General features: G+C 37.1%; 1 pseudogene; it reads right to left on the minus strand.

Moving 5' to 3' along the window:
• Nucleotides 1–18,290: 18,290 nt before the first annotated feature.
• LOC112907660 (chromobox protein homolog 3 pseudogene) lies at nucleotides 18,291–60,223 on the minus strand (annotated as a pseudogene).
• Nucleotides 60,224–62,235: the final 2,012 nt, after the last annotated feature.

Raw genomic sequence — 62,235 nt, forward strand, 5'->3', positions numbered from 1 at the left:
ATTAATGACTAATGTGGAAAAGCCTTAATGGAAATATAGTTGATCTTTTCAGACACTTAAAAAATCAGTCTTGAAGACAAGATAGTCAATACTTTTTCAGCAAGTTCACAGGGCAGAGTTAATACCAGTGGTGAAAAATAATTGCAAAAATCAGGGTTTTTTGTTTTTGTTTTTAAATTTTTATAGACTCCAATATGGTTAACATATAGTATTATATTAGTTTCATGTATACAGAATAGTGATTCAACAATTCTGCCCATTACTCAGTGCTCATCATAAGTGTACTTAAAATATATGTTTAAAAATGAGAACGTAGATTAGGGCAATGTTTGCTAAAATACAGTACATACAAAAAGGTGCTAAGAAATGGTTTTTGCTTAGAATGTGGTTGAACACTTTGAATACTTTTAGTTGTATGAATTTATTTTAATGTATATTAGAGAAAATACATAACTAGTAGACAAATTTTGTGATTTCAGATATTTTAAGAAGTGGTTAAAATAAGTTTTTTAAAAAACCAAGGTCACTCAAGGAGGAGTTTTTAAAAGATTTTATTTATTTATTTATTTTAGAGATAAGGGGGAGAGAGAGAATATGAGAGGAGGAGCAGAGGGAGAAGGACAAGCAGACTAAGTACAGAACCCAAGGTGGGCCTCAGTCCCACAAACCCAAGATCAGGACCTGAACTGAAACCAAGAGTTGGATTCCCAATTGACTTAGCCACTCAGGCGCCCCAAAGAGGAATATAAAGTACATAATAGTTATGATGATTCTCAGACATAATACAAATAAATTGATAGATGAGTGAATAAAATCTGTGAAAAATCATATTCCTTGAAACTAGCTCTATCACTTTGCATGACCTTGAGCACGTTCCTAACATTTCCTCACCCATTTAATAATTCTGTTTCAAGGATTCAATGGTTGAAGGCACAGAAAGCATTCAGTGCAGCTTGACACATAGAACTCAACAAATGCTAGCTATTGTTTTCACATTTTATCAGTAACAGTGAAAACTGTTGAACCATGGAAAGCTGTGAAGCAGAAAGCTCCTCATCTTTGGAGGTGTGTAAACAAGACTAGGTGGGATGTTGTCAGGGATGCTTCAAAGGACATTCCTTCATGGGTGGGAGCTCAGCTAGAACTTTGAAGTGATTCCAACTGGTAGATTTCTATAATTCTGCTTTTGGGTGAATTCTTAGAACTAGAGGTTTCCCCCCTACATCTTGGGAGGCCCCTTAAGTTGCTACTCATCAAGACTCAAAGAGCCATTGCTCTGTGAGCACCATTGTTGGCTGTGACACCCGACTTGGCCTTTCAATCACCCACATCACTATCAAGGAGAGCTGTTTGAGAACCACACAGCTATTGTCCCATAGTTCTTGCCCAACCAGGAAAAAATGCCTGTTCTGTCCTCACATCCTTCCTCACCACCGTGGGAAAGACTAGAAGAGCTTCTCATGGGTACAAAGAGGATCCATCCTGTCTAACTCTCAACTGGAACCTGGCCTATTCCCAGTAGTGGCTGCTGACAGGCATCAGGTCCACCTTGAGAGCTCTAGCTATGGGAAACCTTTTTTAAAACAAGCTGAAATATGTTTCTCTGTAGCTTTCACCCACATGCCCTAGTTTCATCTCCTTGAACCACAAAGAACAAGTCTCATTGCCTCCCATGGGAATCTTGCAGAAGATTGCAGACTAATAGAGTGTTTGTCCTGTGGTTGTTCATTTCCTTGTCATTCTGCATTGTTCCCACAGATGGATTGTTTCTATGGAGCAGCCTCCAGTACCCTTCTCTTCCTCATCATCAGTATCATGTTCTAATACAGTGCATCTCTGCCTCTTTTGAAGGCCAGACATTTTAGACTCTGGGCGCCCTTTTCTTCATAAAGAGAGTTGCTCTCAGTAACAGTTTAGTTATAAGGAATTCAGTAAATGTACTCATGTGAAGTCATTAGTAATAGATCATGGCATGTTTGGTGCTTTTTAGAGCTGTGGTCTCCCAGGGATAACCACTATCCCAGTTTCTTTTTCCTGTTTTTGAACTTTTATTAAGTAGATTCACACAGTATATGCTTTTTTTGTGTTTGGCTTCCTTTACTGTACATGTCTGTACATTGTTCTGATAATCATATATTACTGTATGTAATAAGACTTTGTCCTCGTTGCTATCTGGTATTTCATTATATCTGAGTTCTATTTTGTGACTATTTACATTTCCATTGTAGGTACATACTAGAATTTATTTTTCTAGTCCCTTATTAATGGATACTTAGACTGTTTCCAATCTTTTGATATACAAACAATGTTGCAATGGACAATTTATGTTATTTTGTACATATGCAACTATAGCTACCGGATAAATTCCTGGAAGTATACCTATTGGGTTAACAGGTATACATATTTGTAATGTTGAAGAATGTTGACAAATTACCCTCTATATAAGATGTGTCCTTTACATTCCCACCAGCAGATTATTTGAGAGTTTATTTTCTTAAAATTTTAAAGCTTAGAGCTTGAAGAGTTAAAAATTACACATTGTGTAATCCACTCATCTTACATGAAAGAAATTGAAGACCTTAAAGGTGAAAAGACTTGCACAAAGCCATAGAACAAGTTAGTTACAATCTTCACATTCTGAAGGAGGCTGAGTTGCTGATCTCACATATTAGAGAGACCAAACAGAACCTCAGACACCCTGTTTTGCCTATAGCTATTGTCATCCTGCTTCTCTCTCCCCTTCTCTCCTCAACTGCCTTCATTTTTTAAAATTTTTTTTAAATCTATTTATTTATGATAGTCAGAGAGAGAGAGAGAGAGAGAGAGAGGCAGAGACACAGGCAGAGGGAGAAGCAGGCTCCATGCACCGGGAGCCCAATATGGGATTCGATCCCAGGTCTCCAGGATCGCGCCCTAGGCCAAAGGCAGGCGCCAAACCACTGCGCCACCCAGGGATCCCACTGCCTTAATTTTTAAAAAATATTTTATTTATTCATTTATTTAAGAGGGAGGCAGGAAGAGAGTAAGAGAGAGAGAGTGTGAGAGCGCATGTTTGCTTGCACACATATGGGGGGGCAGAAGGGGAGGGAGAGGGACTTCCCAAAATGGGGTTCAATATGAGGCTCTATGTCATGACCAAGAGATCATGACCCTAAGATGATGACCTAAGCCAAAATCAAGAATCAGATGCTTAACCAGCTGAGCCACCTGGGCACCCTATCCTCAACTGCCTTCAAAGAGAAACATAAAAAGCCCAGCCACATACACCAGTACCACCAACCTAAGAGATCTCCAATTCTGCTGCGCTAGTTTCCATCTACAGACTGAGGATTCTAATATCTTATTCTAATGTCATTTCTCTGCTGATTTCCAGAATTATACACAGTGGCCTCTTGGATATTTATGCATGAATATTATTTATTTATTTATTTATTTATTTATTTATTTATTTATTCATGAGAGACACAAAGAGAGAGGCAGAGACATAGGCAGAGGAAGAAGCAGGCTGCCTCTGGGACCCTCATGTGGGACTCGATTCCAGGACCCTGGGATCACACCCTGAGCCAAAGACAGATGCTCAACCACTGAGCCACCCAGGCCTTCCTACACATGAATATCTTAAGGGTGTTTCAATCTCACCATGCTCAGGACTAAACCTATCCACTTTCTGTCAATTCGCCCATCTCTGCAATGAGGATAGTAACAGGACATACTTTACAGGATTGTTATGAAGATTACATGAATGAAAATGTGCATAAAACACTTAGTGATAAATTTAGTTTGTAGCTATTATTAGTGAGTATTGGACAGCAAATAAACAAAATATGCTGAATGCTGATGTGGGGGAAAAATGAAGTTGGAGAGGTTGGGAAGTGCTGCAAGGGACAGAAAAATGCCACGGGGCAATTTTGGAAAAATGGTATGTTCCTCAAAGTTTTCTTCTAGCAGGCAACAAATGTGTGAGGAAATTCTTGGCAAACCATAAAGCATATATATAAACCATTACAGTTGGTTGGTCAAGATGAGTGTTTTTCAAGTTGTTCAAGATGGTCATTATGAGGAGCCTTCTGCCCAGTGGCTAAAGTCACTTCTGGGTCTTGGATCCATTTCTCTGGACTCCTCAGAGGGAGTGAGTTCATGGTAGGGTTATTTTCCAAGGAATAAGAGATTGCATTTGCAGATGGCAATAGCTTGCCTCATCAAAGTCTATGCCAAGTCAAGTATCAGCTTGCTGCAGAGAAGGGTCTTGTGAACCTTGGAAGGGTGATTGGTTAGACTTGACTCACAGAGCTGTGCCACTCAGGGTGCTGTCTGCAAGATGCTGCAGGTTCACAAACTGTCACATCAAACCACAAGTAGTCATATTTTGGAATTATTGCTGATTGTCCCATTCAGATGAGTGTATGGAATCAGAAAAGATGCAGGCAACAAATTAACTGTAGATTTCAGATGGAAAAAGTCTTTCATCCTTCCATCTCTTTCACTTAGGAAACAAAGGTGACAAATAAGAGTGCTACAGTGCTGAAGCCTAAAACCATTCCAGGGCAAAGTACTGGCTTGATGGGTTTCAGCCCTGGGGCTACTGAGAAGATGAAGAGCTCTGCCTTTTTGCATTAACTGTCTTCAGTCACGCAGACCCTGCATTTCCTGACTCAGCATAGAGGGCAAGAAGCGATTCGACTCATTTTACTCTGGACTGTGTCCAGGCATTTCCCTGGGAAGGAAAGAATCTCAGAGACAATTTAAGGGCTCCACCCAGATTAAAGCTTTCTGGCGTAATACAACGAGTGGAAGATTTCCAGCTGGGGGAATGTTCAACCCCACAGATGACCAGTATCACCAACTACACAGTGAAGAGAAGAGCTGGGGAAAGAATTCATGAGACATCTGAAGGGAGACAATAGGGAGTGATGCAGGGAGCCCCAGGCTTTGGAGCTTGAGCTAAGATTCAACTCCCCACTCTTTCCTCTACAAGCTTTTGATTTGGGGTCCTTGTGTACTTATGGGAGGCCGCACCTCTTCTGCAAATTTGCACATTTCATGGTTGATGTGAACCTTAAGTGAAAACTAGATAAGCGTCTGTAAACTATAAAAAACCACAGTTCGGTTAGATTAATAAGGCTTCCACTGAATTGCATCAGACTATCAATACTATTTGTGGAGTTGACATGGCTGTCTTGGTCACAACACTGTAAGTGAAACTTGAAAGACACTGTGAGAAAATACTTGTAGGCGTGGAATTGCATCATGTATAAATATGGTGATAGTATGTGTATGCATGTGTATACATGTTTGCACTATTTCAGTGCTATATTTGTGCTCCAGTGTTAATTAAGTTTTGATGGAATGGGATCAGGTGCAACGTGGGACAAAGGTTCAGAGCAAGGGCTTTGAAGTCAGAAGGACTCATGTCTCAACTCCAGCTTACAGCGCCTTGGTGACAAAATTACTTAATTTGTCTGAGCTTTACTTTCATCATTTGCCAAATGGTGATAGTAACACATATATTTCATAGTGTGGACAGGAAAATTAAATATTATAAAAATATGAAACATTAGCAAGTACTGAGAACAATGAACGACTCCAATAAATGCCAGTTATTGTCATTGATGTTATTATTTTTAACCATAAAACCCACTTGATGCCTATGTGTGGATGGATGGAGACTCTTGCCTGAGTGACAGTGCCTGCATAGGGAAAGGCGAGCAGAGATAATCACTGTGTGTGTAAGAAATATCATTTCTAGAGTCTGCACTTTACTGGTTTGCAGTGGAAGTCTCCACAATCAGAGCCATGGTTTGATTCTCTATTCCTTTTCTCTGTAACTTCTAGAAATGGAAGAAGCCTGTGTGTTCTGGGAATTGTTAACGAGTAAAATGAACGAATAAAAAAATATTTATAGTCTCTTCTGAAATCATTCAGGGAATTAAGCAAGTTGAATAGAGAGACCAGCAAGGAAGGTGAGAGTACTGATCCCGCTGAGGAGAAAGAGGACAAATGACACACGGGCACAGTTAGGACAACTGGTAGGTTATCCTTAGGACCAAGGAGTTGGAAGACTCAGAAAAACATAGTAAGTAACAGAATGGCTGGAAGGATTAGATTAGATAATCAGTGTCACATTATTAGCACAAGGCCTGGCACATTGTAAGTCCTCGCTTAGTGTAAATAATTATTATTATTGGAATCATTCTGAATTATTTTTAAGGAGACAACAGAGAAAGTTTAAAATTTGTATTAAGATTTGTTTTGAGGTAAACACCAATTTCTTGAAACTTGGACTACAAAAGCTTGGTCAGAAGATATAACAGTGAAGAAATCCTTTAGAATATAATTCCTTGGGATCCCTGGGTGGCGCAGCGGTTTGGCGCCTGCCTTTGGCCCGGGGCGCGATCCTGGAGACCCGGGATCGAATCCCACGTCGGGCTCCCTGCATGGAGCCTGCTTCTCCCTCTGCCTGTGTCTCTGCCTCTCTGTCTCTCTCTGTGTGACTATCATGAATAAATAAATAAAATCTTAAAAAAAAAAACACAAAAGAAAAAAACAAAGAGCAGATATTTGATGAGCATTAGCTGCATGGCTAATGTGAAGCAGAAAGGACAGGGTATTGTGAAAGCACTTGTGGATTGTGAATTAGAGGAGGGGGTTACTCTAGATACAAAGGAAGAAAAAGACGGAAAAATGGCATACATAAAATTAAAAAAAAAAAAAAAGAATATAATTCCTTATAAGAGTCTGACTTGAGTCTCTGTTTTTTCTTTGTATAAAGTACGTATACCGATACTTATATATCTATGGTACTCTGAACTAACACAACATAATTATATCATAATACATGATGTTAACAAGGAAAGCAGTGGTACTCTCATGCTAACTTAAACTCAGCCAGTGGTCTATTCTCTTCAGTCCTATTTGTGTCAAACTGCTAATTCTTCTAAGCCTGATTAAATGGTCTTTCTTTTGAATTAGTGTTGCTGGCAAATTTAATAGCCATTCCTCTCTTTTAAATACATTTAATTTAACATACTTTCTCCTAAGCAAAACATTCAAAATAAAACTATTTTAATATTTACAGTTGTTTATGAAGATGTTAGCTAGTATTTTTGTATCGTGCTGTATTTTATACCTAAGTTATAGAGCATGATGTTTAAAGGCTTGATTTTAGTCCTTGCACAATTCCACAGGTAACCATACATATAGATGACATCAGTGATGCCAACTAGAGTTTTACACTATGGTAGTTCATACTGGCAAGTTGTTTAATCTCTTGTACCTTGGTTCCTTACTTTTAATTTTTTTTTTCAGAAATCCATTCATATTACAAGGTTTTTGCAAAGTTCATTTAGGTTATGTAGATAAAATATTTAACACATTATTTGGCACATAGTGAAGCATAAGTGGGGGCTGTAATTATGGTATTCATGATCACTATCTCCCTTAAATCTTACAGCAACTCTCCAAACTTGATAGCCATTCTTCTATCCACTTTACAAAGCAAGGGATATGGCACTGTAAAAAAAATAATTACTTTTCAAAGCCCTAACACAGTGAACCTCTAAGGTAGCAGATTGTACCATAACATTAAATAATATAATAATACTATTTTATGCAATTAAGTTATACATTTAATTTTTTAATTGTGGCTTTTCTTTATTTAAATAAATGGCGTACTTTGTCATTATGTGGATGTATGCAGAAACAAGGGTTTAAACCCTAAGGATCAAAACAACTGAGTGTCTGTTTTACCACTTTGGCCACCGAAATTTAGGTGAGATACGCTACCATCTTCACATTCCTGAGAACTGAGAACCTTTAGGCAGGTTGACTCCCAAGACACGTCACTTTGAGTGTGGCTTTCTTTGAATGACACCAATTACAACAATGCAAAAGACTGCCTGTGAGTTTTCCCCCTCCCAGAAAAATGTGAAAGTACACATGGGGAAACTATTTCCTTAGTCACTAGATTTGTTGAGGGAAGGCATTAGTATGTTGTGGGTTAAAGGATGCATTTATTTGCTGAGTGTTATTCAGAAAGGTACTTATAATTGCAGTGAAAGAATTTGTAATATTTAGTAATGGTGGGAACAGAGTGACTCATGAGTGAGAGATGCAGAGTCAAGAAAAAAAATAATTTGTGAAACGTTGGCAGGTCGACTGTACATTAGAATGTTTTCTTCACATAATTTCAATTTTGTATTTTTCATTAAATAAGAAGGCTAACTTTTGATTATATTTCATCCACTTGAATACTTATTTAATAATTATTTTACTGGAAAAGGTTTATTAAGCATTCTTCTTAGGGCATGGGACACAGTGTAAGATGAAATAGGATATAATTCCTGCTCTGCCAATCAAGCAGGGAAGACAGAAAAATGAATTACTTTAGATAAAGAGTGCAGAGGGAGAGCTTACCTTGTCTAGTAGGTCATGGAGGACCTTGCAAAAATTCGCTACACCCTAAAGCAGGTCTGGTTCTGTGCATTCATTCATTTACTCTCCCATCCTTTTCTGCAACAATACGTATTGTTTTCCTCCAGTTAGGTGTGTTGTATTCTAAACTTTAAGGACTTAGAAATGCACAAGAATGTTCTAAGACATGGGAATAAAGAAACAGGTAAACCAATGTGTAAGATTATCTCAGGTACTGGTGAAGGATAAGAAGGAGGAAAGGAAAATTGCAACAGGAAGATCTGTTAGGGTTTGATCTGGGAAGGTCTGTCTGAGGAGATGACATTTCCAATGACCCTTAAATTGAGAGGAATCGGCCATGCAAAGAGCCTTTTAAGGTATCCTCAGTGTTTACCCTTCCTTTCATTATCCACAAAGCTTCAATGAATTCTAGTCAAAAAGTAGGGCTTTTATTCAGGGATGTTTTGAATAGCAACGCAAAAGTGTTAAACAAACCCCATTCTTCAGCTGAGGCCGGAAGAGAATAACAATCGTGATCTCCTCCGGACAATAGCTGTATCAAACAAAATAATAATTTGCAAGGGTTACTAATAACAGAGACTTCAGGATGCTGGCATGGTAAAGCAGAGAGGGCAGATGAATTAGAAGTTTTATTTATTCTAACTACATAAACCTCAGAAATACTTGAGAAACCTGTAAGATGGATGGGATTTTTTTTCTTTTCTTTTCTTTTTCTTTAAAGATTTTATTTATTTATTTGAGAGAGAGAGAGATAGTGAAGGAGAGCACGAGTTGGGGATGATGGGGAGGAAAGGGGCAGAAGGAGGAGAAGTAGACTCCCTACTGAGCAGGAGGCCTGACTTTGGGCTCCATCCCAGGACCCTGGGAATCATGACCTGAGCTGAAGACAGACACAACTGACAAGCCACCCAGGTGCCAATGGATACATGGCTTTGACCAGAGGTTCATTAATCCTGTCACAATTTGGTTATAGAAAGGAAGTATGACCTCATTTTACTGTCACATCCTGGGAAGCCTGGAATATGTGGTTTATACTTAGCTGTGGGCATTTTTATTCAACAAACAAAAGACTACTTATGCTGTAATAATTGCTAACACTTAGCGAATATTAACTATGCGTCACCCTCCCCTCTATGTGCTTACATATGTTAACTCATGTAATACTCATGACATCTCCATGAGGGAGCTACTATTATGTTTTTGTATTTCATATCTGAGGTGGAGAGGAGTTAGAGAATTTGCCCAAGTTCACAGTAGATGTTAAAGAATCAAGCCCAGGCAGTCCAGAGCTGGGGTTCTTCTTCATTTTGCAAGCCTGTTCCTTATGCCACATCTGTGGTTCTTCTCATCAGCCACTAGGTAACCCCAGTGTGTTGTTTGCCATGTGATGTGTTCATAGTGAGAGAAAGAGAGAGAGGGACAGAGAGGGACAGAGAGACAGAGTGAGAGAGAGCTAGCAAATGTGTGGATAGGTTACACCACCAGAATTAATCCGCTGAAAAAATTCTGAAGAAGTAAAAGAACAATTTTTCAAGTATTGTTCCACATGCAGTCCCTATTTCTCTCAAGTCTCAAAGCAAACAAGGTATTTTTAGCCCTATTTTACAGATGAAGAAATTAAGCTCAGATAAGTTCAGCAGCTTGGGTATGCCTTATGCCTAGATTTACACTTTTTATGGTACTGTTCCCTAGGGGTGTTTGTAAAAAGAAGAAGAAGGAGAAAGGCAAAAATAAAGGCATTATCTGACCTGTAGTTCTAGTTTGATAATGCTGTGAGAGGATTTTACCCAAAGAGAAATTGAAGGAAGCTTTTTATTAAAGATTGCAAAAACATACTGTAAAATTAATTTAATCTTATAAAAATCTACATGATCTACTAACAAAATATACACTCATGGAAGAAGGGAAGACATGCCAGTGTCCTCAGCATGAGGCTAGGAGCCCTCGTAGTATCACACCGAGGATGTTGGAATGTCTTTTTCTCCATTGGTCTCAAGTGTGTACACACACACATAATGCATGAAAGAATAATGAAAATTCTTTTGTAGCACAAAAAAAGAAGGTATAGTTTTGAGGAAAAATATACACTATGTTAGAGGCTTCATGTACAGAGATCCTTTCTTTAGTTTAGGAGGGTCTCTAAATATGACTACTGCCTTTATCACAAAAGATAAAGAGAATCACCTTAATTAAGTTATCTTTATTATTATTATTATTATTATTATTATTATTATTATTATTTCCAGGCTTGTTTGGCTTTCTTCTCTTATTGTATTTTTCATATTTTAGATTGTTTCATATAAAGTCATCCAGACACTGTTTCAAAAACATACCCCTCTAAATGGCCATTTACTAATGTATCCTTTCTTTAATATTGTAAGGTTTATGCTAGTGCATTTTTTCTTGATTAGAGTCAATAATTTTGGTCTATAATGCTAGTCATATTTAAGGAATTGGTCTAAGCTAATTTAGGTGTACTTCTAATTTTGAAATTAGATATAACAACTTGATTTTCTTCTATTTATCTTCTTGTGTGATTTTATTTTACTTTGTGCTCTGAGTAATTCTTTGGCTAGATTCTATACGTTCTAGGTTACATTCATAAAAATGTAGGTTTTAAACTTTAATTATTTTAAGTATTTTTCAGGGGCTTGCTTTTGTCACAAATTTGTTTCATCTGCAATAATTCATTTTCTGCCTTAATAAAAAACTTAGATTTGTATCATAGTTCTTTAAATATCTGTATTTTGTTTTTCATATCCCTTTCATTCATAATGTTTTCTGTATATTTTCAAATTATTATAACTTTAATTATTATAAAATAAGCCTCCAAAACTTTCCTGCTATGCTTTGTCTTTTTCCTTTTAGTCTGAAGTCAGTATTGGCAACCCTATTCTTCTTTTACTTAAGCATGATTTGTTTTCATTTTTTCCCAGTCTTTTAAATCAATGTATTGATTAATTAATTAGTAATTTTGTTTTAGAAATATCTCTTAAAAGCAGTGTTGCTAACTTTCTTTTGAGATGCACTTGGAAACTTCTTGTTTTTGATTAGGGAAGTTTAGACCATTTACACTTACTGAATAATTTTTCATAATTTAACTTTCGTTATCTTCTTATTTACTTTTTTGATTTATTTATATTTATTGTTTATTTCCTTCCTTAAATAAACTTTAAAAAATCTTGTGATATATTCTTTTTCTTAAAAGCCTGTGAAAGTGCAGTATATATATATATATATATAGAAAAATGTAGAAGAAAAATAGATGATATGGGTAAATTTGTAGTGAAATGTGTATTCTACAACACTATCTAATTTTAATGCCTGTTGTTATTGTAAATTAGCATAGTATCATAAAAATATGGTTTGGGTTCAATAATCTTATTTATAATGATCTACCCTAAGAAAATAATTGAAGACAAAGAAAAACCTTTCTATACAAAACATTTATTTTAATACTTTTTTACAATAAATATGCAAATAAATTACATGTTGGGGAAATGTGAAGGCACTTAACATTTCCGACAGAGTGAACTCTGTCAATATATATTGTATAGTAAATATAAATAACATATGGGGGACACCTGGCTGGCTCAGTTGGTAAAATATATGGCTTTTGATCTTGGGGTTGTGAATTCAAGCCCTGCATTGGGTATAAAGATTACTTAAATAAACCTTAAAAAATATAAATACCATAAGAGTACAAAAGATGTGTACAGCATATATGAAGTACAGAACACAAAATTTTATGTATGCTTTGACCATGTGAAATAAGTAGGTGGTTGCAGTAGGATTAGAATAATTTATGGAAAAAGCAGTTGATGAAACAGGTTAATAACATATCAGGTATATATTTTTAAACAATTTCTTTAAGTCTACCAACAAGTTTATACAATGTATAAAGCAAAATTAGGTCAGATTCTCAAGTGTCTGGAAAAGAGTAGGTGTGGACCTCCTTGACTTCTGATTCTCTTTCGTCTGAAATCTGCTGAGCCTTTACTAAGTGAAGGGTGAAATCTTCCACTGCCATTGATGAGAACTAAGTGAATTATAGTGGGAGTAGACAGACAGGCCCTTCCTTCCTGAGGATGACTAATTGACAAACCCTCTTGTTGGGGTGTGACCTGGGGCTGACCCTTGATGACTGGGGATGGATTAAATACAGGATGCTCACTTTTCCCTGCTTTTCTATGAGGTTTCAAATGGGCCTGGGCTATTACTAGATCCTTTCAGTAAATATATCAGTACTGAATCTACCTGAGATGATTATTTAGTTATAAAATCAATTCTTTCATCCTATGTGGAAATCCCTCCCAGTACCTGCCTCTGCATATATAATATGTACTTATTACCACTGAGTGTAGCTTATTTTTTTTAATAAAAAAACAAGCTTCTTTGACAACAGACCACCTTTTCATGCAACAGATCCTAATAGACCGTCTTCTGAAACACAATTTGGGAAAGACTGAATCCTAAATAATTGTTTAATCCTCTTACAAAAAGAGTGTGTCAAGTAAAGAAACTTGGGATGTGTAAGAGATTTTTTAAAAATTTTTTGTATTTATTTATGATAGTCACACAGAGAGAGAGAGAGAGAGAGAGAGAGAGAGAGAGAGGCGGCGCAGAGATACAGGCAGAGGGAAAAGCAGGCTCCATGCACCGGGAGCCTGACGTGGGATTCGATCCCGGGTCTCCAGGACCGCACCCTGGGCCAAAGGCAGGCACTAAACTGCTGCGCCACCCAGGGATCCCCTGTGTAAGAGTTATTATATTTGTTTTTCAAGATCTCAAGGAGGACAAAAACTAGAATAAAAGAATAAAATTATAGTGAGTTAGGGAACCATGTAAAAAGATGTTTTTATTCTAGAAGCCGAGCTTTGCATTACTAACAGTTCTCCAACATGGATTTGATGATCATTTGCTGTGAATACCATGAAGAGAATTCACGAGTTAGATAGGAACTTAAAAGAATTTGGAAGATTTGTGACTTTCAGCCCTGACTGGGCATCAAAATCTTCTGAGAACTTTGTTTAAAAAGGGGAGGGATGAAAAGAAGGAAGGGGGAAAAAAATACCTGGGCCAAGCCCTACTGAATTGGAGTATCTGGGTTTGGAGCCTAGGAATTTGAATTACTAATAAGTTGCCTAGGTGATTCTTATCTATACAGTTGAAGAGAGTAGCAAATGAAAACCAATGGGCCAGATTGCTTTTTAAGGATACTCACAATCATAAAAGTCTGTTTCCATGGTACAAACAACAGTATGGCAAATTAGGCAATTAGAAATATTGAAGAAGTGACTTTGCTTGTCATCTGAGAATCACAGAGCAGAGACCTGGTTTCTGAGATTTTTTAGTCCAGGCACAATGGGACCAGTGTGTGCTACTGAATTTGTTATCCTGAGAGATAAATGGAAGTGATGAGAACTAGGGAAAGAGGAGGTGGCCCAGGAGGGCAGCTTTGGAAGCTGACTCCTCCACCCATGTACAATCCCTTCCTTGCTGTACAAAACTAAGATTTTGATTGCTTGAATGTGTGGCTATTGCTTCATGGAGTTTAATGAGGTTCATCCCATACAAAGAAGCTGCTAGACTTCTCGGATGGTTGTTACAGGGAGTGGCTTCTTGATCACGGCAATCCATTAATCTGCCAGCAAGGGTCTGGCAGGATGTGTCTGCACTGCCAGAGATCCAACTCTAACAGAGCCAGCTGGTTTTGCCCAAACCAAGGGAGTGACCTCAGACAGTATTTGCCCCAAGTTGCAGTTTGTTTTAACAGCAAATCTTAGTTCTGCCTCGTGTTATATAGAGATCCACTTCACTGTGGATTCTGAAGGTAAAGTAATAGGTAAAAACAGATAGCCAGTAGTTTACAGTCTTGCTAAATTTCTGTACTTGCTCTGCCTGGGAACTAGCCAGCCTCTCTTGGTGATAATCAATAATATAATAGTAGCTAACATTTATGGACTTGGCAGCTATGTGCTGAAAACATTTTAATGGCATAGTCCTAATAACATAAGTATTATTACACCCATTTTCTGGATGATAAAATGGAGTTGCATAGATAAGGACCAAAATACATGGCCTCCATTCATCATAAGGGTGGGCATGACAAGGCAAAGATTTAGGATTCCTTCATCACATCATACGATCTTGAGTGTTGCTTGCTCTTGATCTCTGGGTTAGGGTCTGAACTAGGCCATGCTCTGTTACTACTGCATTAATACAGTGTGGTCTCCAGCCCCAATGAGGATCATTCTAAAGAACAGGGATTATATTTATGCCCTGAGTAAAAAGAGAAATGGGATTGGCGGGAGCTAGCTTTGGAATCTTAGGAGACCTAATAGTCTCAAAAGAGGAAGGAAGATTCTCAAAGTTTGGAGAAGGGTACAGGTTTTCCTTTGGGTGGACCGGAGGGTGAGGCTCTTTTATGAAACTCGAACTGTAAGGAGTCAACAGGACACCTGACTTCCTGGGTTCAGAGGGTCAGCTGGACCTAACCCCAGTGGGTCAAGGAGACTAGACAAACCTGAAGAACAGGGTCCTGGCCAAGTAGCTCAGATTTGGTTAAGTTTTGTTCCACTGTAATACTGAAAAATCTATGTGAATGTGATTCATTTTAATGAGATTTAGGCATAATGCAACAGAGTTGAGGTTCCTCCAGTTTGTAAATTCTGAACTATCTTATGGAGCCATATCTCATAATGTAAATCATCATTTTGATTTTTAAAAAGATTCTCTTGAGGTGCCTGAGTGACTCAATTGGTTGAGCCCCTGACTCTCAATTTCAGCTCAGGTTGTGGGATAGAGCCCCGGGTCGGGCTCTGTGCTCAGTGCAAAGTCAGCTTGTCCCTCTCCTTCTGCTCCTTTCCACCTTAAACTCTCCTCTCTCTTTTGAATAAGTAAATAAATAAAATCTTAAAAAAAAAAAAAAAACAAGATTCCCTCTATGTTCTTAAATTACTTTTTATTATTCCTTCATAATAGGCTTACCAAAATCTGTAAATTCTTATGTATATATTTACAAAATTCTTATTTACAGATTTTATGTTTATCTTCATCAAGCCAAGGATGATATTGCCTATATTCACAACTGCACTCAAATATTTACTACTTTTATTTGTTTTAATTTGAGAGAGAGAGAGAGAGCACTAGCAAGAGAGGAAGAAGCAGACTCCCCACTAAGCAGGAAGCCCAGGACCCCAAGATCATGACCTGAGCTGAAGGCAGACACTTAACCAACTGAACCACACAGGCAGGTGCCCTTTACTGAGTACTATTTAAAAACAAAGTTGGAATCATTATACTCTGTATGTATATATTTGTATTATTTTTCTCCCTAAACATGTCCAAGAATATTCCAGAACATTTAGATGAATGATAGCCTGTCATACAGATAAACTATGATATTTTAACAATTTCTTTCTTACAATATCTAAGCACTCTCTCATTTTACAGTTCACATTTATAACAGCGGTGGAAAAAATCAGGAACAATCTGAATGCTGTTTGGCATACGTTTGATCATAAATCTTTCCAATAAGTTATAGTGGGTCAAATATTGATACTTAACATTTTCTTATTATAGAACATCTAACTAATTTTTAGGATGGTTGTATGAATTTTAATTAGTGACTGGAAAGGTACTCAATCTGTGCCTCTCCTTCCTTATCTCTAATATAGGCAGAACATTAGTATCTACTTCATAGGTTTATGTTGCCATATAGAAGGTACTCAGAACGGTGGATGGCACATTCTCGACGTCTGTTTGCTAATTTTGATTATACTCTTACCAACATTAATGCCATTTTTCTGTGGCAAATTTGGCAGCTTTTCCTTTTATTATATATTTTTAAAATACTAATTTAATAGTTAAACGTTAACCACTTTTTATTTGCACTTCCTTGATTACTAGTAAATTTTGACATGTTATTCTGTATTTGTTTACCTCCTTGTATTTCTTTTGCCTGCATTTTATTCCTGCTTTACCTAGAGTCTCATTGTTTTTCCAATCAATTTTATGACCTCTTTTTATGGTGACCCTTTGCTGCCATTTATGTTATAGTTATGTTCCTGGTTTGTAAGAGATCCTATGCTTGGCACTAGTTGTTTTTGATTGTAGGTCAGAGAGGACTGGGAAGGCTTGAGGGAAGAAATCATGGTTGGGCAGCTGGTTGAGCAGAGGTGAGTGGACTTTGCAGATGCAGGGGCAATGACTATGGCTATGGAAAAAACATCCTGCATCAGGGATCAGGGACTGCAGTTTTTTTTTTTTTAATTTTTATTTATTTATGATAGTCACGGAGGGAGAGAGAGAGAGGCAGAGACACAGGCAGAGGGAGAAGCAGGCTCCATGCACCGGGAGCCCGACGTGGGACTCGATCCCGGGTCTCCAGGATCGCGCCCTGGGCCAAAGGCAGGCGCCAAACCGTGGCACCACCCAGGGATCCCCAGGGACTGCAGTTTTATTCCTGATTTTTCCCTTTGGATAAACCAGTTAATATCTCCGAACTCAAATGTATTTATTCTTACAATGGACTTATATTAATGATTGCAGAGTATCCATCAAATGAGTTCCCATATTTTAAGCTTTTGCATAAACTAAACTAGCCCCATGTAACTGTGAACTTATTGCTACTTTTTCTTTTTTTTTTTAAGGAATATAAAACTATTTATTGACCACTGTTTAGCAGTATTTACAATAAAGTAAACAATATACAGTTGGATAACATTCTGACTACAAAGTTATTGTTTTTCCTGGTTTCTGCTGAACCAGTAATTCAAATATTGAGAAGATTGAGCCTACATGTTAGAAATGAGTTGGGGTGAAGAAAAAGCATGCACGTCAAGAATTTGAATTATAGAAGTCTGTCCACCAATTTATTCCAGCAGGTGCTAAATTGCCAACATCTTTAACCATCTGGTTATGATTGGGTTTCCATGAATGAAGTCTTAGATGCTCCATGAATCATGACCTTTTAGTCAATACAGTACAAGGTTTTTCAACTTCTTGAAAAGGAATGGTTCACTAGAAGGAACCTTTAAATGTCCATTTAAGTAAGTTTTGCTTACCTAATTAAAGTATACCAAAACTTGTCTTGTTTTGCCCTTTGGGTTGGAGAGGTTGTTGGTAGTGATTAAAATTTTCCTTTCAGGGATCTTGCAAATAAATGCATTTATATGATTGTAACTAGGGATATGGATTCTGATATGCCTGCTTTTAAATTGTCCAATTTACACCCTTTACATTGTATTTAAGTTGCCCAATTAATTACAAAATTTAAAGGTTAAGGCTTCAGGAAAAATTTCAATGTAACTTTAAGTGATTTATTTCTTAAGTTGCTGAAAATGATAGCATCCCAGAAACATGGGCTTATCCATGGTTATAAAATGCTGTTTTTGTTTTGGTGACTGTTTCAAAAATAACAAAAAGAAAAGAAAACCATTTATGTATGTACTTTTAAGTATACACACAAAAAAGCCCTAATTAAACAAAAAACCCAGAATGGTCCTTAGGCATATAGGAGTTAAACACAAATTCTGACTGAGTAACGACTATGAAAATTTCCCCCAACATTTAGAAAAGGTGTTCTCTAATGCAGGGAGATAATATGCCATGGTCTCAAATATTCTTTTCTGATAAAGGAAACAACTATAGAAAGCTTTTATTTGTTCAAAGTAACCAGTGCTATAGACGCAAAAAACCCTAACAACTCCCCCAATACTACTTCAAAACAAACATATCAAACTTGATTTTCATTAGAATTTATTTCTTCACACTAATAAATCAAAAAAACAAAGACCCAGATTATATATATATATATATATATATATATATATATATATATATAGCAACGCAAACAATTATTGAGGTTCATCTTCTGGACAAGAATGCCAAAGTAGTCTCTCTTCAAAAAACGCAATTACAATTTGAGGACACTTCATACTTGCCTATTTTGCCAGCACCAAGTTGGCCTCATCTGAATCTTTCCGTTTCATGAGAAACATTAATTCTCCACTGCTGTCTGTGCCACCAATTATTCATTCAGGATCAAGACCTCTGGCAAAGCCTCTTGGTTTATCAGCAGCATCTCTTTTCTTCTTTGATTTGCTGTCATCAGATTCACTGTCCGCTGAAGATTTTCTTTTTGTACCATCTTTTTCTCTACCAGCTTTTTGAGAATTAAGAAATGCTTCAATTAACTCTGGACAATCTAAGTTTTCTTCAGGTTCCCAAGTATTGTCAGCATCTGTAAATCCCTTCCACTTGAGGAAATACTCCACCTTCCCATTCACTACACGGTGGGTCCAGTACTCTTTCCACCACAGATTCTTCAGGCTCCACCTCTTCTACTTGTTTTTCTCTTTCCATTCTGTTTCTTTCCCATTTTTTGGAATGTAGTTTTATTGGAGGCTGTTTTTTATTGCAGGCTTGAAGAGCTTTTATTATTCACTGCCTCCGAGCTGCTCCGGGTCCAGCTACTTTTTCTTTTATTTTTGACATATATCAAAGTCAGAAGAAAGCCACCTTTGCATTTAAGGTCTGTTGTGCTTGCCCAGGATGGGCTTCCTATTCCTCCAGACCTGGTTAGCTTGTTACGCAGATACCAGCTTTACTGACCCATTAGAACCTTCCCCTCACTACATGCCCCCCTCCCCGCACACCTACACCTCCTTGATTAGGTCAGGTCTCCACTGTTCTCTTACAGTGCAGGTGCCTCTTCTTTGTAGCATTCCACACAGTTTCACATTTGCTTATGTGACTGCTTGATAAAAGCCTGTTTCTCTCTATAGACTGCAAGCTGTGCAAGGACAGAGACAAGGCTTTTTTGCTTACTGTAGTTTTCTACATGTTCACGATGTAGAATAGGGCCATTCATTAATATTTCTCTAGGGACTTGTGGGATATTGAATACACATATAAGCGCTTAACAACATAAGAGAGCATAACAATGTAAGGAACATGTAAGAAATGAATAGATCATGCTACAGTACTTGGTAAGGGGACAAGCATGTCTGCATTAGAGAGTATTGTATAGAGGACAGCCATGGGAAAGGGACTGGGTTTGATCATGGAGAGCCCTGGACACCAAGTGGAAGAGTTTTTTTTTTACCGATGAGACATGCATAGGGAGCCAGTGAAGAATTCTGAATAGGCGTGGCATATAAAAGACTTGGGTAAATAAGGTTAAAAAGTGCATGTCAGTAGACAGAGAAAGAATCCTAAAGTAGTAAAAAATAAGATTAAAGTCATTGAAGATTTTATATCAAATGCCTTTCATATTCCAAAAGGTGATTTAAAAAACTATAATTCATTAGAAAATTTAGAAATTTCTTTATCTTAAAAATTTCAATTTTATGTTTTTCTCTGCGGTATTATGCAATTAGTATAGAATGCAAGATTGAGAATTTGGGACCTGATGACACAAAAATTTTAGATTTAAGCACTGAAAGCAAATAGTGAAAGCATCACATGTTTGTAAAACAGAACAGAATTTCTATTGAAATGTAATGCAATTAAACTTTACTATATCTACAAAAACTAAATTTTAATGTAATTGTTCAAATAAAATTTAAATAACCTGAAAATTATATGAAGCAATAGAAAGGCTTACACTTGAAGTTTCTGAGTAAAGATTAATAACCTGGGACGCCTGGGTGGCTCAGCGGTTGAGCACCTGCCCCTGGCTCAGGGTGTGATCCGCAGTCTCAGGATTGAGTCCCACATCGGGCTCCCTCCCTGGAGCCTGCTTCTCCCTCTGCCTATGTCTCTGCCTTTCTTTGTGTCTTTCATGAATAAATAAATAAAATCTTTTTTTAAAAAAAGATTAATAATCTAAGGGGTTGGGATGCATTGGTGGCTCAGTGGTTGAGTATCTGCCTTTGGCTCAGGGTGTGTTCCCTGGGTCCTGGGATGGAGTCCCGCATTGGGCTCCCTGCAGGGAGCCTGCTTCTCCCTCTGCCTATGTCTCTGCCTCTCTTTGCGTGTCTCTCATGAATAAATAAATAAAATCTTAAAAAAAAACTAAGGGGCTCCTGTGTGGCTCAGTTGGTTAAGTGGCTGCCAATGGCTGAGGCCATGATCCTGAGGTCCTGGATCTAGCCCTGCATCAGCTCCCTGCTCAGCAAGGGGTCTGCTTCTCCCACCCCTCTCCCTACTGCCTGCTTGTGCTCTCTCTCTCACTCTCTCTTTCTTTCACATAAATACATAAAATCTTTTCTGAAAAAGATTAATAATCCAACATTTGATCATTTCCCCTAATAACTCTTTTTTTATTTGATTATATTTTCTTTTGACATATTATGATTTTAAAAATATTATTAATTGCCTTTAGAAAATTGAAATCATATAGCATTAAGTTAATGGTTATTTGCATGTATATCTGAAGATCTGTGAGAAATGGGAACACTATAATGTGGGTGGTTGTCACTAATGCTGCTTGTCAAATATCTTTGGTTCTATATTTCTTAGCACTTGTAGGATTGGATTTCATGGCTCCCTTGTGATTGAGTGGGGCCATATGCATTAGCTTATCTGGTTCAAGAGTTGTGACTAGAAATGAACTTTGTCACTTGTAGGCCGAGCATTTCATTGTAAGACCCTCCAGAGTGGCCTGCCCAGGTGTCACTTGGCAGCATTTGATATTGTGGGTGCTCTTTAGCCAGGATCCTTGAGTCATAAAAATAAGCAGAGTTCCTGAACTACAATGGACATGTAATATATTCAGAAATAACTTTTGTAAATCAAAGATACTGAGATTTTTCCGGATTGTTTGCAATGTAGCATAATCTACTATACCCTTGTTCATACATTTGTGTCACATATAATCTAGAAAGTGAGAATGCTTGTAACAGGTATGTGAAACAAAGTCTAACTTTGGCATGAGTCAGAAAAGAATTTTTAAAAGATTCTGTCTGTATTTACAGGTATTACATTAAAAAATTAAGGATCTTCTTGATTCTCTGCAAAAAAATATTAAAGCTTTTTTAAAAAGTACCAGATCATTTAAAAAATTTTAATAACTTGATTGAAGTATGATTGACAGACAATAAACTGCACATATTTAGAGTGGACAACTTGATACAATTTACGTGCGCATAAAGCCTCAAAACCTTCATCACAATCAAAACAATGAACATTTCCTCAACTCATACTTTTCTTTAAGTCCTTTTCAGCTCTTCTCTCCCACTTGAATCTCCCTCACCTGAGTACTCATCTACTTTCCATCACCATGTAGTAATTTGCATTTTCTTTGGTTTTACATAGATCATGAGTATTTAATCTTTTGTTTAATTTCTTTGCCTCAGCATGATTATTCTGAGATTCACCTATATTGTTGCATGTGTGAATAGTTCACATCTTTTTATTATTGAGTAGAATTTTGTTGTATGGATATAACATTATGTGTTTATTTGATAACCTGTTGATGGACATTTGAATTGATTCCAGTATTTGGCTATTATGATAAAAGTGCTTTAAGAATCCCAGTACAAGCCTTTATATAAAAATACATTTTAATTTCTCTTGAGTAAATACCTAAGAGCAGAATGGCTGGAATGAATAGGTGTATGCTTAATTATTTAAAGGAACTCTCAAATTATTTTTCCAGGGATCCCTGGGTGGCGCAGCGGTTTGGCGCCTGCCTTTGGCCCAGGGCGCGATCCTGGAGACCCGGAATCAAATCCCACATCGGGCTCCCGGTGCATGGAGCCTGCTTCTCCCTCTGCCTATGTCTCTGCCTCTCTCTCTCTCTCTATCTATCTCTGTGACTATCATAAATAAATAAATAAATAATATATATCTAAAAAAAAATTAAAAAAATAAACAAAAAAAATTATTTTTCCAAAGTGATGTTGCATCCTGCAATGCTACTAGCTGCATATGAGCGTTCTAATCCCTTCACATCTTCTCCAACACTCAGGATGGTCAGTCTTTTTAATTATAGCCATTCTATTAGGTGTTTAATAGTATCTAATTGTGGTTGTACTTTTAATTTCCCTAATTGCTAATAATGTCAAGCATCTTTTCATGTGCTTGTTTTGCACATGAAACAATTTGTTTCTGGTCAAAGATCTATTTAAATCTTTGCCTGTTTTTCAGTTTGCCCTGGAATTCTGTTCTTAATGTTGAGTTGAGAGTTCTTTACAAATAGGCATGAGAAAATTTGGGAAGTGATGGAAATTTTCATTGTGTTGATTGTGGTGATGGTTTCACATATGTGTACATATGTATGTCTACATTTTAAATATTTAGAGTATGTCAGTTGTATCTCAAAAAATGTAAGGGTGCTGTGCATATTTGTAATTTCACATATTTATAATCCACAAGGAAATTTGGTTAATTCAAATAAATTCTATATATTTAAAATGGTTAAGTAATTACCCATATTTTTCAGGCTGAGATCGCTGAGATCTTGCTATGTCATTCTCAGTATTGCAATATCTAAACTAGTTAAATTTGTCAAATTTACTACAATTGTAAAAATTCATTAGTACTGAAAAAGTACTCATTTGTTAAATCTACCAATTAAAATACTTCAAAGGGAAATTAAATTTATAAACGTAGTTTGAAAAGCTTTAGAGTGTGTAATTATTTAAGCTTTAAAAAGATATATTTTTCAGAGGCCATTTAAAAATAATTTTAAAAATTTAATTTAAAATGTTTTATAAAAGGAACAACAAGATTTGCAAACGAATTTAGTTATTTAAAAGGAAAGCGCTAAGATTTTACTGCCTAAGGCTATTTTAATTTTAATCTGAAGAGAAAAGATTCAGACTCTGTGGCTTGTACAGCAGACCTCAAGATGCTATGAATAAAGGTTTGGTGACAGAACAAATAAACTCAGGGCTTGTGATATGGACCAGGAAAACCACAAAGCTAATAGGATCGGAAGCATTTTTTTCCTCACGTCTCACTACATTCATCTCTTTCAATGATCTCTTGCAGGGATGGTGAACAATTACACCATCACTATAAAATTTACAGCCTTCTGGACATAGAGATGTAAATATGTTGTATATACACGAACTGTGGACTCCAGGCCCATCAGTCCTGTAGCATATTACAGTGGCTTATGTCAGTAACGGCAGTGGAGGTGGCTGAGGGGCTGGAGTTTAAAGTCTCAGCTAAAGACATTCTTGATAAATAATGTAACCCTCTTATACATCATAATTTTTTTTACTAGATAAATTCACAATTCCTTCCAAATGTGTACTGTTAGCACCCTTTCCAGGTAGCTCTTTGGATTTTGCTCCTGAGGGCTATGTCCTGGTCCACCTTCCTCTCCCTTTCCCAGTGTCGTGGGTCTCCTTTTCCTATAGGTGCATGAAAGCGTTTCCATCTCTTGGCAAAAGGTGATCTCAGGGGAATAGTTAGGTTATGATTGCATGAAAGTAAATCTGTAACTTTGATATTTTGAGGAACTGGGATAAGATAGTTAGAGGTAGTTGGTTCTCATCCCTGGTGAGAACTGATTTTCTTCCTCTCAGCAAAGCAGTTTATAAAGTAATTCATTAAGGATACAATTCTTATTTTAAAATTTTAAATTTGGGGCAGCCCAGATGGCTCAGCAGTTTAGCGCTGCCTTCAGCCCAGGGGCTGATGCTAGAGACCCGAGATCGAGTCCCACCTCGAGCTCCCTGCATGGAGCCTGCTTCTCCCTCTATCTGTGTCTCTGCCTCTCTCTCTCTCTTTCTCTCTCTCTCTCTCTCTCTCTCTGTGTGTGTATGTCTCTCATGAATAAATAAATAACATCTTTAAAAATAAAATAAAATTCTAAATTTGTGATCTTACTCTCCATCATAGAAACTCTAAACAGTTGAGCAACATAAAGCAAATCATGGGGGCAGTTTTAGTTTAATAATAACAAAGAAAACCCCACTGTGCTTGGGAACTATGGCCAAGAGGCTCTTCCTACCTGGACATCAATTCCTTCATCTGTGCAAAGAGGAGCCTAAGGACAGGTTTAGCACCAATATTGCCTGACTTGGATGAAGAAAGCATAGTTGTATGGGGACAGAGGAGTGCGTAGCAACTTTATATGCATATAGAGATTCTTGAGTTGGTGGAGAGCAAAATGGAGTAGAGATTTGAGATTTAAGTAGAAATAAAAGGCCAGGATGAACAAATATTTTGATTCTGAACATTCTTCTGAATCTGAAGTCTATTCGTTACAGGAAACAGATTACCCTCTGGTTATGTAAGTTGTTTAGTTTTTTGTTTTAAACTACTGAAACTAAGGCCTGGTAAGGTCAGATTTCATAAAAAAATCTTTACCTTTACTCCTTCTCCCCAAGGGATCTAGGCTTGAAGTTTAGACCTAGGCACAAGTCTGGCCAAACATTTTTTGTAAAGGGTTTTAAGTAAATGTTTTTGGCTTTGCTGATTGCAACTACTCAACTCTGCCATCTTGACACTAAAGCAACCACTGGCAATACTAAAATGAATGAGTGTGGCTGTGTTCCAATAAAACTTTATTTACAAAACCAGACAGCAGTCCAGATTTGACCCATGAGCCATATTTGGATGATCTCAGTGAGTCAAATGAGGACTGGCATAAAAATCAATTTATTGGTAGTCTGGTCTTAATCCTGTTCTCCGCTAAGTTTATGACATCAAAAATCCCCTTTCCTTCTCTAGAATTGATATAGTTAATGCTGAATGAATGTTTCATATATTGCCATAATTTTATGAGCCTCATCTATTTAATGTTCTTACCTTCACAATATTCCAATGATATTTTTAGCTTAGAACACAGCTAGTGAGTTTCAGAGTGACTATTTAAGCCAGGGCTGTGTATCTCTAAAGCTCACATTCATAATTATAACCAAACTGTCTGCTAGTAAAGCGGTGGATTTGATTTTAATGTTCCCTAATTGCTCTTCTATGACTGACACTTGGTTTTTGGTGGAAATAAGAGAGTTCTCTGTAGGATGTTTATGACTGTTTCTGGCCTGATACTTGGTGCTTTTCTTAAGAGACTTGCTGAATTTGCTTTGTTTTGTTTGTTAGCTCTAAGCCTTTTGCCTTTGGTCAGCCACTGGGATGACAGACTTTAAGGAAACACTGGTACCGTCCTACTAAAAACAAGGTTAACGCAGTTCCCCACCCTCTACACTACACCTTGTTTATGAGTGGCTGCCTCTTCCTTGCAGTCTTGGGATTTAACTCAGATTTTTTAATTTTATTTTTTAAGAAACAGCATTGAATTTTTTATATTTCTAAGCTAATGAGAGATAAGGCACAAATATTCATTAAGGAAGCTACTCCGAAGGCATCTAGGAGGTCATGCCTAATTTTTTTTATCTAGGATGTACAGGCATTCAGTGTTCATTAGCAGGACAATACAAATGTGTAATGCTTTTATTAGCCTGTGCTCATTTAAAAACAAATTTTCCCATGAATTATCTTTAGAAATTAGATTAACTGTAGGTCTAGAGAGGAAAACCAAAGACTTTAGAATTTGAATAATACATTGAGCAATATGTACATAGTAGACACTCAAGAAATGACAGGATTAAAACATTTTTGGCCATTGCTGTTAGATTTCAGTTTAAAGAAAACCGTGTGTGATGAAGTTATCAATTTAGAAGATATGTAAGATTTGTAAAGTCAGCTAGAAAATAATTTGCAAGGTTTCATTACTGTGTATGTGATACATGGCTTTTTATCTATTGCCTTTAGATTAAATAAAATAGTTTGATATTAACTGAAACATCTATTAGGGAAAAAAAAGCAGTGCTCTGAAGACATTTTTTCCCATCCTTTTAGAAATTGAGGGCTAAGAGGGAATGGATATCAGGAAGTCAGTGATACAGAAGGTGAAATTGAAAGATAAGTACAAGTAGAGCCAGGAGAAGAGGAATAAAGTAATATTTAAGATAAAGATAATTATTCTAGAATCTAGGTGAGAAGGAAAGAGATGGAAATGAGAGAAGAAAGCAAAAGTTCCTATAGTGTTCATGGAACCTCTTAATGTAGGCAGGAGGAAATGTAGGACAAAAAGAGAAGTTGGAAGGAGGATGGCCAAGAGAAAGGGAGATGAGGATACCAGAAAATGACATGTGGGGTGTCTGGGTGGCTAGTTGGTTAAGTGTCCAATTCTTCATCTCAGCTCAGGTCTTGATCCCAGGGTTGTGAGTTCAAGCCCTGCGTTGGGCTCCACGCTGGGTGTGGAGCTTACTTAAAACACACACACACACACACACACACACACACACAGAGAGAGAGAGAGAGAGAGAGAGAGAATGAGAAGCTGCTACAAAGTGAAAAGGGGTTAACAAAGAGCCAGAAAGCTCAGAAAGACATGGACAGGTTAGAGAACAATCAGAGAAAATAGTGAGAAGGAGAAAGAAGAACCTCAAGGAAAGAAGGAAAGGGGAGGAGGTGGAGTATGAGAGCTGGTTACAGGTGGCCCTCCCCAACTGCCTCTGCTTGAATTTCCCCCTCCCACGTGCTTCCACACTTCCTCTTCCTTCTCCTCTTCACTCGGTTTCGAACCTGACACCGAAAGGGAGCAAGCTGGTGAGATACTTGAAAGTAGGGCAGAAAGGCTTCAGGAAGAAGGCAGTAGTCATTATGTCTCATGATCTTCTCCAGGTTGGCAAATGAGTTTCAATTTAAATGCCAGCTTTGATTGATGACAGTGGCCCAGGCATTGAGGAGTCTCCTGGACTCAGCAGAAAAGGATACAGAGAGCAAACATGGAAGCTTCTCATGCCCTTCGTAATAGGTAGTGGTGTATCTGGATAAGTATTTGTCATTTGGGGGCTAGAACCTGAAATAAACTGACAACCCTGGCTCTTAAGATGCTTATTTTGTCTCTTTCCCCTGAAGTTCTTTTCCGGTTTGATCATGATTTTCCCAGTTCTTTGTGTCCTACCTCTAAATATAAATAAGTTAAAAGTTCTATTTTTCAGACATCTTGTCCCCTGAGACCCTTTTAACTATAGTCGTTTGTCACATCCATTTATCAAATATGTCAGACACATGGTAGGGAATAGGATTTAAACAAATTATAAAATGGAGTTCCTGCACCTAAAAAGCTGTAGTCAAGTGACACAGTCTGGCCAGTAATAGGGCAATTACAGTACTGCCTGAGGAGTGGAAAGCATGGTGTGCTTTGGGAAAGCATAAATGGGACATCTCACTCAGCCTTGTCGGGATGAGGGTCAGAGGGTAACGAATGTCGGAAAGAAAGTAAGACAGAAACTGAAACTTGAAAGATTCCTAAGAGCAGAGTCAAGGAAAGAGGAGAAGGAAAATTGATTTCTAGGAAAAAGAATTATGACAGACTGGGAACAGAAAGTAGTTCGGTATGGTTGAAAAGAAGAGCCAAGGTGTGGTCAAATGATGTGTGACATGGAGCAGTAATGTGTTGGTAAATCTGTTTTAAAAAAAAATGAAAACACTGATTTCAAAAGATACATGCATTCTTACGTTCATGACAAAATTATTTACAGTAGCCAAGATGTGGAAGCAACCCAAATGTCCATCTATAGATGAAGATGTGGTATATATAATATAGAATATTACTCAGCCATAAAAAGGAATGAGATCTTGCCTTTTGCAACAACATGGATTGACCTAGAGGGTGTGATACTAAGTGAATAAGTCAGACAAAGACAAATATCGTATGATTTCACTCATATGTAGAATTCAAGAAACAAAACAAATGAACAAACAGAGAAGAAAAGCAATTTTTAAAAACCAGACTCTTAACTATAGAGAACAAACTGATGTTCCCCAGAAGAGAGGTGGGTGGAGGATGAGTGACATAGGTGAAGGGGATTAAGAGTACATTTATGGTGATAAGCGCTGAGTAATGTGTAGAATTGTTGAAGGATTCTGTAGTACACCTGAGACTAATATAACACTGCATATTAATTATACTTGTATTGAAAAAAAGGTAGAAAAAAGTGGCCTGTAGACAGAGAGTGAGTACCTTATAAAACAGTATGAAATCCTGTAACTTATTTAGTAAGTGATTTAAATCTAGGAAATTCTGCCTCTGGAGCTACTATTTTTCTTGGGTGGCAAATCAGATACTTTTGCAAGGTATGTACCAGAGTTAGTTTATATTTTTTAGAAATTTGGTTGGCACATTGGTGTCTGTTTCTGCCACTACCAAGTGGAATTTGTTGTCTATGGTTTTAAAGACTCACATAGACAGATATGGAATGATTATTTCTGGAGACAGGAAATCTAAAGTATGCAAGCAGACTACAGAGACATTTTTTGGCAAGGCCATAGAGCAAGAGTCCTTCAACTTTTGATATGTGCTTTGAACACCTGTGGTGGTGTAGTAGTAACTCCTGTGGTTTTCTTCTCAGAATGCATAAAATAAAATGCTAGAATTACAAGGGAACCCCTTACACTCAAATGCAGTTTTCAAAATATTATACAAATTTGTGATCTAGTAATACATCTGTTCTTCTTTAATATGCTAATAAATAACTCAGCCCCTCTAATAGCTACCATAATTTCTAAATAGCAAAGAGTATTAATATTTCAAGGAATGTAATTCATTATTATGATCTTCATCAGTGACAAAGTTAGAATACTGCTTGTATTAAAATGTATGCACAATTTTAGTTTCAGATTACTGGGAGCATTTAAAAATATTTTAAGTGATTATTAAATGTCCCAAACCATAAAGGTTAAAACTGTAAAGGTGAAAAACACCTTTAGAGACAATTTAAGCTTTGAGTAGTAGGATCTGGGGAAGGTTAGTTTAGATAAACTTCAGAGATTTTTCTATATTCCCTAGATTTTATGATCTATGATCCTAGAAGATGAGATATATCAACATCCCTTAGCCAAGGCAATGTTGGTGCTGCCACTCTATCTAAAATAGCAGATAGAGCTTGTTGACTTTGCTATATACTAAGCACTGTGGTAAGAGCTTGACATCGGTCATTTTATTAATCCTCATGACAAATTGTGGGTAGGCAGTACTATATTTCCATTATGCCAATGGTAAAGTGAATTACTGAAAGAATGTATAAGCTACTACAAATATTATACATCTACAAGTTGGCTGAGAAACACAAACACATTTGACTCTAAAGTCTGTGTTTTGAACCATTTTATCAGTGTTTCCTGTACTCTAATCATTCTCATATTATTTTCATGAATTTTTATATCACCTATAATATTATTTGCTGAATATTTTTCTTTAAATTGAAAGAGAAGAGCTGCAGAGTCTGGAAAATTCCTTTCCTGAGTGGATCTTGGGATCATCCTTGTGAAGGACAGGTCAGCTCACCAGAAGCTAACAGTAAAGAAACATGCCCAGAGATAAAAAGTGACCTCTTCAAAGTCATAGAGTAAATCAGAGTCAGGAAGGAGGGGAAAAGCTCCAGAATTTTTGGATACCACCAGATACTTCCACCTATGCCATAATGTTGACATTGTTGTATAAAGCTTGGACCTTACACTTTCTAGTCAGTGGATCTTCCCATCTATTCAGTGAAGGCTTCTAGATGGAATAACCTCCAGAACATCTTTGTTCATGCACACTTATTAGTAAGATTTTCACCTTCCCTTCATAATGATGTCTTAAATGTCAGAGGGCAGAGTAGCCTAGCGATGTGTTAATAGGCAGTAGGCAAAAAATAAAAAAAAAATTTAAGTGCAATGCAATGCACAGTTCTGGGCTCCATCTAAAAAGTCAACTGATTCAGTGTGCCTCCTAGATGAAGCTAAAGAGTTTGTATTTTTAATATGCATCCCAGGTGATTTTTCTGTAAATAAACCATGGACCATATTTTCAAAACCAGTGATTGAAATGTTGAAAAGTACAGGCTTTGGAGACAAAAGAGTCTGGGCTCAATTCTTTCATCCGTTATTACTTACATACCTGCGTCAATTGCTTAACCTCCTCTGAGTTCGTTTCCCTGTTTTGACAATAATAATAATAAAAATAGTAGTAGTAAAAATAATAATAATATCACCTACCTTGGGGGCTTTCTGAAGGCTAAGTAAAGTGGACTAAGTACTTAATACAAGGGATCATGTTTACTATTTATTTTCAACTATGTAAGCTTTGGCTTCCATTTTTAATGATCAGAATATTCTGGACAGAGAGAGTTGTCTGTCCCATCTTCAGCAAGCATAGGTTGTAGTTTGGTGTCAGGTCTTGTTAGAGCTGCCCTTGGAAACTAGCCATGCTACCTATGTATGTCTTCATGCAATTCCATTTTTCTGCTGTTGTGTTAAGTCTCTAATACTTAGGGTGTTGAAGCCACCTCTGTGTAACAGAGTGAACATTAGTCTCCACTCTACTGCTGCTAAGCTGGAAGCATGCATATGTTTATTTCTTGTACCTTTTTATGATTTCTCATTATATGTGTATATGGCCATTGGCTAGCCCTGATCTCATGTGTTGGACCATCCTGCCATTCTACTTTGTATAGGATAGAAAGAAAAATACTGCATGTAATAATTTACATGTCTCCACCCCTTTGCCCCCAACACCCAGACTTTAATGAATTTATGTTGGTACTACCCAGCAGGTAGCACTTGCTCAGTGACTGTTAAATTGAATAATGAACTTTGTAAATGAATTTACTAAAAATAATATGCTGCTATTGTAACTTTTGCATCCTTTGCAAATGATTATTTTCTGTCATTCAATTTAATAGACCATTGAAAAGTATGAATTGTATTGTCACTCTCTAATGTTAGACATTGGCTTCAATTTTAAAAAACCTTATAAAGCCAGCGCTATCATCTAACTTTAGGACTTCCACTGAAGCACTTTCTCTTGGGCCCTATTCTTGCCCTGAAAATATGCCCATATGTTAGCCTCTAGTGACCATCATTGTTTCCCTACTGAGCAGTATTCCCCCCTCCTCTTAACAGAGGACTGATTTTATCCTCTGTTCATGCCCGCATGGAGCCTTGTGCCTCTAGAAAGCTTATCTTACCCACAGCTCTAGGCTGGGCTTCACTGACATGAGGGAAATACTCTTCCCCTTGCCAGTGCTGAGCCTCAAGAATGACATGAACTCAGTACAGGCTGATGGTGTCTGTCCTGGAAAAGGTTCCTGTCTCCTAATAGATGCCTGGGGAAGAGATGATCTTTTTCTCCTCTGGCTCCATGCCTGGTGCTGCTGCAGGCATTTGGCCCCAGCACAAGGCAGATGTGAGCCATGGTGCCAAGTCACCCGGTCCCAAAGTCTGCTCCATCTCTGGACTTCTTGTTATGTGAAATAATGACTCCCTTTTTTTTAATAATAATTTTTTAATAATAATTTTTTAATAATAAATTTATTTTTTATTGGTGTTCAATTTGCCAACATACAGAATAACACCCAGTGCTCATCCCGTCAAGTGCCCCCTCAGTGCCCATCACCCATTCACCCCCACCCCCCGTCCTCCTCCCCTTCCACCACCCTAGTTCGTTTCCCAGAGTTAGGAGTCTTTATGTTCTGTCTCCCTTTCTGATATTTCCTACCCATTTCTTCTCCCTTCCCTTCTATTCCCTCCTTTTCTGATTAAGATCTTCTCATCAAGGCAGGAGGCTCCTTTCAAACAGGCCGCTTTACAAACCATGTAAACGCGGTGGTTCTCAAGTTTCTGTGGTTCCTAGGGTTTTACAAACTGCTTAGGGATCTGTATGCACATCGGGTATTGTTGGTAGACTGAGTAAATGAAGATACAATTTCTGATCCATGAAATCTTAAAAATTATTGTATAATTTTAAAATAGGGTGCCCTGAGAACATCAAAGAGTAACAAAACAATGGAAATTCGTTCCTGGGGAATAAAATTTACGTTCCAGAGAAAGTCCTCAATTAATAGTCTGGACTTCTCCAGTTTCTATACAGGGGACCTCAAGCAAAATATTTAACCTTCCCAAATGTTGTTTGTAAAATGAGAAAAATACATCATTGATTTGTCTTCCTAGCAGTGTTCTGAGAGGATGAGATGAGATACAACAAATAAAAGGGCAGTTAAAAATACAAAAGCAGGGGATCCCTGGGTGGCTCAGCAGTTTAGTGCCTGCCTCTCTTCCAGGGTGTGATCCTGGAGACCCAGGATTGAGTCCCATGTCGGGCTCCCTGCAGGGAGCCTGGTTCTCCCTCTGCCTGTGTCTCTGCCTCTCTCTCTCTGTGTCTCTCATAAATAAGTAAATCTTTTTAAAAAAATACAAAAGTCTTCCACATGGAGGAGGTAATTTTTGCTCTGCTATTATTGCTGAAGCTAATAATTTATTCAGATATTATGCTTCCCCACTCCTACCCATCTCCAGATTGATTCTTTGTCACTGCTCTTCAGGTAGCAGTTTGAAAAACTTGCCCCCTTTTTAAGCTTGCCAGTTTTTTCATTTGCTTTCAATGATAATACTTTAGCATAAAAATATCACTTCATCAAATCTTGAAATCCTAGTTTATGCTAGACATTGTATCCACCCAGAGGATTATAGCTGACTATTCCCACCCCATCTATAAATTAAAGACTCAATAAAATGACCACATGCTCAGTTCAAAGACTTCCAGTTCACAGGCTTTATATCTAGGACTGGCATTTCAATTTCACAGTGGAAAATTACACATGTATTTCTACAAAGAATCCTGGAACGTCTGGGGAAAAAAAAAAGGAAAAGGAAAATTGATTTGTTCTTTTTAAAATGTAATTTGAAAGTGAGGGGCACCTGGGTGGCTCAGTTGGTTAAGCATCTACCTTTGGCTCAGGTTATGATCTCAGGGTCCTGGGATTGAGCCCAGCGTCTGGCTCCCTGCTCAGCGGGGAGCCTGCTTCTCCCTCTTTCTCTCTGCTCGCTGCTCGCTGCTCCTGCTCTTCTCTCTCTAGCTCTGTATCTCAAAGAAATACATAAAAACCTAAAAAAAAAAAAAAAGAAAAAGAAAAAGAAAAACTGAAATCACAAAATAGACTGAGAAACAGAGCAGTAAGCCTTAACATTCACAGGCTCAGGAGGTTCAATGGCATGAATGCCAGGTGTGTGAACCCTGGCAGATGCACGCAGGAGGAAGGGAAGGAAGATGACTGTTCGTAGGAGGTAAATTAGGGCAGGTATGGTACACCTTAGAGGACTGCTGCCATGTGAGACAGTGCAGCTGAATCAAATTGGGCACAGAAATCTAAAGCAGAAATACATATGAATCTGTCCATGCAGACAGGTTTACGTACATATATATGTACATACACACACATACATGGTACCTGGGAATTTTATAACTACAGACTAATAGTAACACAATAATACAGAATATAAACTATTGCTAAATAAATAATCTCGTATTTCCTTATGGGCCTGAGGCTTAGATGAGGATTAATAGTATTTTTACATGATAAAAGAAAATAAAGCTCAGGATGATTAACGATTTATCTCAAATTGCAGGGCTGGCCAGTTTTGAATTGGAATTTCAGTTGATATCTCTGGACTGGGAGTCCAAGGCTCATTCCACTTTCTATCTGGGATCATGGAGTCTCAAATGTTTTTAGGAATCTTAAAGTGATATAGTCTAACCCAACTTTAATTTAAGGACTAATATCACATTTGATTAATTAGTTGCTCACATCATTATTTTATACTTAAAAGAAAATAGAAATACAGTTACTGTAGCCAATGAGATACATCAATTTTTCACCATCCCCCTTATGTTCACAATACTAATAACATTGTAATCACTTTAGTATCTTGCTTTCATTTTTTTCTAGCTCGTAAATAATCAGGTTTTGTACCAGGCTAATAAAATAAAATATAACATAAGAAGGGCTTTGGGGCACCTTGGTGGTTCAGGTGGTTGAGTGTCTGACCCTTGGTTTTAGCTCAGGTCATGATCTTGGGGTCCTGGATTGAGCCCCACATCCAGCTCTGCACTCATCAAGGAGTCTGCTTGGGATTCTTTCTATTTCTTGCCCTCTGCTCCCTTGAAAGAAAGAAAGAAAGAAAGAAAGAAAGAAAGAAAGAAAGAAAGAAAGAAAGAAAAGTTTCAATTGCATAACTAGAGAGAGGAAGGAATAGCACACTGGATGCTGATGCCCAGCATTGACAGTGACTCACCATATGACCTTGAGCAAGTCATTTATTCTTTCTGTGCATCAATTGCATCATCTGTAATGTGAGGGAGTTACGAGAGATGACCCTTGAGGCCTTTCCTACTCAAAGGTTCTATACTACTCTTAGGGGCTGAATGGAGGTGATTGTATATCCAAACAAGAGCACAGAATGAGTGGCTTCTGGAGGTTTTTTTGTTTCCCTTGTGATTTTCCAGTTAAAAAATAGCAAGGGTTAGATAGAAGCCTCCATATTCACTAGCCATTTTTCAGTGGTAGAGATTGATCCTGGTTCTCTAGGGAAATGTCAAATGTTGATGTGGCTTAGCCAAAACTTGTTGGGGAAACCCAGGGTACTCTAGGAAGAAAATTTATTTTATCATAGTAAACTTTCAATACCATTAACACAATCTTTCTTTTCCTGATTCCTGTCCAGATTTACCTGGGATATTACTTCACTGTTGCTTCATTCCTTGTTCCTCTCCTTCCATTAATTATATAATTTTATTCAAAGCTACTGGGTCATACACTCTGGAACACTGGATGTGGCTACTTCATATACTGAATGGATTATTGTTCTACCATATGGACCAATGTGGTACAAAGTGGTGGTGAGTAAGGGTGAAGAGGCTGATGACATCTTAGCCTCAGGCAATTATACAGAACTGAATTTCTATGCACTTCAACATAGTGATGGATCAGACTCAGTGCATTTAATTTTCTGTATTCCTTGCCTAACTTAAATGTGTTTGAGGGTTACTTGACATACAGTGTTTTGGTGTTTGAAACTTGAGTTTCATGGTTTTGCCACTTGCAAGCTGGATTAAACCCAGACTAGTCAAATTATCTGTGCCTTAGCCACCTTCAACTAAAGAGTGGGATTTATGATCTGTGTGGTGTCAATCTCACAGAGTTTTTGGGAGGGTCAAATAAGATGACATGTCATATAATTCCAAGCATAGCCTGGTTAACTCCAGTGGGATTTAATGACTGGGAGAGGCTGGAACTTGGAACTTCATCCACCCACTTGGATGGGACAGTGCTGGGCAGGGACTCAACTACAGCTGGTGTAGTTGGTTGGGAAGTTTAGCCAGCCAACACCGTTCAATGTTCCCAAGAAGGGTAGAGTGAGAGGCAGGTAGTTAAGCTAGACTGCCTAAATGACTAGTTAAAAGCATGGCTCTTTAAGTTTCACAGACCTGATTTCACATTTTCTGCTTATTAGCTGTGCAACTTGAGTAAGTATTTAGTCTCTGTGGCCTCATTTCACTTACCTGTAAAATGAAAGTAATAATACTTTTCCTGCAGTACTGTTGTGAGATACACATATAATGCACTTAGCCATCTCCCAGACACAGTAAATTGTATTGCTGTTATCACTAAGCTGTTACCCAGAAGGGAGTTTAATGTTAAATTTTCAGGGAATGGTTTCTCATGGACAAAGCCAAGCACTATGGGAGGAAGTAGAGACGATATTATTTAGGCATCTGGTCAAGTGACAGAGTCAGAGAACTCTATGAGCACATAGCTATGTTTCACCTAATGTTCTGGGCTGTGGGGAGATGGAGAAAAAGCAGTGCAAATCCCCAAGCTTAAAGGGGCTGGCAATGTCTTCGGGTAAATAAGACCTGAGGTCAAGTGGAAGTCAGGTTAGCTGCCCAGGCCCCTAAGAGTGAAGGAGAATATTAAGAGTGCCTCAGGGGGAGTCCTGACAGTGTTAGGCTGGGGTGGATGGTGAATCAGGAGCCTGGAAATCTCAACAGCTAGTAGAAGAACAGAGTAACCCAGAACTAGCTAGTGTCTGATAAAAAGATTCTGAAGACTTTTTAAAAACTACAAAATGTTAAACTTATGTAAGAAAGTATTAGTATTAGCGGAAGGAATGTGGACTCCATTTCTTTCCAGGAGAAAGAACATAGTAGGCAAGCCTATTGAAATAGGCTTGTGATGTCATCCAGACACCTGCAGGGAAGTACCTGCTGGGGAAAAGATTTACATAGGCAGATAGCAGGCCTGGGAGTGAGTTCCTGAAGCACCAAAGACTGGATTATCATGTGATACTCTATCCTACAGTGGTTTCAGTGTCTTAGTCTGGTGAGAGATGTTGGGCTTTCATTTTTCCTCTGCTTTTTTAAAGGAAACATAGACTTTGACTCTGCAATGAATGAAACCACATGGATAGACACTAGCACACACATGTCCTAGTCATACAGAGAATTTTAAATTTCATTAAGTAAAATTCCTTTACTTACCAAATGAAGAAATTCTGATGCAGTCAAAGAAATTTTGGCCTCTGAGCTATGTGACCTTCTGCAAGCCACTTAACCTTCTTGAGCTATTTTCTCCTGATAGGAGAAAGAAAATAATTGTGCCATTAGAGTGCAGTGTTTTTGTTTTGACCAGATGAGATAATTTATGGAAACCACTTACAAACGGTAAAGCATACTTTGTAAGTAAATGGTTAATCAGTGGGTCAGATTCTGAGATAACCATAAATCTGGACTAGAGGATCAGTTTCTTTCCTCTTCTGGGATATGTTGACTGGTATTAACTGTTTGCTTCCTAAATTAAACAAAGGCTCTTAACCCTTGCTTTTTCCTATATACTCCCTTAAGGCTGTGTTTCTCGAATGTCATATTAATGAGAATTAATTAATGAGAATTAATGAGAATTACCATATTAATTGTCATATTAATGAGGAGCTTGTTAAAAGGCAGGTTTTATAACCCTTTCCCTAGAGATTTTCAGTTGGTAGGGCTAGGTTACGGTCCCGGACTCCAGGGCTGGTGGACCATGGACTTTAGTTACTGAAATATAAACTGAAGTTTGTCCCTGGTGAATTAATTTGCTATTAAAAAAAAATAATAACAATTTGCTATTAAATGCTTGGCTGTACATGTTGCAGCACAAGAGCTCAAAGCTGAGAATTTGGAGACCTGGAATTTATTCCTAGCTTAGGTACCAACCAGTACTTAGTGCAAGGTAGGAGTTCAATAAATACCTACCTTCATAAAGGGGTAAAATAACCTGTCCTGTGACCTTGGATAAATGTACTTCCCCTCTCCAGGTGTCTATTTCCTCATTAGTCAAATGAAGGGGTTGAGCTATTTAATCTCTAGTACCATGTCCAGCTTTGTATGTCTTTGACCCTTCCAACTCTGAGGCCTACTGTGGAAACATGTAATACCTCATATAAAGTTGTGTAAGTATTTGGGAAGCCATACTTACTCTTTCCAGAAAATAAAGGTTTTTCAATGCATTGTTAAGTTGACATCTTGTTGAGTCAATGCAATGTGTTAGTGTGACTGATTTCATCTCCAAGAATATCTTGAGCAAAAAGGAGATTATTTTGGTTAATTTTTTGAGATATGGTACTTAAATTTGAGAAGTTTAGAGATAACTCCTTTAAAAACTCCAGTGCTTTTCTCATGTTGTTATTATGTTCTATCCCCAGTTAGTCCATGTCAGTCCAGATCCTTCTATCTTTTACCATAGCCTCCAGATGATTTCTCCTGCTCCCCACTCCACTCTATCCTCTTGTTCTACTTTCATCATCCTTTTCCCAAAACATTTCTCTGCTTTTTTTAATGGTATAAATCTTCAGTGGCTCTCTCATTAGGATATTGGAATGGAATGACATTTGAAATGTCTCATTATGTCTCTTAAATTTCCAACCCATCTTCTGTCATTACTCCTCTACTCTGCCATCCTGGAATCTTGAGCTTGTGATTGTCCATCATGCTCTAGTTCGAGCTGTTTTCTCTGCCCTGAATGGGCTTTCTCTGTTCATTCCCTTCACTCTGTTCATTTTTCTCAAAATTAAAAACCTACTTCAAATTCCACATCTACTTTCTGGGTTTCCTTGGCTACCCAGCCTGAATTAAACTTCTCCCTCTACATTTCCACAGTACTTTTAAAAAAAGTATGATTCCACCAGGTAGAAAAAGAGAGAGGTCATTTCAGGCAAAAGACATCACAAGAACTAAAATATAGACTAAAAAATGATTATATGGTATAAACCTAAACATTACTACATATAAATAATAATAATAATAGCAATACTAATAATATATACAAAGACCAAGTTTATATAAAATAAAAAGAATATAGTGAATTCTCATCTTGAGAAGTAGCATATTACCAAATATATTGAAGCTCCAAGATCTCATGTCTTCTCTTCCCTCCGAAGATAACCACAATCCTGATGTGCTGTTTGTGATTCCTTTGCTTTTTTTATATACAAATATAAGTTTGTTCCTTATATGACATCTGGGAAATTCATTTAGATTTTTGTATGTTTTGAACTGCATATAAATGTTACTATACACTATATTCTTGCCACTTGCATTTTTCTTAATTTTTTGTAAGGTTTTCTCTATGTTGATATGTTCATTTCTCTATATATCACATGTTAATTGCTCTGTACTCTTCTGTCACATGAGTAAATCACAACTCACTTATGTAAAGCTCTTGTGGATGGATATGCATATTGATTTGTTTTTTCTCTCCTTTTTTTTTTTTTTTTGTTGGGAAAACTGATATCTGAATGTTCTTGTACATGTCCCCTAGTGTGGAGGTATGAGAGTATCTCTGACATGTTCATCTAGGACTCGCATTGCTTACTCATGTGGTACCCAGATCTTCAGTTTTTCTGAATACTGTTGTTTTCCAAAGTGTTTTTGGAAATGTGTAATTTCCAAATGTGTAATTGGTAATTGATTAAATGTTTATGTTTAAGAAGACTATTGGGAAATAAAACTGGAAAATAAGGTTGGAATCAGACTGTACGGTAAGCCAAGGGGCCAGGGTGTTTTTCTAGAGGTACAGAAAGCTGTCACTTGTTACTTACCTTCCCTGAATCTTAGTTTCCTTGTCTGTAAAATGGAGGCAGTAATGCCTTCCTCACAAGATCGCTGTGAAGACTTTGGCATGAGGTAATAGATCAATAAATTTTTGGATATTAAGTATCAGAAAACATTATGATTTGGGCATGATATAAATAGATTTATATTTTAGAAAGCTAATGGCACCTGAGGGTAGAGTGAATGTTTTTGGAAAGATAGGAAGCTATGGTGGTCATCTAGAGTTTCTTGACTTTGACACAGTTAAAATTTTGAGCTGGCTAATCCTTTGTTTTGGGAGTTCTGTCCTGTGCATTGCAGGATGTCCCTGGTATCGACCTACCTGATGCCAGTGGCAATCCCTCTCTCTCTTAATGTGACAATAAAAAATGTCTCCAGATATTGCCAAATGTCTCCTGAGGAACACAATTTCAACCATATGAGAACTTTTTATTTAATTTCAGTGTCAGCTTATCCATGAAGCCTTCCTTGTCTTCCTTTAGGAAGATGGTGTTATTCTCTTCCTACAAATGCCTTTTTATGGCATCTGCCACATAATTTTGTGATTATTTATTTGTCTACTTCTGTACAAGGCCACATATTTGTAAACCACTTTGATCATCATTTATAAGCATGTAGAACATAGTAGGAACTTAAGCAGATTTTTAAAATGTGAATTGTCAAATGAATAATTCAACAAGTATTACTAAGCATATTCCTCGTCCTGGGGACTGTATCAAGTGTTGTGCTAAACCTACAATGTTAAACAAAAAGGCATGGTTCCTGATCTTCTAGAATTTATAATGTAATGGAAGAGAAGGAATAGGTATGTAAATAATAAAGTAACAGAATAGTTACAGATACGATAAGTGCCATCAAAGAAATCCAGATGGTGCTTTGACAAAAAATAATCAGGGCCTTTATTTATTTTAGAGCCTTTAAGTTTTTCAGGAAAACAGTGACATTTAATTTTAAACATGAAAGCTGAGGTGAGTAAGTTATGGAAAGAATTAGGCAGAAGAGCTTTCCAGATAAAAGAAGTAATTCAAAACTCTTGAGTTAGGCAAGTTTGTGGTATCTTAGAAAGAGAGAGAGGCAATGCAATCAGAGCCCAGCAAAAACAGGTGAGAGCAGTACATGATGGAGATGAAGAGCTGGCCGGGATGAGATCACTGTTGGCTGCAGTAAGCAATTTGTGTTTAATTATAAATGTAACGGAAATATGTTGGATGATTGCTTAGGAAAGGAGACATATGACCTGATTTCATTTAGGTCTTTGGCCTTAAGCAACCTATTTTACTTCTCTTACTCTTGGATCTCACAAGGGTGTTAAAATGAAGTTAATTCACATGTGCGAAGCACTCCAATTGTGCCAGACATGTATTCAATATGTCTAAATTATGATTAGGTTTAGGATTAATTTTTTACAATGCAACCTAGCCTTTTATACTTTGACAATTTGTACATACAGAATAAGTTGAAGGGGGGTCATAGGTAGGAGTGAAAGTAGATTAATATTTCAAAAGTTAGATGAAAGACCTTGGTGGCCTGACCTAAAGATGTTGTAGGGGTAGAAAGAATGTCATATTAATTAGTGCATGATCATTAGTTCATGGATCTTCAAGAATAGATGATAGGTTGTGTGTGGTCATTGAGAGAAGTGGAAAATGAAAGACAAATGCTAGTTTTTTGCCATCATTAACTGGGAGAATGGCGGTGTAATTCATTGTAATAGGACAGACTGCAGGTAAAGGTCAGGTTTGCGTAGGGAAAGTCAGGAGTCACACCTTGAATGAATAAAAGCAGGTGAGCAAGCATACAAGCAATAGTAATGAAGTTAAAAATACAGGCATAGATTTGGGATTTCATGGATAGAACCAATAAGATGTTGTGACCAGTTAGATGTAGCTAGATAAAGAGATGTTTAAATAACTTCTACATTTTTAGCTGGGGAGGGGAAGCTCTAACTATAGGGAACAAAGAGGAGGAGACTCGGGTGTGAGGAAGAAATAGTGAGTTTGGTTTTGGATATGTGAGTATTAATGACTGGTGGAAAAGTTTGAAAGTTTGCATGAAGGGGGACACTGAGATGGAGACAATGATTTGAGATTGATGTCAGGGAGCTGAAACTTAATGGGTCAGGAATTAAATTGTAAGACATACGACGTGTGAGGGCTGGGCAGTAAAGGAAGGAAAAATAAATGAGATTGAGAAAGAATGTTCAGTATGGTAGGGACATAGTTGAAGAGAGTAGTGGCATGGAATTGAAAAGCAGAGGGTTCAGAGGGAGATGCAGCAATCACGTCAAATCCTTTAAAAAGGTTTATTTATTTATTACTCTAGAGGGAAGAGATAGAGAGCATATGAGCAGAGGGAGGGGCAAGGGAGAGGGAGAGAGAATCTCAAGCATACTCCATGCTAAGGGGGGAGCCTAACCCAGGGCTGGATCTCATGACCCTGAGATCGTGACCTGAGCCGAAACCAAGAGTCGGAATGCTTAACCAATGGAGACCCCCAGGCACCCCCAATCATGTCAAATTTTTATGAGACATTAAATAAAATGGAAAAAAGAATGTACCTTTAACTAGTTAATACTCAATAATTCTCAGTACAACAGTAGGAGAGGAGCTAAATTAGAGTTGGTGAATGCTGAATGAAGGAGAGGCAAGGAAGTGGAAGCCATAAGTAGACGCTGCCCTTTGGAGGACCTTGGGAAGACAAGAGGCAAGGGAAAACTGAGGGAGTAACTTACAGAGAAAGATAAAGCATGTTAGTGGGTTAAAGGAATTACATCCTGCTGTGATTAGAATATTAGAGGGGAATTTGATAAGGCAACGCACTGAAAATGTGGGAGTACTTGGAATAGACGAGAGGTGGGCGATTAGTTCTGGAGAATTATCGTCATCCTTCTCCTAAGGCAAAGTGGGAAACAGAAAGGCTGACGGAAACTGTAGATGTATTTCTATGTGAAGAAAAGGAAGACTCATTGAAATTTATGGGCGTTTCTATGACATTAAGGAGGCTAGTGTTCATTTTTATTCGACAAATACCCACCTTGCATCTGATTTTTATCAGGTATCGCAGTGGGTACGTGGCAGGAAATATACCATACAGAGAGAATTGAGGCAGAAAGAAGTTAAATAAATGGCCTTGGTTCAGAGAAATAGGAAGTAGAAGAATTGAAATTCAAAGTTAGATGTGCCTGAATTTAGAGCCTCACTTCTTAAATATAAGAGGTAATCTGATCAGAAAGGGCTCTTCGAGTTTTGCATGTTAGGGGTGGAGAATATCCGTGTAATGATGAGGGCCAGAGCGTGGCTGTGCCCTATAGGTTGTTAAGGTAGAAAATCCACAAGGAAAGCTTTTGGAGTACTCAAGGGACATATAAATTGGGGGATAAAGCAGTGTAGGGCAGACAACCCTATGTACCTTCATAAAATCCAAAGGGTGTAACTGTATTTTATAGAGTTGTCAAGGGCAGGTTAAATTTTGAGGATTATTTTTTATTCAAGGAGGCAAAATGTGTATGTATAGATTTTTTTAATGTTTCCCTTTTCCCAGACATGGTTAAGCCATATTGTATGTAAGGGGTAAATTCTGAATTGTTTGGAAAACTTGGCTATGTTGAATAACTAATTCTCTAAGATGTTGCCTTACCGATACCATGTTCTTTAAAATTATTCCCGCTACCTCTATACTCATTTAATGTTCTGGCCCAATTGTTTAACTGATTCTTCTGTCACATAAGGCCAAGTTGGCTATGTATCTGTCAAGTATAGTGCCAACACGTGCAAGAGTCCTCAGAATCCCAAGAAACTTCTCTATTTGGTGGTATTTCCTTTGAGCTGCCTTCTACCATGTTTGGTAAGCTCTTTGCTTCTTCAGATAACAACTCAGGAAATTCCCACTTCCATTCCACCTGAGAGTTCCAGCTGCTTCCTGCCCACTCAGATATTTTTAATAGCTCCAAAAATAGCTTCTGTTATCTAGTTCTTTCTGTGTCATCTTCCTGATATAAGTACAATTCCTCAAGTAATAAAAGCAGTAATAAATATATATATGGTACAATTTTCAAAATGCTTCCATATGCACATTTTTGTCTTCATTCCAATAATGTGAGAAAGCTGGAATGATTTTCACTTTACTGATTAGAGAAGTCAAATGATTGTCCAAGGTTGTTTCCCCTAGTAAATAAAGATGCCCAATGTGAAAACCTAGGTCTTCTGAGGTCAACTCTCATCCCCAAGCGCTTCATTCTTTTAAAGAAATACGAAGTTTAGAGTTTGAAGGAAAAGATTTTAGGTATCATCACTTGTGACTTTCCACTTATTGCTGATATCCCATACTCAGTATCTTTGCAGAGGATCTCCTGGCTCCTCTTGGCCCTTTGTATTTTCATCTGTAACATAAATTCAGCTGCTCATTTTCTACAAAGTGTCTTACTAGAATTTTGAATGCTATTAAGTTCGCACATTAAATTTGGAAACATTTGAAATTTTTATAATTTTGAGTCTATATCCATGAACATGTTGTATATCTCCATTTATTTCAGTATTCTTTCATTTATTTTCAAGTTTTATTTGATGGTTTTAATATAGAGCTTTTGTACATCTTTCCTTATTTTTATTCCTAAGATTTTTGTTTCTGATGGTGTTGTAGATGGCATTACATTTTTTTATTAAAAATTTTTTCTAAACACTTCTAAAATTTATTTTCAATTAAAGTGTAGTTCACATTTATTACTTTCAGGTGCACAACATAGAGATCTGACAATTCTATGCATTACACAAAGCTCACCAAAGGTAGTCACCATCTGTCACCACACAAAATTTTTATATTATTGACTGTATTTCCCATGCTATACTTTTCATCCAATGACTTAATTAATTATTTTGTAATTAGAAGCTTCTGCTTCTTAATCCCCTCCATTTGTTTTACCTATCCCTGTGTCTCTCTTCCCTCTGACAACCACTAGCTAGCTTTTTTTTATGAGTCTGTAACTATTTTGTTGTTTGTTTATTTGTTTTGTTTTTTAGATTGTACATGTAAGTGAAATCATATGGTATTTGTCTTTCTCTGACTTCTCTCACATAGCATATTATCTTCTAGGTCCATGTATGCTGTGGTGAAGGCAAAATTTCATTCCTATTTTATGGCTAAGTAGTGTTCCAGTGTGTGCGTATCTTTTTTATCCATTCACCGATGGACACTTAGGTTGCTTCCATATCTTGGTATTGTAAATAATGCTGCTGTGAACATAGAAGTGCAAATGTTTTCTCAAATTAGTGTTTTTGTTTTATTAATAAGTGATAATTGATATTGATAATAATTGGACTTGGACTGCCATCTTACTATATATTTTATGTTTTCCTTCTGTTTTTTGTTCCCTCTTTCTCATTTTCCTTCTGTTTTTATGATACCATTTTTGCTTCACCATTGTTTACGAGTTGTCTTTTTTAAAAATTTTAAAGTTTTACTCTAGTGTTTTTAATATACATTTTAAGCTTTTGCAGTCTATGATTAAATATTATGCCAACCATTCATCATGTAATAACCTTAAAATAATATATTTTCTTTTTTTAAGATTTTATTTATTTCATGAGAGACACACAGAGACAGGCAGAGACATAGGCAGAGGGAGAAGGAGGCTCCCCACAGGAAGCCCGATGTGGGACTCGATCTCAGGACTCCGGGATCACTACCCGAGCCAAAGGCAGATGCTCAAACCACTGAGCCACCCAGGTGCCCAATAATATATTTTCATTTCCTCTCTCCAGTCATTTATATCATTGTGGTCATGTTTAATTTATTTTATGTAATAAACCCACAAATATATCTAACTTTAGGGAATCACATCTTTTAAAGTTATTAATTTAAAAAAATTTTAAATGCCCTATACCTACTTTTTCTCTCAAGATGTTGCATGTACATTATGTGACAGAAGTCCTGCAGCTAAGCAAAGTTATCAATTTGTTTAAATCAAGATTGTCAAACCACATTTAGATTGACTCTAAAAAGCTTTTTTTCCTGATGGTATGATCTGTTAATACTTGGTCTTGCATGGAACATACTTTGAAGGTTACTCTTTTAGAATATATAAAAGGTTTTTATTTTTATTGTTCCTAAATTTAGAGGTTAAATTATTGATCATATTTAATTCAATCATCCTTTCACACACACACCCTTCAAAATAAATTGAATGCCTACCATGTGCCAGACATTGCAACCTATACAAATAATGGTGACGTTGACCTTTAAATATAAATTATCTGCCTTCAGACTCAATGCCCTTTCTACTGCACTTTTTCCACAATATGGAAGGGGCCTCCATCAAAAATTCTTTATGATTCCAGGTATTTCTAAACCATTATGGCATGAAATATAAAATCCAAACCTAGCTTTTTCATTAGTCCATGATCTTGAGTAAATTTCTTCCCTGTTCTACAGAGTGATTTTCCATATCTGTAATCCTAAATATAATTCTCTGCACACCACAAAATAGTCTCTGAGTATTATTCAATAAAAGATGAGGTTTCCACAGGTCTCTTAGTATACAGGCTATTATTTTTTTCTTTTTCTTTTTAGATAAAAATTTTTATACACTAAAATTTGAGAATCGTAAGTGTACAGTTTGTTGCATTTTTATGAATGCATAGACTTGTGTAATTACTCTTCAGATCAAAGTATAGAAATTACCTTAAAGGTTTCTTTGTGCCTCTTTATGGTCAATACCTTCCTCTCCCATCCTTCCCCAGTGATAGAGGCTACCATTGTGTGAACTTGTATCACTACAGAATTGCCTCACTCATTTGTCTGGAACTTTATATAAAACGAATTATATACCATGTAGTCTTTTTTTTTTTTTTTTTTTTTTTTTTTTTTTTATCAAACAGGCTTATTCTACTCTAGTTTTCTGGTATAAAAACATTACATGGTGGCCATGTAGTCTTTTGTATCTAGCTTCTTTCACTCCACATAATGTCTAAGATTCATCCAAATTGCCGCCTGTGTTTTAATGTCAGTAGGGCTTCAGTCTCTTCATCAATACAATGAAAAGGGTTGGGCCAAATCGACTCTAAGTGCTTCTTGAGTTCTGACAGTAAGTGAGACACTCTTTCCACTGTTAAGCAAGAATTAAAATGCAGGAATTCTGACCTGAATAAGTTGCCATGATACCATAACAACATTGGGAATGACACCTTTCAATGTATAATCCAATGAGAGCTTTCATGTTGCATGTCTGGGCTGGGAACATTCTATGCACTTGTGTTATGTAAGGACAGAAACCACGTTCTATCTCAAGATACCCTCACTGACTTCTGGCTCTTCCCCTATTCAGCATTTTTTCTGTGTGACTTACTAAGTTGGATTGCCCATATTATACTTTTAAAAGTTGTTGATAAACAGGCTTAGAATAGAACTCTAGTGAAAACTCCCTCTTGATTTCATTTAGAAATCCTTATGTGTAGTGTTGAAGAATTTAAGGGGTACCTGGGTGACTTGGTTGGTTAAGCATCCAACTCTTGGTTTCGGCTGGGGTAATGATGTCAGGGTTGTGAGATCAAACCCCACGTGTGACTCTGTGCTCAGCGAGGAGCCTGTTTGAGATTCTCTCCCTCTTCTTCCTTCTCTGCCCCTCCTCCTTCTCGCTTGCTCTCTCTCTCTCTCTCTCAAAAAAAAAAAAAAAAATACAATCTTTAAAAGAAAAAAAAAAAGAGTTGGGCAACCCAGGTGGCTCAGCAGTTTAGTGCCGCCTTTGGCCCAGGGCGTGATCCTGGAGACCCTGGATGAGTCCCATGTGAGGCTCCCTGAATGGAGCCTGCTTCTCCCTCTGCCTGTCTCTGCCTCTCTCTCTCATTCTGTGTCTCTCGTGAATAAATAAATAAAATCTTTAAAAAAAAAAAAGAGTTTAAGAATCATCCATTGTGTTAGGAAAACATATTCAAATCCTGGTGTTTCATTTCTAGTGTGTGACCTTGGGCAACTCTTAAACTCTCTGAGTCTGTTTCTTCCCCCTGGAAATGGAGATAAGGCTAGCTCCCTTACCAGACTGTTGTGGAGAGCCAAATAGAGAACGTATGCAGAGGGTTCACTGGGCCCAGCATGTGGGTAGAGCTTCGTGTAGGATGGTTGTGAACCCTGACCTGCATCTACACTGTTTCATTGAACTTCCTTTGCATGCCAGTCCCATGTATTCACATTTGCTGGAACAAAGGTGGGCATAAGCAGTGGGTAGGGAACAGCCACAGAATTGTTAATCAATCCTATGAAGAGGAAAACTTCCGATAGAGAATGGAGTGGGACAGGTGAATGAAAATAGCAACCACTGGTCTAGGGGATGAGAAACAGATTCTAAACACTTGCCTAGTCATAAAACATTTCACAGTAGTGACTGAGGCACTAAATATCATTGGGAGAGCAAAATAGTTTAATGGTTTAGAGCCTGTGCTTTTCATTCAAACCCTGTTCTGCCACTTATTCTCAAATTCTTTAAACTCTCCTAAAGGAAATTTTTTTCATATGTGGAAGTGATACAGAGGTTAAAAAAATGAGGCTGGAGTCAGATGAATCTGGTTTGAGTTCTGACATTATCATTAACAATATCTGTACAATATTATACAGGTTAATTAATTTCTCTTTTCCTTGGCTTCCTGACCTATAAAATGTTACTTGTCATGAAAGTTAACATAAGAACACTTTTAACAATGCCTGCTATGAAATAATCAGTCAACAAATGTTAGCTGTTATTCACGAAACAGGCCTGATAATGCCCACCTCTTCAGGTTGTAGAGGGCATTTAAATGAGATGCAATAGGTGAGATAACTGACACAGATACAAATGATACTTTGAGTCCTATTGCTATAGAAAAATTATAATGTATAAAAAGAGATCTAGGAATGTGATCAAGGATGAGAAGATCTAAGGAAAAATAAAGATCATCAGCACCAAATTAATGGATTCATTATTTTTTTAAATGGGAACATAAGAAAAAATGAGTAGAAGAAATTATGTTTGTTTTTTATGTGATCTATATTAGGGAATGCTCTTACTTTTACCCTGAAATAGAGGAAACCAAGTGGAAATTCTCAAGTCACACAATAAATAATAATGACAGTGATAATACCAATAGCAATAATCATGAAATAAATCTTCAGGGAATAAAATCTGAGAAAGAGTTCTTTCTCAGGTAAGATCCTTTCTTTTTGAAGCCTGTATTTTAGTGGAAAGACAAATAGTGAAGAAGTAGATATATTGATATCAAAAGGATTCCAGTTACTGATTATTTTACAAAGAAAATAAACTGTCATGAAAATGACTGGGATTGGGGATGCAGTAGATGGAGGGTCTGCTTAGATTTGGTTACAAAGAAAGGTCTGTCTGAAAAAAAAAGATATTTAAGTTGAGGCCTGTATGAGAGTGAACCCCTCACAACCTGGGAAGCAAGCTTTCTAGGTAGAAGGTTAAGCTCATAGGAGATTCTAAGGTAGCAATGAGCTTTCATGTTAGAGAAACAGGAAAAGGACTGATGGTAATAGATTATAATAAGTGAGAAGAAACAATAGGACAAGCTAAACTGGAAAGATACATTAGCATTTTTTAGGGCAGAGCTGAAAGTCGGATCTAATTCCAATGTGAGATCTCATGGAAAACAATCAGAACTGCTGAGAAGGTGGCTTAAATGATCTGATTTGTATTTTTAAAAGATATCTCAGACCCCTGTATGGAAAATTGACTGGCATGGGGGTCAAAATGGGAGCCAGGAAACTGATGAGGATGCTAGAGCAGCAGTCTTTATGAGAGATGGTTTGGTTTAGGTAACAGTGTAGAGGCAGGCATGTTCTAGAGGAAAACTTGACTGGGCTTACTGGAAGATTAGGTAGAAAGGAGTCAGATAAGAATGACAGGTTTTGGGCTTCAGAAATACATTCCCTGATGTAGGCGAAGGATAGGTAGGATAGTTAACAGAGAGTACAGTTAGGGCTCTGAGATTGGTGTGCTCAAGTCTAAATAGCTGAACTGTGAATACACTGTGGCTAATTTTCCATTTTCCTTTTGGTATATGTTTACCTTATTATTTTCTTGTATATAGAGCTATACAACCATTAAACTCATAGGTTACATTAGTGAATTTGGTCTGTTTTATCACTGGCATAAAAATGTTAGATTACAGATTAATATATGCATTTGAAATACTTACAGACTCTGCATATTGCACTTCAAATAGCTGTATGGGTTTCCACAAACTCTTCCAGCCTTGTCAGTGTCTTTCTTTCTAAGCCTTGTAAATCCAAATTACATCCTATTTTAAGTCATTAAATACTCAGGACCCTCTCTGTGGTCAGCTAATGCTAAATATTTTGGGAGGGTGCTGGTGAGAGGGTTATCGGAGAGAACAAAGGATGAAATAATAATAATAGCAAATACTTACTGAGAGCTTATGATTGCCAGGAACCATTCTAAGTACTTTATACATGTGCTAACTTATTTAATTTTAATTATTGAAGTAAGAGATAGCTACTGTTATTATCCAGGATTTCTGTATGAATAAATGGAGGCAAGGAGAGATACAGTAATTTGTTCAAGCTTACACAGTTAGTGACAGATATAAGTCCAGGCAATTTACTTCCAGAATCTATCCTTCTAGTCATTACATTCTGTTGACAATCTATAAGACAACTGATTGGTGAATAGTTTATTTATATGAAAACAACATGAGATAAAATATGTGGTTCAGATGTCAGTCTGTGTGGTAGTTAGGGAAAAACATGTGTGGATTGAATAAGTCAATATTGATTTAGTTAAAACTCGGTTACAATTTGAAAGAGAGAAACTTTTCTACTTTCTGCATCTCTGTTCAGTGGCCAGGAGATCATCTTCCTCATTATCAACATCACTGCCAATTATTGAGTGTCTACCATGTGCCAGGCCCTGAGTTATAAACAATATAGGTATTAGCAGCAATTTTTACATTACCATCACCTTTCCACAGATGGAGCTAGGTTAAGTGAAATCCATAAGATCCTAGAGGTATAAAATAAGAGAGCCTGTATTCAATCTCAGTTTTTCTGTCAGTGACTAGTTTTAAAATCTTCAATCTTCCTATGGTGACAAATGGAGGGAGAAGATGTATTCAAAAGCGAGGTTGGCAAGGTCAAAGGACTCATTTTCCCATATATTCCAATAGGTAAGCCACAAACAAATTATATGGTCTTTGAAAAACAAAGATGAATGGGAAGATCTTGATTCTGAGCCTGAGAGAAGTCACCAGAAGATTTTTGCGGATGAAATCAAAGGTAAGATTTAAAAATCAAGACTTTATTTTGTAGATCGGTTTTAGGTTCACAGCAAAGTTAGGGGAAAGGTACAGAGATTTCCCATATAACCCCTGCCAACTTCCACATGCATAGTACCCCTACCAGAGTGAAACATTTGTTACAGTTGATAAGCATAAGATATCATCACCCAAAGCCCATAGTTTACATTATGGTTCACTCTTTATATTGTGAGCATCCTATGAGTCTTCAGAAATGTGTAATGACATGTATACATCATTATGGTATCATACAAAGTATTTTCACTTCCCTAAAAATCTTCTGTGCTCTAATTATTCATCTCTAATCCCACCCCTACCCCTGGCAGACACTGATCTTTTGACTGTATCCATATTTTCACTTTTTCCAGAATTTCATATGATTGAATCTGGCGGTACCTACCCTTTTCAAATTGACTGCTTTCACTTAGTAATATGTATTTAAAATTTCTTGATATCTACTCATAGCTTAATACCCAATTTCTTTTTAGACTAAATAATACTTCATTTTCTGGATTTATCAGTTTATTTATCCATTCACCTACTGAAGGACATCTTGGTGGCTTCCAAATTTTGGCAAGATGTTATAAATATACATGTACATGTTTTTGTGTGAATATAAGTTTTCAGCTCTTTTGGGTAGATAAAAAGGAGGTGTTATATGATAAGGGTGTTTTTAGTTTTGTAAGAAACTGCTAAACTGTCTTCCAAAATGACTGTACCATTTCACACTCCCACCAGCAATGAATGAGAGTTTTCATTCCTTATATCCTAGCATCATTCGGTGTTGTGTCAGCATTCTAGAATTTGACACTTCTAATAGTTACATGGTAGCTTTGGTGTTTTAATTTACATTTCCCCAATGTAATATGATATGAAGCATCTTTTTAGATGTTTGTTTGTTTTCTATATATATTCCTTGGTGGGATGTCTGTTAAGGTCTTTGGCCCATTTAAAAATCAGATTGTTTCTTTTTTTTAAAGATATTATTTATTTGTTCATTAGAGGGAGGAAGAGAGCATGTGTGCGAGTGCACACATGAGAGGGGTGAGGAGGAGAGAGAGAAGGAGAGGGAAGGAATCTCAAGCAGACTCTGTGTTGAGCTCAGGTCACAGGGCTCTATCTTATGACCCTGAGATCTTGACCTGAGCTGAAACCAAGAGTTGGATGCTTAACCACCTGAGCCACCGATGCATCCCAAAATCATATTGTTTCTTATTGTTGAATTTTAAGAGTTCTTTGTATATTTTGAATAACAGTTCTTTATCAGACATCTTTTGCAAATATGTCTCCTAGTCTGTGGCTTGTCTTTTCTCTCTCTCTTGTTTTTTCTAGAGCATGAATTTTTAATTTAATGAACTCCAGCCTATCAATTCTTTCTTTCATGAATCATGACATTGCTGCTGTATCAATTCTTTCTTTCATGAATCATGACATTGCTGCTGTATCTTTAATGGCTGTATCTAAAAGTCATCTCCAGGGGCATCTGGGTGGCTCAGTCAGTTGAGCATCAAATCTTGATTTCATTTCAGATCATGATCTCATGATTGAGCCCTGAGTCTGGCTCTGTGCTCAGCAGGGTGTCTAACTGAGGATTCCCTCCCTCTCCATCTACCCCTTCCCCTGCTCTCTCTCTAAAATAAATAAATAAATCTTAAAAAAATAAAAATGAAAAGTCATCCCATACTCAAAGTCATCTAGGTTTTTTGCTATTACTTTCTAGGAGTTTTATATAAAGTTTTGCATCATTTTACATTTAGATCTGTAATCTAGTGTGAGTTAATCTTTGTGAGAGTATAAAGTCTATATTAAGATGTTTGGGCTGGTTCTTTTTTTTTCGGGTTTTTTTTTTTTTGGTTTTTGTTTTTATTTTTGGCTTGTGGATATTCAGTTCTTTCAGCATAATTTATTTAAATGATTTGATTGATTGATTGATTGATTGATTGCATGAGCCAGTGAGAGGAGCAGAGGGAGAGAGAGAATCTGTGCTCAGCACAGAACCCAACATGGGGCTTGATCTCAAGACTCTGAAATCATGACCTGAGCTGAAATCAAGAGTGAGAAGCCCAACCAACTGAGCCACCCAGACACTCTGTAGCATCACTTATTTAAAAGATTATCTTTGCTTCCTTGTATTGCCACTGCTCCTTTGTCAGAGATCCATTGCCCATACTTATATGGGTCTATTTCTAGGCTCCCCATTTGTTCCATTGATCAATTTGTTATTTTTGTTTGATTATTTGTTCTTTTGTTTTGATTACTGTACCACATTTCTAGGCTACCCATTTGTTCCATTGATCAATTTGTTCTTTTTGTTGATTATTTGTTCTTTTGTTTTGATTGCTGTACCACATTGTTTTGACTACCGTAGCTTGATAGTAGGTTTTGATGTCAGGTAGCATCACTCCTTCAACTTGTTTTTTTTTTTTTTTCACTTTGTTTTACTTCTTCAACAGTGTATTTGCTATTCTGGGTCTTCTGCTTCTTCATATAAACTTTTGAATCACTTTGTTAATATCCACAAATAATTTACTGGAATTTTGATTTGGATTGCATTGAATCTGTAGACCAGATGGGAAGAACTGACATCTTGATAATATTGAGTCTTCCTATTCATGAACATAAGATATCTTTTTATTTAATTTTTTAATTTCATTCACCATAGTTTTGTAGTTTTCCTCATATAGGTCTTGTACATATTTTGTTATATTCAGACCTAAGTATTTCATTTCTCTGGGTGCTAATATAAATAGTGTTGAGTTTTTAATTTAAAATTCCATTTATTCATTGCTGGAATATAGAAAAGTGTTTGGTTTTTGCGTACTAATCTTGTATCCTGCACCTCTGCCATAATCACTTATTGGTTCTAAGAGGGGTTTTTTTTGTCTGTTTATTTGTATTTTCTACATAGAAAGTCATATCTGTGAAAAGATTTTTTCCTAATCTACATACCTAAATATTTTGTGGAATGAATAATAGTTACCATTTATTGAGTACCTATTATAGCCTAGAAATTTTCAGATACTATCTAATCAACCCTCATGATAACTATAGAATAGTTTAATCTCAGCCAAGAGTCAGAAATTTTAATTTTTTTTTTTTGTTGCTTTAATGGCTGGTAATAGTGAATTCTGGATCAAGAACCTGATTTAATTTTAAGCCCATATTTTTTCACTTGCAATTCTTCCCTGCTTATAAATGTTATAGGAATGTAGATCAGTAGTAGGATGTAGATCACTGTGCAAGATTTGAGACTATTGGAGGTGTCAAACATAATAGTTAAGGTGAAAAGGTTTTACAGTGTCTGGAGACAACATTAATGACAGAAACTATTTTGTGTGAACCAGGGAATGTGCAATTGTAAACAGACTTAAATTATTTAAAGTTTTAAATCTGAAAGAATACAAAAAGAAATTTCTCTTATCAGCAAGTAAGTATTCACTGTCTTCACTCTATTGGATATTGTAGTTATGAACATGTATAAGGCTCTATTAACTATGTGTTTTCTCTGTTAACTACACACCTATAAAAACAAAAAACAACTCATAATTTAATCATTAAAATAATGCGTCAAATGGGCGATCAAGTCAATATGCTAGAGGAGGCCAGGGAAGGAGTGTTCCCAGGTGGACAGGAAGTCTTGCAACAGCTGGAACTCCTCTCCACTTTGGTTTTAAGGTAGCGGCTAGATTCCCTAATGGATGTTCTGCTCCCATAATAACATCGCATCATAGAAGTTGGGAGAAAAATGAAAAATCAACTAATCCTGCTCAATTCACAGAAGTGGAAACTGAGACTCAGAGAAGGCAATTTTCATGAAATCTAGCTTTTTGGATGATGAAATTGTCCTCAATTCTAAATGTATCTGGCTTTCAGATTAGTCCTTCTTTCCTTTTCTACAAGGAGTTTTTTTAAAAATAGATTTATTTTTTATTGGTGTTCAATTTACCAACATACAGAATAACACCCAGTGCTCATCCCGTCAAGTGCCCCCCCCAGTGCCCGTCACCCATTCACCTCCACCCCCCGCCCTCCTCCCCTTCCACCACCCCTAGTTCGTTTCCCAGGTTTTTAAGTTAGGAAACCACTGAAAGAATGATTCCTCATGTTTATGTCACTGATTATATCCTGGCACTTTGATCTGAGTTGAGTTCTCTGCCTTAAATGCTTTGTAGAAGAAGGTGGGGTGGAAATAAATTAGCAAGTGAGCAGAAATAGACATGAGTAGTCCTGGATAAAATGACACTCTAAATCTAAGGAAATACTATATGATGAATCATACTTCATGCATTTCACATTATACTTTGACCTTGGAGAATTTGATGGATATTAAACAGAGTGTGATTTAATTCTTAAAAAGGGTGAGTGGGATCTGGAAATGAAAAAAAGAAGAGAATGATCATCTATTGAACATCTTTTATTTGTCAGTTATAGAGCTAGCTTTCATTTAATTTTAATCCTTGCACTATTCTATGAGATCAATATCATTATTGACATATGAACTCCTTATTAGTAAAGTGCAGAAGTTCATATACCTGGTAAGTGGAAGAGACAAGCATGTGTCCTTTCCTCTGCAATGGTTTGCTTTATATGGTCTCCAAATTGGGTGGGATCCTAGGTTTCTGTATCGGCAAAATGGAAATGATAATACCTTTCTCATTTATCTCCCACATTGGAACAAAAATATGAAGGTACTGGCTAAAGATATGGAAGTATTTTGAAAAACATCACTTTAATATTTTCAGTAGAGGTATGGGATAACAACCTGTTGCAATTTTACATTTGGAAGACAGCACAATAGCCTGGGCTCTGTGGTCACACATTTCTAGGTTTGAAGGCAGTCTATGCCACTGTCTAATTTTGTAATTTGAGATAAGAATCTGAACCTCAGTTTCAAATTTTAAAATGGAGATAATAATCCCTCATAAGTTTTTGAGGCATTTTGAGGGAAAAATGTGGCATATACATACAGTGGAATATTGGTTCATCCCAAGAAGGAAATCCTGTCACATTCTATAACATAAATGAAACTTGAAGACATTGTGCTAAGTGAAACAGGACAGTCACAGAAGGATAAATACTGCATGTTTCCACTTATATGAGGAGTCTAAGATGAAGATGGAGTCTAAGATGAAATTCACAGAAACAGAAAGTAGAATGATGGGTGCCAGGGGGTGGGGTGGGGTGACAGGGAGTTGTTCAGTGGATACAGAGTTTTAGTCCTGCAAGATGGAAAAGTCCTAGAGATCTGCCATACAACATTGTGCTTATAGTTAACAATACTGTAGTCTTAAAGATGTTTTAAGATGCTAAACCTCATATTATATAGTTTCTATCACAATCAAAGAAAGAAGGACCCTTGAGGGACCCTGGAAAAGCTTTGGTTCACAACCAAGAGCAGTTCAAATAAATGATCCAATAGGAAAGCCGGAGAATGTGCTTCAGGGACCTTCAAAGACAAGGTGCCAGAATTTTTTTAAGGTTTTGATATTTCATTATAGTCAGTGCATAGTCATAAAGGGATTGCTCTGCACATGCTTTGGTAGTTAGGTAATTTTACAATTCTGAATTCCATACTTTGTAGAGAAATGTGTCAGTATATTTGCAATGCTTAAAACACCTGCCTTCATCTCTGGGAGCAATGGATTTTCTTGCCATCCCTTTCACTAGTTCTTCTGACACCACTGTCCTGGCCTCAGCTACTTTTCTGTATCTTATTTCTTTTTCCGTTTAGCAGTATGTTGATTCTCTCCATATTACACTACTCAAATTCCAGCAGGGCGATTAGTTAGCTAAAATAATACCCAGTGCCCCTATTATGCCGAAGTCCTTGTTCAGAGAATACCCAGCCTATGGATTGGCTACCCTTGGACCACATGTCCACCCTGATAGTAGCCATGCCTCCCTGTTCTGAAAGAATAGCCTAGAACTTCTTTTTCCTCAAAGAAATTGGATGGGGCAATTTTTTGTAGACATTTCTGGCATCATGCAAGACAAAATTACTATTATTGTCATTATTTGAAATTAGGAGTTTTTGGTCTATACTCAATATGGCATAAATGAGTAATCTCTTTTCTAAGAGGACAATGCAACTTGCCTAAGGCCAGATGACTTGTAATTAGTAGCCAAGGTTGTGGTTCATGTCTCTAGATTTCCACTTCCAATGTTTCTCCTATACTAGGTATTATCATTGTGATAATCAGCATTGTTAAAGAAAACTAGCATGTGGCAACTTTTTCTTAGCAGTACAAATCTGTTACTGCATTCGTCATAGTAGATGTTATCACTGCTGAATGTTTGGATAGTGACAGGTACCAGTCAATAGAGATACATAACTATACAGGTATATTTAAAAACCACAAACATGCAGTGTTCTTTTGAAATAACTAATAATTTTCATTTTATGGTGGAGAGGAGAGGGAGAAGGATTAGGGTTGATTGGTGGGGGGGTAGTGAGGGAGGGGGAAGGGACAAAGGGAGAGGGAGAAGCAGGCTCTTTGCTCAGCAGGGAGCCCCAGGATTAAGATAACAACTACTTAGTGCTGGATCCCAGAGTCTTGGGATCCTGACAAGAAGCCCAAGGTGGCCATTTAACCAACTGAGCCACCCAGATGCCTTGTCTTTGGTCAAGTTTTTATATTTTTTTACTGATTATATATAAGTGATAACCATTTATACTGATTACATTTTCTAACTTATAAAGATATATAAGATTACTGTTCAATTTGCATGTCACTATTTATGTATACTCAGCAAATATTTAAAGCAGAATAGTTGGGACACTCAGTGGGGAGTCTGCTCCTCCCTCTCCCTCTGCCCCTTCTCCTGCTTGTGCTTTCTCTCTCTCAAAAAATAAATAAAATCTTTTAAAAATAAAAAATAAAAGGAGCAAAATAGTTAATCAAGATGTTTATTTTAATAGAATTTTTACCCAGCACACAGAGTTCCTGTTAAAATATTTGCTATTTAAAAATATCTGGTAGAAAAAGCCATGAGAAATACAGCAGAATGAGACTCAAGATGTTTCAGCTGATAGTAAATTTTCCTAGTCCAAACTCTCATGGCACTTTATCTTTTGTCAGTTATCCCTGTTTATTTCCACGTAGAGCTATACTGGGGATTAGCCTTATCTACCCTATTAGATTAGAAGACCCTTGAAGGAAAAGTTTATAGCTGATTCATCTTTAGTAACTTCCACAGACTTTGAAGTTGATGATAAGTAATGATTCGGTGAATCATTCATCAATGAATGAATTAATATTCATCAACGAATGAATAATTTTAGTTTATGTGTTACTAAAGTGAGCAAATGAATGAATTGTCTTGATAGAGATAATGGAAAATGAGAAGTGAACTTTAGAAATGAAGAAAGAGGGTAGCAAGTCTGAGTAACATGATCAGTAGGAAAAGATACAACTGTTCATAATATGAGGAATATTCAACTAATACAAGATTCAACATACTAAGAACAACTGAGATGTGGGGAAAATGTAGCAGGGAGAAAAGTCTACACTTGGCATCACTGTGATTTTCAAACTGTTTATATCTTTTCTCTCTTTCATTTTGATCAATAAATATGTATATAACTTCTTTACATGTACTCCCTCTACTAGATACTGGATATATACACTGATGACTTAGAAAGTTATCCTCTCTGTGCCCTTACTGTGATGAGCACTGGGTGATGTATGGAAGTGCTATGTTGTACTCTTGAAACTAATATTACACTGTATCTTAGCTATACTGTAATTTAAATAAAAACTTAAAAAATTAGAAAGTTATCCTCTCTGTAATGAAGTGGAAACTGGGTGTGAGACACACAGTTCCCTCCCTTACTCCTTGAAAACAAAACTCTTTTATTTGTTATGTATGTTATGCTCACATTCATGATCTTATTTGAACAAATTTTATTGTTTAAGCACTAAATTCGTTATAGCCAAAACAGAAACAATGTAAACACCAGAGAAAGCACAGAAGACTTCTAGGAAAGTTCTAAAGGAGAAAGGAGAGAGGAAGTTAGGGAAGTGGCTTTTGGGGTACCAATTTGAGATAGGCCATGGTTGTAACAGTGAAGAGAATCAGAAAATGAACAAACTTTTAGAATGTGACCAACTTTGAATAATTAGGTGAAATTTCAGCAAAAGTAAGAAGCCAGAGAAGATCCTTGGAAGGTAGATCTCAGAGGAGTTTGGCTGCAAAGATGCTAATGACAAAATAATTATTGGAAAACATGGAGGAAAGGGATAGAAAGAAGGCCAAAGTAAAATATCCAGTATTCTATATCTTCTGTTGAAAGTGTATCTCTGGCCAAGACAGGTTACTGATGGATTCAGGATTTGTGCATGCATTCTACACCCAAGTGAAGATACGAATTTTAGGATCAGAGGTAAAAACAAACAAACAAACAAACAAACAACAACAACAACAAAAAACTGGTTAAGCTAGTAAATCATTAAAAAAATAAACATTATTTGGCTTTTCTGTTGGTATCCTTTTACCGTCTGTGTGTCACAGCATAATCTCTTGTTCCAGAAGCAACTGTCTAATCGCCAGGACAATTAATGAAACTTTGAGATTAATTCTGGTTAAGAAGCATAGAGCAGGGTTTCTGAACATCTCTACTGGCATTTTGGATTGGGTTGTTCTTTCTTGGGCATGGGAGGTGCTGTCCTGTGCATTGCAGTATGTTTAACAACATCCCTGGCCACTATCCACTAGTGCCATAGAAACCCCTAATTGTAACAAGTAAAAACATCTCCAGACATTGCAAAATGTCCCCAGGTTGCAAGGGCGGTGGGGCGGGGGGGTTGGGGGAGGTTAGGGAGACAAAATTGCCTCCAGTTAAGATAGAGTAAAGCTAATAAAAATATAACCTAGAGTTCAAACCCATTACACAGAATTCTGTATATGAGATGAGTCTTGGTTTATTCTCAAAATACAGGGTGATGAAGGAAGAGTCAATTCCAAAATCAAGCATGAGCAGGTGATTGAAAATGTGATGTGAAAGAAAGCACATGGGGCTGGAAGTCAGGAGATGTAGAATGAGTTCTGGCTTTGCCACTCACTAGATGTCTGTCCTTGAATCTATGGCTTCCCTTCATCGGCCTTACACTGATAAAATGAAGATATCTGAATATACTAGAATATGCCAAGACCCATCAGTTCTTTGGATACTGAATTCTCTCAGACTGTACACTCACTCAAGAGGGCTGAGTGTGTTTTCTTGTCAGGGACTAACCTGACAGGTTTCCCCTCTTTCTTTCCTTCTTTTTTTTTTTTTTTTTTTTTTCTTTTCTAACAGAGCTCATTGCTATATCTACCCTCACTGTTTAATTCTATGATAAATGGAAGGAAAATTGTGGTCTGGCAAAGGTATCTCTTTTGCCTTGCAATATTCTTTTTTTTTTTCTTTCTAGAGAGGAGGCCTAGGGCTAAGCAGTTTTAGTTATGTAAGCACTTACTGCTGAGCTCAGAAATGTAATCCATGTGGGCAAGGAATCAAGGGTGAACTTCCACAGGAATTACAAAGCCCAGTTGTCTCCCATTTGCCTCACTTACCAGAAAACAAACGTTGGAGTATATTCTGCATTTCCGCCATAAGTAGGCTGCCATTTTCCATTGCATCACAACTTTAAGATGAGAGATTACTGTGACTCCCAAGAGTTGTTTTCAGAGCACACCAGTTAATTAGGTGACAGACAGCTGGGTGGAGTGATACTTTATTATTCTAGATGTCTCCACACCCACAATGGATTTGGCCTGGTGCCACTGCTAGCCACCCTCAGAGCAGTGGCATCTTACAATACAACCACACCCAGATGACAACAAATTGTATTTTTTAAGAGCTAACTTTAGTTAGAATTGCATATATTAATAAATTTAAGGGCAAAAAAAAGTGTTAGCTCTTCCTTCCTTATTTCTCACTCCCCTTCTTTATTTTTTTATTTTCATTTTTTAAAAGATTTTATTTATTTATTCAGAGAGAGAGGCAGAGACATAGGCAGAGGGAGAAGCAGACCCCCTGCAGGGAGCCCGATGTGGGACTTGATCCTGGAACTCCTGGATCACTCCCTGACCCAAAGGCAGACGCTCAACTGTTGAGCAACCCAGGCATCCCTCACTCCCCTTTTTAAAAGATTTTCAGATGTAATGAGTTAGCCTTATGAGTGAATATGATCAAGATACACATTGAGGCCAGTATGGATCAAGAACAACAATGAGCTTTTGCTTAGCACCTTATAGCTCATGAAGTACTTCCAGTCTTACTTAATTTTAACTTCATGACAAAACTAATTTGTAGATGGCAATACTATTTGTATGTTTTAAATGAGAAAATGGACTTAAAGATCTAAATAAACACGTTTAAAATCACATGGATAAGTTAGGAGACCCAGTTTTTTACTCTAAATCTCATATTTTTTTTCATAGCTGTTCCCTAAGTGACTTAATAACAGAATGTTTTGATCAAAAGGGTCATCAGTTAATTCACTATCTACAGAATGCTGCTTGTTCCAGGTATTGCTGCCTTTGAAGACAATGTTTTAAAAAAAAATTTTATGTAATAGGTTTTATTTTTCAGAGATACTTTAGATTCAGAGCAAAACTGAGTGGAAGGTACAGAGGTTTCCCATATATCTCCTGCCCCCACACATGCAGGGCCTCCCTCATTATCAACATCCCCACCAGAATGATGCATTCATTACAATTGATGAATCTATCTTGACACATCATTATCACCCAGAGTCCATAGTTTATTTTAGGGTTTACTTTTTAAAAAAAGATTTATTTATTCATTTATTTATTTATTTGCAAGAGATTGAGAGAGCATGGGGAAGGGGAGGGGCAAGAGGAGATGGAGAGGGAGAGAGAATCCCAAACCGACTCCCCACTGAGCACGGAGCCTGTTGCAGGGCTCTATCCCACCACCCTAGATGATGACCTGAGCCAAAATCAAGAGTCGGATGTTTAACCTACTGAGCCACCCTGGTGCCCGACTTTAGGGTTAAATTTAATTGGTCTGCCTTCTTTTTATCCCCATTGTCCATTTTCCAGTGTGCCTCACACCTCATCAGTAATTTAGGAATTTAATCCATGTTCACAGTGTCACTTCAGCTAAAAGTGAGGACAGTAATTAAAATTCAGCCTGCCAAGTTCTACATTAAATACTATTTAACTATATTCATGAACTTGCTAATGAGTTAGAGGTCTAAGAGGGACTCATAACAATAGGAAAAGGCAGTTCCCCCACTCCAATTCCTAGATGGGTAATAAGACATTTCCTCTCTTTTAAAGGGGGAAGATATTTGAAAATTCAAGAGCTTAGAATAAGCTGTTTGGTTTTCTGACCTATTTGAAAAGGTGTCACTTTTTCATGTGTCAGATAAACTGTCAGTCATCCAACCACATGTGGCTATTGTTCATTGAGGATGACCCAATTCTTCACACAGGCCTCACCACCTGGAATACAATAAGCTGCCCAAAGGAAGGGGTGCTAATGAAGAAATGAGTCTTCCACCCTGGAAACTATTCGTTTGTGCCTCTAAAATTAGACACTGTTTTTTGACACTTCCCATAAAATATTCAATATTTTTATCCAATCTAGAATTGGATTTCCCCACTGTGATCCATAAT

The sequence above is a fragment of the Vulpes vulpes genome, chromosome 2 (genome assembly GCF_048418805.1).
Source record: "Vulpes vulpes isolate BD-2025 chromosome 2, VulVul3, whole genome shotgun sequence".
Taxonomy (NCBI): Eukaryota; Metazoa; Chordata; class Mammalia; order Carnivora; family Canidae; genus Vulpes; species Vulpes vulpes.